A 72,089-nucleotide genomic window follows, 5' to 3' on the forward strand; every position below is an offset into this window, starting at 1 on the left:
CGGAGCGAGCATACGCCTCATTTTGACGATTTTCGTGTGCTATTGCACACCATTTTTTGGGTGATCAGGATTCCGACGTCAAAAATGCCAAATTTGTTCGTGGACGTCCGTCAAGACGTTGTCTATGCATACGGTTGGCCATCACAGGTTTTCTGGGCCGTTTGGAAGGTCAAACGAGCCCCAGAGCGAGCATACGCCTCATTTTGACGATTTTCGTGTGCTATTGCACACCATTTTTTGGGTGATCCGGATTCCGATGTCAAAAATGCCAAATTTATTCGTGGACATCCGTCAAGACGTTGTCTATGCATACGGTTGGCCATCATGGGTTTTCTGGGCCGTTTGGAAGGTCAAACGAGCCCCGGAGCGAGCATACGCCTCATTTTGACGATTTTCGTGTGCTATTGCACACCATTTTTTGGGTGATCGGGATTCCGACGTCAAAAATGCCAAATTTGTTCGTGGACGTCCGTCAAGACGTTGTCTATGCATACGGTTGGCCATCACGGGTTTTCTGGGCCATTTGGAAGGTCAAACGAGCCCCGGAGCGAGCATACGCCTCATTTTGACGATTTTCGTGTGCTATTGCACACCATTTTTTGGGTGATCAGGATTCCGACGTCAAAAATGCCAAATTTGTTCGTGGACGTCCGTCAAGACGTTGTCTATGCATACGGTTGGCCATCACGGGTTTTCTGGGCCGTTTGGAAGGTCAAACGAGCCCCGGAGCGAGCATACGCCTCATTTTGACGATTTTCGTGTGCTATTGCACACCATTTTTTGGGTGATCGGGATTCCGACGTCAAAAATGCCAAATTTGTTCGTGGACGTCCGTCAAGACGTTGTCTATGCATACGGTTGGCCATCACGGGTTTTCTGGGCCATTTGGAAGGTCAAACGAGCCCCGGAGCGAGCATACGCCTCATTTTGACGATTTTCGTGTGCTATTGCACACCATTTTTTGGGTGATCAGGATTCCGACGTCAAAAATGCCAAATTTTTTCGTGGACGTCCGTCAAGACATTGTCTATGCATACGGTTGGCCATCACGGGTTTTCTGGGCCATTTGGAAGGTCAAACGAGCCCCGGAGAGAGCATACGCCTCATTTTGACGATTTTCGTGTGCTATTGCACACCATTTTTTGGGTGATCGGGATTCCGACGTCAAAAATGCCAAATTTGTTCGTGGACGTTCGTCAAGACGTTGTCTATGCATACGGTTGGCCATCACAGGTTTTCTGGGCCATTTGGAAGGTCAAACGAGCCCCGGAGCGAGCATACGCCTCATTTTGACGATTTTCGTGTGCTATTGCACACCATTTTTTGGGTGATCAGGATTTCGACGTCAAAAATGCCAAATTTGTTCGTGGACGTCCGTCAAGACGTTTTCTATGCATACGGTTGGCCATCACGGGTTTTCTGGGCCGTTTGGAAGGTCAAACGAGCCCTGGAGCGAGCATACGCCTCATTTTGACGATTTTCGTGTGCTATTGCACACCATTTTTTGGGTGATCGGGATTCCGACGTCAAAAATGCCAAATTTGTTCGTGGACGTCCGTCAAGACGTTGTCTATGCATACGGTTGGCCATCACGGGTTTTCTGGGCCATTTGGAAGGTCAAACGAGCCCCGGAGCGAGCATACGCCTCATTTTGACGATTTTCGTGTGCTATTGCACACCATTTTTTGGGTGATCGGGATTCCGACGTCAAAAATGCCAAATTTGTTCGTGGACGTCCGTCAAGACGTTGTCTATGCATACGGTTGGCCATCACGGGTTTTCTGGGCCATTTGGAAGGTCAAACGAGCCCCGGAGCGAGCATACGCCTCATTTTGACGATTTTCGTGTGCTATTGCACACCATTTTTTGGGTGATCAGGATTCCGACGTCAAAAATGCCAAATTTGTTCGTGGACGTCCGTCAAGACGTTGTCTATGCATACGGTTGGCCATCACGGGTTTTCTGGGCCGTTTGGAAGGTCAAACGAGCCCCGGAGCGAGCATACGCCTCATTTTGACGATTTTCGTGTGCTATTGCACACCATTTTTTGGGTGATCGGGATTCCGACGTCAAAAATGCAAAATTTGTTCGTGGACGTCCGTCAAGACGTTGTCTATGCATACGGTTGGCCATCACGGGTTTTCTAGGCCGTTTGGAAGGTCAAACGAGCCCCGGAGAGAGCATACGCCTCATTTTGACGATTTTCGTGTGCTATTGCACACCATTTTTTGGGTGATCCGGATTCCGACGTCAAAAATGCCAAATTTAATCGTGGACGTCCGTCAAGACGTTGTCTATGCATACGGTTGGCCATCACGGGTTTTCTGGGCCATTTGGAAGGTCAAACGAGCCCCGGAGCGAGCATACGCCTCATTTTGACGATTTTCGTGTGCTATTGCACACCATTTTTTGGGTGATCAGGATTCCGACGTCAAAAATGCCAAATTTGTTCGTGGACGTCCGTCAAGACGTTGTCTATGCATACGGTTGGCCATCACGGGTTTTCTGAGCCGTTTGGAAGGTCAAACAAGCCCTGGAGCGAGCATACGCCTCATTTTGACGATTTTCGTGTGCTATTGCACACCATTTTTTGGGTGATCAGGATTCCAACGTCAAAAATGCCAAATTTGTTCGTGGACGTCCGTCAAGACGTTGTCTATGCATACGGTTGGCCATCACGGGTTTTCTGGGCCGTTTGGAAGGACAAAGGAGCCCCGGAGCGAGCATACGCCTCATTTTGACGATTTTCGTGTGCTATTGCACACCATTTTTTGGGTGATCAGGATTCCGACGTCAAAAATGCCAAATTTGTTCGTGGACGTCCGTCAAGACGTTGTCTATGCATACGGTTGGCCATCACGGGTTTTCTGGGCCGTTTGGAAGGTAAAACGAGCCCCGGAGCGAGCATACGCCTCATTTTGACGATTTTCGTGTGCTATTGCACACCATTTTTTGGGTGATCGGGATTCCGACGTCAAAAATGCCAAATTTGTTCGTGGACGTCCGTCAAGACGTTGTCTATGCATACGGTTTGCCATCACGGGTTTTCTGGGCCGTTTGGAAGGTCAAAGGAGCCCCGGAGCGAGCATACGCCTCATTTTGACGATTTTCGTGTGCTATTGCACACCATTTTTTGGGTGATAAGGATTCCGACGTCAAAAATGCCAAATTTGTTCGTGGACGTCCGTCAAGACGTTGTCTATGCATACGGTTGGCCATCACGGGTTTTCTGGGCCGTTTGGAAGGTCAAACGAGCCCCGGAGCGAGCATACGCCACATTTTGACGATTTTCGTGTGTTATTGCACACCATTTTTTGGATGATCGGGATTCCGATGTCAAAAATGCCAAATTTGTTCGTGGACGTCCGTCAAGACGTTGTCTATGCATACGGTTGGCCATCACGGGTTTTCTGGAACATTTGGAAGGTCAAACGAGCCCCGGAGCGAGCATACGCCTCATTTTGACGATTTTCGTGTGCTATTGCACACCATTTTTTGGGTGATCAGGATTCCGACGTCAAAAATGCCAAATTTGTTTGTGGACGTCCGTCAAGACGTTGTCTATCCATACGGTTGGCCATCACGGGTTTTCTGGGCCATTTGGAAGGTCAAACGAGCCCCGGAGCGAGCATACGCCTCATTTTGACGATTTTCGTGTGCTATTGCACACCATTTTTTGGGTGATCAGGATTCCGACGTCAAAAATGCAAAATTTGTTCGTGGACGTCCGTCAAGACGTTGTCTATGCATACGGTTGGCCATCACGGGTTTTCTGGGCCATTTGGAAGGTCAAACGAGCCCCGGAGCGAGCATACGCCTCATTTTGACGATTTTCGTGTGCTATTGCACACCATTTTTTGGGTGATCAGGATTCTAACGTCAAAAATGCAAAATTTGTTCGTGGACGTCCGTCAAGACGTTGTCTATGCATACGGTTGGCCATCACCGGTTTTCTGGGCCGTTTGGAAGGTCAAACGAGCCCCGGAGCGAGCATACGCCTCATTTTGACGATTTTCGTGTGCTATTGCACACCATTTTTTGGGTGATCGGGATTCCGACGTCAAAAATGCCAAATTTGTTCGTGGACGTCTATCAAGACATTGTCTATGCATACGGTTGGCCATCACGGGTTTTTTGGGCCATTTGGAAGGTCAAACGAGCCCCGGAGCGAGCATACGCCTCATTTTGATGATTTTCGTGTGCTATTGCACACCATTTTTTGGGTGATCGGGATTCCGACGTCAAAAATGCAAAATTTGTTCGTGGACGTCCGTCAAGACGTTGTCTATGCATACGGTTGGCCATCACGGGTTTTCTGGGCCGTTTGGAAGGTCAAACGAGCCCCGGAGCGAGCATACGCCTCATTTTGACGATTTTCGTGTGCTATTGCACACCATTTTTTGGGTGATCGGGATTCCGACGTCAAAAATGCCAAATTTGTTCGTGGACGTCCGTCAAGACGTTGTCTATGCATACGGTTGGCCATCACGGGTTTTCTGGGCCGTTTGGAAGGTAAAACGAGCCCCGGAGCGAGCATACGCCTCATTTTGACGATTTTCGTGTGCTATTGCACACCATTTTTTGGGTGATCAGGATTCCGACGTCAAAAATGCCAAATTTGTTCGTGGATGTCCGTCAAAACGTTGTCTATGCATACGGTTGGCCATCACGGGTTTTCTGGGCCGTTTGGAAGGTCAAACGAGCCCCGGAGTGAGCATACGCCACATTTTGACGATTTTCTTGTGTTATTGCACACCATTTTTTGGATGATCGGGATTCCGATGTCAAAAATGCCAAATTTGTTCGTGGACGCCCGTCAAGACGTTGTCTATGCATACGGTTGGCCATCACGGGTTTTCTGGAACATTTGGAAGGTCAAACGAGCCCCGGAGCGAGCATACGCCTCATTTTGACGATTTTCGTGTGCTATTGCATACCATTTTTTGGGTGATCAGGATTCCGACGTCAAAAATGCCAAATTTGTTCGTGGACGTCCGTCAAGACATTGTCTATCCATACGGTTGGCCATCACGGGTTTTCTGGGCCGTTTGGAAGGTCAAACGAGCCCCGGAGCGAGCATACGCCTCATTTTGACGATTTTCGTGTGCTATTGCACACCATTTTTTGGGTGATCGGGATTCCGACGTCAAAAATGCCAAATTTGTTCGTGGACGTCCGTCAAGACATTGTCTATGCATACGGTTGGCCATCACGGGTTTTCTGGGCCGTTTGGAAGGTCAAACGAGCCCCGGAGCGAGCATACGCCTCATTTTGACGATTTTTGTGTGCTATTGCACACCATTTTTTGGGTGATCCGGATTCCAACGTCAAAAATGCCAAATTTGTTCGTGGACGTCCGTCAAGACGTTGTCTATGCATACGGTTGGCCATCACGGGTTTTCTGGGCCGTTTGGAAGGTCAAACGAGCCCCGGAGCGAGCATACGCTTCATTTTGACGATTTTCGTGTGCTATTGCACACAATTTTTTGGGTGATCGGGATTCCAACGTCAAAAATGCCAAATTTGTTTGTGGACGTCCGTCAAGACGTTGTCTATGCATACGGTTGGCCATCACGGGTTTTCTGGGCCATTTGGAAGGTCAAACGAGCCCCGGAGCGAGCATACGCCTCATTTTGACGATTTTCGTGTGCTATTGCACACCATTTTTTGGGTGATCAGGATTCCGACGTCAAAAATGCCAAATTTGTTCGTGGACGTCCGTCAAGACGTTGTCTATGCATACGGTTGGCCATCACGGGTTTTCTGGGCCGTTTGGAAGGTCAAACGAGCCCCGGAGCGAGCATACGCCTCATTTTGACGATTTTCGTGTGCTATTGCACACCATTTTTTGGGTGATCAGGATTCTGACGTCAAAAATGCCAAATTTGTTCGTGGACGTCCGTCAAGACGTTGTCTATGCATACGGTTGGCCATCACGGGTTTTCTGGGCCGTTTGGAAGGTCAAACGAGCCCCGGAGCGAGCATACGCCTCATTTTGACGATTTTCGTGTGCTATTGCACACCATTTTTTGGGTGATCGGGATTCCGACGTCAAAAATGCCAAATTTGTTCGTGGACGTCCGCCAAGATGTTGTCTATGCATACGGTTGGCCATCACGGGTTTTCTGGGTCGTTTGGAAGGTCAAACGAGCCCGGAGCGAGCATACGCCTCATTTTGACGATTTTCGTGTGCTATTGCACACCATTTTTTGGGTGATCGGGATTCCGACATCAAAAATGCCAAATTTGTTCGTGGACGTCCGTCAAGACGTTGTCTATGCATACGGTTGGCCATCACAGGTTTTCTGGGCCGTTTGGAAGGTCAAACGAGCCCCAGAGCGAGCATACGCCTCATTTTGACGATTTTCGTGTGCTATTGCACACCATTTTTTGGGTGATCCGGATTCCGATGTCAAAAATGCCAAATTTATTCGTGGACATCCGTCAAGACGTTGTCTATGCATACGGTTGGCCATCATGGGTTTTCTGGGCCGTTTGGAAGGTCAAACGAGCCCCGGAGCGAGCATACGCCTCATTTTGACGATTTTCGTGTGCTATTGCACACCATTTTTTGGGTGATCGGGATTCCGACGTCAAAAATGCCAAATTTGTTCGTGGACGTCCGTCAAGACGTTGTCTATGCATACGGTTGGCCATCACGGGTTTTCTGGGCCATTTGGAAGGTCAAACGAGCCCCGGAGCGAGCATACGCCTCATTTTGACGATTTTCGTGTGCTATTGCACACCATTTTTTGGGTGATCAGGATTCCGACGTCAAAAATGCCAAATTTGTTCGTGGACGTCCGTCAAGACGTTGTCTATGCATACGGTTGGCCATCACGGGTTTTCTGGGCCGTTTGGAAGGTCAAACGAGCCCCGGAGCGAGCATACGCCTCATTTTGACGATTTTCGTGTGCTATTGCACACCATTTTTTGGGTGATCGGGATTCCGACGTCAAAAATGCCAAATTTGTTCGTGGACGTCCGTCAAGACGTTGTCTATGCATACGGTTGGCCATCACGGGTTTTCTGGGCCATTTGGAAGGTCAAACGAGCCCCGGAGCGAGCATACGCCTCATTTTGACGATTTTCGTGTGCTATTGCACACCATTTTTTGGGTGATCAGGATTCCGACGTCAAAAATGCCAAATTTGTTCGTGGACGTCCGTCAAGACGTTGTCTATGCATACGGTTGGCCATCACGGGTTTTCTGGGCCGTTTGGAAGGTCAAACGAGCCCCGGAGCGAGCATACGCCTCATTTTGACGATTTTCGTGTGCTATTGCACACAATTTTTTGGGTGATCGTGATTCCGACGTCAAAAATGCCAAATTTGTTCGTGGACGTCCGTCAAGACGTTGTCTATGCATACGGTTGGCCATCACGGGTTTTCTGGGCCATTTGGAAGGTCAAACGAGCTCCGGAGCGAGCATACGCCTCATTTTGACGATTTTCGTGTGCTATTGCACACCATTTTTTGGGTGATCAGGATTCCGACGTCAAAAATGCCAAATTTGTTCGTGGACGTCCGTCAAGACGTTGTCTATGCATATGGTTGGCCATCACGGGTTTTCTGGGCCATTTGGAAGGTCAAACGAGCCCCGGAGCGAGCATACGCCTTATTTTGACGATTTTCGTGTGCTATTGCACACCATTTTTTGGGTGATCAGGATTCCGACGTCAAAAATTCCAAATTTGCTCGTGGACGTCCGTCAAGACGTTGTCTATGCATACGGTTGGCCATCACGGGTTTTCTGGGCCGTTTGGAAGGTCAAACGAGCCCCGGAGCGAGCATACGCCTCATTTTGACGATTTTCGTGTGCTATTGCACACCATTTTTTGGGTGATCGGGATTCCGACGTCAAAAATGCCAAATTTGTTCGTGGACGTCCGTCAAGACGTTGTCTATGCATAAGGTTGGCCATCACGGGTTTTCTGGGCCATTTGGAAGGACAAACGAGCCCCGGAGCGAGCATACGCCTCATTTTGACGATTTTCGTGTGCTATTGCACACCATTTTTTGGGTGATCAGGATTCCAACGTCAAAAATGCCAAATTTGTTCGTGGACGTCCGTCAAGACGTTGTCTATGCATACGGTTGGCCATCACGGGTTTTCTGGGCCGATTGGAAGGTCAAACGAGCCCCGGAGCGAGCATACGCCTCATTTTGACGATTTTCGTGTGCTATTGCACACCATTTTTTGGGTGATCGGGATTCCAACGTCAAAAATGCCAAATTTGTTCATGGACGTCCGTCAAGACGTTGTCTATGCATACAGTTGGCCATCACGGGTTTTCTGGGCCATTTGGAAGGTCAAATGAGCCCCGGAGCGAGCATACGCCTCATTTTGACGATTTTCGTGTGCTATTGCACACCATTTTTTGGGTGATCAGGATTCCGACGTCAAAAATGCCAAATTTTTTCGTGGACGTCCGTCAAGACATTGTCTATGCATACGGTTGGCCATCACGGGTTTTCTGGGCCATTTGGAAGGTCAAACGAGCCCCGGAGAGAGCATACGCCTCATTTTGACGATTTTCGTGTGCTATTGCACACCATTTTTTGGGTGATCGGGATTCCGACGTCAAAAATGCCAAATTTGTTCGTGGACGTTCGTCAAGACGTTGTCTATGCATACGGTTGGCCATCACAGGTTTTCTGGGCCATTTGGAAGGTCAAACGAGCCCCGGAGCGAGCATACGCCTCATTTTGACGATTTTCGTGTGCTATTGCACACCATTTTTTGGGTGATCAGGATTTCGACGTCAAAAATGCCAAATTTGTTCGTGGACGTCCGTCAAGACGTTTTCTATGCATACGGTTGGCCATCACGGGTTTTCTGGGCCGTTTGGAAGGTCAAACGAGCCCTGGAGCGAGCATACGCCTCATTTTGACGATTTTCGTGTGCTATTGCACACCATTTTTTGGGTGATCGGGATTCCGACGTCAAAAATGCCAAATTTGTTCGTGGACGTCCGTCAAGACGTTGTCTATGCATACGGTTGGCCATCACGGGTTTTCTGGGCCATTTGGAAGGTCAAACGAGCCCCGGAGCGAGCATACGCCTCATTTTGACGATTTTCGTGTGCTATTGCACACCATTTTTTGGGTGATCGGGATTCCGACGTCAAAAATGCCAAATTTGTTCGTGGACGTCCGTCAAGACGTTGTCTATGCATACGGTTGGCCATCACGGGTTTTCTGGGCCATTTGGAAGGTCAAACGAGCCCCGGAGCGAGCATACGCCTCATTTTGACGATTTTCGTGTGCTATTGCACACCATTTTTTGGGTGATCAGGATTCCGACGTCAAAAATGCCAAATTTGTTCGTGGACGTCCGTCAAGACGTTGTCTATGCATACGGTTGGCCATCACGGGTTTTCTGGGCCGTTTGGAAGGTCAAACGAGCCCCGGAGCGAGCATACGCCTCATTTTGACGATTTTCGTGTGCTATTGCACACCATTTTTTGGGTGATCGGGATTCCGACGTCAAAAATGCAAAATTTGTTCGTGGACGTCCGTCAAGACGTTGTCTATGCATACGGTTGGCCATCACGGGTTTTCTAGGCCGTTTGGAAGGTCAAACGAGCCCCGGAGAGAGCATACGCCTCATTTTGACGATTTTCGTGTGCTATTGCACACCATTTTTTGGGTGATCCGGATTCCGACGTCAAAAATGCCAAATTTAATCGTGGACGTCCGTCAAGACGTTGTCTATGCATACGGTTGGCCATCACGGGTTTTCTGGGCCATTTGGAAGGTCAAACGAGCCCCGGAGCGAGCATACGCCTCATTTTGACGATTTTCGTGTGCTATTGCACACCATTTTTTGGGTGATCAGGATTCCGACGTCAAAAATGCCAAATTTGTTCGTGGACGTCCGTCAAGACGTTGTCTATGCATACGGTTGGCCATCACGGGTTTTCTGAGCCGTTTGGAAGGTCAAACAAGCCCTGGAGCGAGCATACGCCTCATTTTGACGATTTTCGTGTGCTATTGCACACCATTTTTTGGGTGATCAGGATTCCAACGTCAAAAATGCCAAATTTGTTCGTGGACGTCCGTCAAGACGTTGTCTATGCATACGGTTGGCCATCACGGGTTTTCTGGGCCGTTTGGAAGGACAAAGGAGCCCCGGAGCGAGCATACGCCTCATTTTGACGATTTTCGTGTGCTATTGCACACCATTTTTTGGGTGATCAGGATTCCGACGTCAAAAATGCCAAATTTAATCGTGGACGTCCGTCAAGACGTTGTCTATGCATACGGTTGGCCATCACGGGTTTTCTGGGCCGTTTGGAAGGTCAAACGAGCCCCGGAGCGAGCATACGCCTCATTTTGACGATTTTCGTGTGCTATTGCACACCATTTTTTGGGTGATCAGGATTCCAACGTCAAAAATGCCAAATTTGTTCGTGGACGTCCGTCAAGACGTTGTCTATGCATACGGTTGGCCATCACAGGTTTTCTGGGCCATTTGGAAGGTCAAACGAGCCCCGGAGCGAGCATACGCCTTATTTTGACGATTTTCGTGTGCTATTGCACACCATTTTTTGGGTGATCAGGATTCCGACGTCAAAAATGCAAAATTTGTTCGTGGACGTCCGTCAAGACGTTGTCTATGCATACGGTTGGCCATCACGGGTTTTCTGGGCCATTTGGAAGGTCAAACGAGCCCCGGAGCGAGCATACGCCTCATTTTGACGATTTTCGTGTGCTATTGCACACCATTTTTTGGGTGATCAGGATTCTGACGTCAAAAATGCCAAATTTGTTCGTGGACGTCCGTCAAAACGTTGTCTATGCATACGGTTGGCCATGACGGGTTTTTTAGGCCGTTTGGAAGGTCAAACAAGCCCCGGAGCGAGCATACGCCTCATTTTGACGATTTTCGTGTGCTATTGCACACCATTTTTTGGGTGATCGGGATTCCGACGTCAAAAATGCCAAATTTGTTCGTGGACGTCCATCAAGACGTTGTCTATGCATACGGTTGGCCATCACGGGTTTTCTGGGCCATTTGGAAGGTCAAACGAGCCCCGGAGCGAGCATACGCCTCATTTTGATGATTTTCGTGTGCTATTACACACCATTTTTTGGGTGATCGGGATTCCGACGTCAAAAATGCAAAATTTGTTCGTGGACGTCCGTCAAGACGTTGTCTATGCATACGGTTGGCCATCACGGGTTTTCTGGGCCGTTTGGAAGGTCAAACGAGCCCCGGAGCGAGCATACGCCTCATTTTGACGATTTTCGTGTGCTATTGCACACCATTTTTTGGGTGATCGGGATTCCGACGTCAAAAATGCCAAATTTGTTCGTGGACGTCCGTCAAGACGTTGTCTATGCATACGGTTGGCCATCACGGGTTTTCTGGGCCGTTTGGAAGGTCAAAGGAGCCCCGGAGCGAGCATACGCCTCATTTTGACGATTTTCGTGTGCTATTGCACACCATTTTTTGGGTGATCAGGATTCCGACGTCAAAAATGCCAAATTTGTTCGTGGACGTCCGTCAAGACGTTGTCTATGCATACGGTTGGCCATCACGGGTTTTCTGGGCCGTTTGGAAGGTCAAACGAGCCCCGGAGCGAGCATACGCCACATTTTGACGATTTTCGTGTGTTATTGCACACCATTTTTTGGATGATCGGGATTCCGATGTCAAAAATGCCAAATTTGTTCGTGGACGTCCGTCAAAACGTTGTCTATGCATACGGTTGGCCATCACGGGTTTTCTGGAACATTTGGAAGGTCAAACGAGCCCCAGAGCGAGCATACGCCTCATTTTGACGATTTTCGTGTGCTATTGCACACCATTTTTTGGGTGATCAGGATTCCGACGTCAAAAATGCCAAATTTGTTCGTGGACGTCCGTCAAGACGTTGTCTATCCATACGGTTGGCCATCACGGGTTTTCTGGGCCATTTGGAAGGTCAAACGAGCCCCGGAGCGAGCATACGCCTCATTTTGACGATTTTCGTGTGCTATTGCACACCATTTTTTGGGTGATCAAGATTCCGACGTCAAAAATGCAAAATTTGTTCGTGGACGTCCGTCAAGACGTTGTCTATGCATACGGTTGGCCATCACGGGTTTTCTGGGCCATTTGGAAGGTCAAACGAGCCCCGGAGCGAGCATACGCCTCATTTTGACGATTTTCGTGTGCTATTGCACACCATTTTTTGGGTGATCAGGATTCTAACGTCAAAAATGCCAAATTTGTTCGTGGACGTCCGTCAAGACGTTGTCTATGCATACGGTTGGCCATCACGGGTTTTCTGGGCCGTTTGGAAGGTCAAACGAGCCCCGGAGCGAGCATACGCCTCATTTTAACGATTTTCGTGTGCTATTGCACACCATTTTTTGGGTGATCGGGATTCCGACGTCAAAAATGCAAAATTTGTTCGTGGACGTCCGTCAAGACGTTGTCTATGCATACGGTTGGCCATCACGGGTTTTCTGGGCCGTTTGGAAGGTCAAACGAGCCCCGGAGCGAGCATACGCCTCATTTTGACGATTTTCGTGTGCTATTGCACACCATTTTTTGGGTGATCGGGATTCCGACGTCAAAAATGCCAAATTTGTTCGTGGACGTCCGTCAAGACGTTGTCTATGCATACGGTTGGCCATCACGGGTTTTCTGGGCCGTTTGGAAGGTCAAACGAGCCCCGGAGCGAGCATACGCCTCATTTTGACGATTTTCGTGTGCTATTGCACACCATTTTTTGGGTGATCGGGATTCCGACGTCAAAAATGCCAAATTTGTTCGTGGACGTCCGTCAAGACGTTGTCTATGCATACGGTTGGCCATCACGGGTTTTCTGGGCCGTTTGGAAGGTCAAACGAGCCCCGGAGCGAGCATACGCCTCATTTTGACGATTTTCGTGTGCTATTGCACACCATTTTTTGGGTGATCAGGATTCCGACGTCAAAAATGCCAAATTTGTTCGTGGACGTCCGTCAAAACGTTGTCTATGCATACGGTTGGCCATCACGGGTTTTCTGGGCCGTTTGGAAGGTCAAACGAGCCCCGGAGTGAGCATACGCCACATTTTGACGATTTTCGTGTGTTATTACACACCATTTTTTGGATGATCGGGATTCCGATGTCAAAAATGCCAAATTTGTTCGTGGACGCCCGTCAAGACGTTGTCTATGCATACGGTTGGCCATCACGGGTTTTCTGGAACATTTGGAAGGTCAAACGAGCCCCGGAGCGAGCATACGCCTCATTTTGACGATTTTCGTGTGCTATTGCATACCATTTTTTGGGTGATCAGGATTCCGACGTCAAAAATGCCAAATTTGTTCGTGGACGTCCGTCAAGACATTGTCTATCCATACGGTTGGCCATCACGGGTTTTCTGGGCCGTTTGGAAGGTCAAACGAGCCCCGGAGCGAGCATACGCCTCATTTTGACGATTTTCGTGTGCTATTGCACACCATTTTTTGGGTGATCGGGATTCCGACGTCAAAAATGCCAAATTTGTTCGTGGACGTCCGTCAAGACATTGTCTATGCATACGGTTGGCCATCACGGGTTTTCTGGGCCGTTTGGAAGGTCAAACGAGCCCCGGAGCGAGCATACGCCTCATTTTGACGATTTTCGTGTGCTATTGCACACCATTTTTTGGGTGATCCGGATTCCAACGTCAAAAATGCCAAATTTGTTCGTGGACGTCCGTCAAGACGTTGTCTATGCATACGGTTGGCCATCACTGGTTTTCTAGGCCGTTTGGAAGGTCAAACGAGCCCCGGAGCGAGCATACGCCTCATTTTGACGATTTTCGTGTGCTATTGCACACAATTTTTTGGGTGATCGGGATTCCAACGTCAAAAATGCCAAATTTGTTCGTGGACATCCGTCAAGACGTTGTCTATGCATACGGTTGGCCATCACGGGTTTTCTGGGCCATTTGGAAGGTCAAACGAGCCCCGGAGCGAGCATACGCCTCATTTTGACGATTTTCGTGTGCTATTGCACACCATTTTTTGGGTGATCAGGATTCCGATGTCAAAAATGCCAAATTTGTTCGTGGACGTCCGTCAAGACGTTGTCTATGCATACGGTTGGCCATCACGGGTTTTCTGGGCCGTTTGGAAGGTCAAACGAGCCCCGGAGCGAGCATACGCCTCATTTTGACGATTTTCGTGTGCTATTGCACACCATTTTTTGGGTGATCGGGATTCCGACGTCAAAAATGCCAAATTTGTTCGTGGACGTCCGTCAAGACGTTGTCTATGCATACGGTTGGCCATCACGGGTTTTCTGGGCCATTTGGAAGGTCAAACGAGCCCCGGAGCGAGCATACGCCTCATTTTGACGATATTCGTGTGCTATTGCACACCATTTTTTGGGTGATCAGGATTCCGACGTCAAAAATGCCAAATTTGTTCGTGGACGTCTGTCAAGACATTGTCTATGCATACGGTTGGCCATCACGGGTTTTCTGGGCCGTTTGGAAGGTCAAACGAGCCCCGGAGCGAGCATACGCCTCATTTTGACGGTTTTCGTGTGCTATTGCACACCATTTTTTGGGTGATCAGGATTCCGACGTCAAAAATGCCAAATTTTTTCGTGGACGTCCGTCAAGACGTTGTCTATGCATACGGTTGGCCATCACGGGTTTTCTGGGCCATTTGGAAGGTCAAACGAGCCCCGGAGCGAGCATACGCCTCATTTTGACGATTTTCGTGTGCTATTGCACACCATTTTTTGGGTGATCAGGATTCCGACGTCAAAAATGCCAAATTTGTTCGTGGACGTCCGTCAAGACGTTGTCTATGCATACGGTTGGCCATCACGGGTTTTCTGGGCCGTTTGGAAGGTCAAACGAGCCCCGGAGCGAGCATACGCCTCATTTTGACGATTTTCGTGTGCTATTGCACACCATTTTTTGGGTGATCGGGATTCTGACGTCAAAAATGCCAAATTTGTTCGTGGACGTCCGTCAAGACGTTGTCTATGCATACGGTTGGCCATCACGGGTTTTCTGGGCCATTTGGAAGGTCAAACGAGCCCCGGAGCGAGCATACGCCTCATTTTGACGATTTTCGTGTGCTATTGCACACCATTTTTTGGGTGATCAGGATTCCGACGTCAAAAATGCCAAATTTGTTCGTGGACGTCCGTCAAGACGTTGTCTATGCATACGGTTGGCCATCACAGGTTTTCTGGGCCGTTTGGAAGGTCAAACGAGCCCCGGAGCGAGCATACGCCTCATTTTGACGATTTTCGTGTGCTATTGCACACCATTTTTTGGGTGATCGGGATTCCAACGTCAAAAATGCCAAATTTGTTCGTGGACGTCCGTCAAGACGTTGTCTATGCATACGGTTGGCCATCACGGGGTTTCTTGGCCATTTGGAAGGTCAAACGAGCCCCGGAGCGAGCATACGCCTCATTTTGACGATTTTCGTTTGCTATTGCACACCATTTTTTGGATGATCAGGATTCCGACGTCAAAAATGCCAAATTTGTTCGTGGACGTCCGTCAAGACGTTGTCTATTCATACGGTTGGCCATCACGGGTTTTCTGGGCCGTTTGGAAGGTCAAACGAGCCCCGGAGCGAGCATACGCCTCATTTTGACGATTTTCGTGTGCTATTGCACACCATTTTTTGGGTGATCGGGATTCCGACGTCAAAAATGCCAAATTTGTTCGGGGACGTCCATCAAGACGTTGTCTATGCATAAGGTTGGCCATCACGGGTTTTCTGGGCCATTTGGTAGGTCAAACGAGCCCCGGAGCGAGCATACGCCTCATTTTGACGATTTTCGTGTGCTATTGCACACCATTTTTTGGGTGATCAGGATTCCGACGTCAAAAATGCCAAATTTGTTCGTGGACGTCCGTCAAGACGTTGTCTATGCATACGATTGGCCATCACGGGTTTTCTGGGTCGTTTGGAAGGTCAAACGAGCCCCGGAGCGAGCATACGCCTCCTTTTGACGATTTTCTTGTGCTATTGCACACCACTTTTTGGGTGATCGGGATTCCGACGTCAAAAATGCCAAATTTGTTCGTGGACGTCCGTCAAGACGTTGTCTATGCATACGGTTGGCCATCACGGGTTTTCTGGGCCATTTGGAAGGTCAAACGAGCCCCGGAGCGATCATACGCCTCATTTTGACGATTTTCGTGTGCTATTGCACATCATTTTTTGGGTGATCAGGATTCCGACGTCAAAAATGCCAAATTTGTTCGTGGACGTTCGTCAAGACGTTGTCTATGCATACGGTTGGCCATCACGGGTTTTCTGGGCCGTTTGGAAGGTCAAACGAGCCCCGGAGCGAGCATACGCCTCATTTTGACGATTTTCGTGTGCTATTGCACACCATTTTTTGGGTGATCGGGATTCCGACGTCAAAAATTCCAAATTTGTTCGTGGACGTCCGTCAAGACGTTGTCTATGCATACGGTTGGCCATCACGGGTTTTCTGGGCCATTTGGAAGGTCAAACGAGCCCCGGAGCGAGCATACGCCTCATTTTGACGATTTTCGTGTGCTATTGCACACCATTTTTTGGGTGATCGGGATTCCGACGTCAAAAATGCCAAATTTGTTCGTGGACGTCCGTCAAGACGTTGTCTATGCATACGGTTGGCCATCACGGGTTTTCTGGGCCATTTGGAAGGTCAAACGAGCCCCGGAGCGAGCATACGCCTCATTTTGACGATTTTCGTGTGCTATTGCACACCATTTTTTGGGTGATCAGGATTCCGACGTCAAAAATTCCAAATTTGTTCGTGGACGTCCGTCAAGACGTTGTCTATGCATACGGTTGGCCATCACGGGATTTCTGGGCCGTTTGGAAGGTCAAACGAGCCCCGGAGCGAGCATACGCCTCATTTTGACGATTTTCGTGTGCTATTGCACACCATTTTTTGGGTGATCGGGATTCCGACGTCAAAAATGCCAAATTTGTTCGTGGACGTCCGTCAAGACGTTGTCTATGCATACGGTTGGCCATCACGGGTTTTCTGGGCCATTTGGAAGGTCAAACGAGCCCCGGAGCGAGCATACGCCTCATTTTGACGATTTTCGTGTGCTATTGCACACCATTTTTTGGGTGATCAGGATTCCGACGTCAAAAATTCCAAATTTGTTCGTGGACGTCCGTCAAGACGTTGTCTATGCATACGGTTGGCCATCACGGGATTTCTGGGCCGTTTGGAAGGTCAAACGAGCCCCGGAGCGAGCATACGCCTCATTTTGACGATTTTCGTGTGCTATTGCACACCATTTTTTGGGTGATCGGGATTCCGACGTCAAAAATGCCAAATTTATTCGTGGACGTCCGTCAAGACGTTGTCTATGCATACGGTTGGCCATCACGGGTTTTCTGGGCCATTTGGAAGGTCAAACGAGCCCCGGAGCGAGCATACGCCTCTTTTTGACGATTTTCATGTGCTATTGCACACCATTTTTTGGGTGATCGGGATTCCGACGTCAAAAATGCCAAATTTGTTCGTGGACGTCCGTCAAGACGTTGTCTATGCATACGGTTGGCCATCACGGGTTTTCTGGGCCATTTGGAAGGTCAAACGAGCCCCGGAGCGAGCATACGCCTCATTTTGATGATTTTCGTGTGCTATTGCACACCATTTTTTGGGTGATCAGGATTCCGACGTCAAAAATGCCAAATTTGTTCGTGGACGTCCGTCAAGACGTTGTCTATGCATACGGTTGGCCATCACGGGTTTTCTGGGCCATTTGGAAGGTCAAACGAGCCCCGGAGCGAGCATACGCCTCATTTTGACGATTTTCGTGTGCTATTGCACACCATTTTTTGGGTGATTAGGATTCTGACGTCAAAAATGCCAAATTTTTTCGTGGACGTCCGTCAAGACGTTGTCTATGCATACGGTTGGCCATCACGGGTTTTCTGGGCCGTTTGGAAGGTCAAACGAGCCCCGGAGCGAGCATACGCCTCATTTTGACGATTTTCGTGTGCTATTGCACACCATTTTTTGGGTGATCGGGATTCCGACGTCAAAAATGCCAAATTTGTTCGGGGACGTCCGTCAAGACGTTGTCTATGCATACGGTTGGCAATCACGGGTTTTCTGGGCCATTTGGTAGGTCAAACGAGCCCCGGAGCGAGCATACGCCTCATTTTGACGATTTTCGTTTGCTATTGCACACCATTTTTTGGGTGATCAGGATTCCGACGTCAAAAATGCCAAATTTGTTCGTGGACGTCCGTCAAGACGTTGTCTATGCATACGGTTGGCCATCACGGGTTTTCTGGGTCGTTTGGAAGGTCAAACGAGCCCCGGAGCGAGCATACGCCTCCTTTTGACGATTTTCGTGTGCTATTGCACACCACTTTTTGGGTGATCGGGATTCCGACGTCAAAAATGCCAAATTTGTTCTTGGACGTCCGTCAAGACGTTGTCTATGCATACGGTTGGCCATCACGGGTTTTCTGGGTCGTTTGGAAGGTCAAACGAGCCCCGTAGCGAGCATACGCCTCCTTTTGACGATTTTCGTGTGCTATTGCACACCACTTTTTGGGTGATCGGGATTCCGACGTCAAAAATGCCAAATTTGTTCGTGGACGTCCGTCAAGACGTTGTCTATGCATACGGTTGGCCATCACGGGTTTTCTGGGCCATTTGGAAGGTCAAACGAGCCCCGGAGCGAGCATACGCCTCATTTTGACGATTTTCGTGTGCTATTGCACACCATTTTTTGGGTGATCAGGATTCCGACGTCAAAAATGCCAAATTTGTTCGTGGACGTCCGTCAAAACGTTGTCTATGCATACGGTTGGCCATCACGGGTTTTCTGGGCCGTTTGGAAGGTCAAACGAGCCCCGGAGTGAGCATACGCCACATTTTGACGATTTTCGTGTGTTATTGCACACCATTTTTTGGATGATCGGGATTCCGATGTCAAAAATGCCAAATTTGTTCGTGGACGCCCGTCAAGACGTTGTCTATGTATACGGTTGGCCATCACGGGTTTTCTGGAACATTTGGAAGGTCAAACGAGCCCCGGAGCGAGCATACGCCTCATTTTGACGATTTTCGTGTGCTATTGCATACCATTTTTTGGGTGATCAGGATTCCGACGTCAAAAATGCCAAATTTGTTCGTGGACGTCCGTCAAGACATTGTCTATCCATACGGTTGGCCATCACGGGTTTTCTGGGCCGTTTGGAAGGTCAAACGAGCCCCGGAGCGAGCATACGCCTCATTTTGACGATTTTCGTGTGCTATTGCACACCATTTTTTGGGTGATCGGGATTCCGACGTCAAAAATGCCAAATTTGTTCGTGGACGTCCGTCAAGACATTGTCTATGCATACGGTTGGCCATCACGGGTTTTCTGGGCCGTTTGGAAGGTCAAACGAGCCCCGGAGCGAGCATACGCCTCATTTTGACGATTTTCGTGTGCTATTGCACACCATTTTTTGGGTGATCCGGATTCCAACGTCAAAAATGCCAAATTTGTTCGTGGACGTCCGTCAAGACGTTGTCTATGCATACGGTTGGCCATCACTGGTTTTCTAGGCCGTTTGGAAGGTCAAACGAGCCCCGGAGCGAGCATACGCCTCATTTTGACGATTTTCGTGTGCTATTGCACACAATTTTTTGGGTGATCGGGATTCCAACGTCAAAAATGCCAAATTTGTTCGTGGACATCCGTCAAGACGTTGTCTATGCATACGGTTGGCCATCACGGGTTTTCTGGGCCATTTGGAAGGTCAAACGAGCCCCGGAGCGAGCATACGCCTCATTTTGACGATTTTCGTGTGCTATTGCACACCATTTTTTGGGTGATCAGGATTCCGACGTCAAAAATGCCAAATTTGTTCGTGGACGTCCGTCAAGACGTTGTCTATGCATACGGTTGGCCATCACGGGTTTTCTGGGCCGTTTGGAAGGTCAAACGAGCCCCGGAGCGAGCATACGCCTCATTTTGACGATTTTCGTGTGCTATTGCACACCATTTTTTGGGTGATCGGGATTCCGACGTCAAAAATGCAAAATTTGTTCGTGGACGTCCGTCAAGACGTTGTCTATGCATACGGTTGGCCATCACGGGTTTTCTGGGCCATTTGGAAGGTCAAACGAGCCCCGGAGCGAGCATACGCCTCATTTTGACGATATTCGTGTGCTATTGCACACCATTTTTTGGGTGATCAGGATTCCGACGTCAAAAATGCCAAATTTGTTCGTGGACGTCTGTCAAGACATTGTCTATGCATACGGTTGGCCATCACGGGTTTTCTGGGCCGTTTGGAAGGTCAAACGAGCCCCGGAGCGAGCATACGCCTCATTTTGACGGTTTTCGTGTGCTATTGCACACCATTTTTTGGGTGATCAGGATTCCGACGTCAAAAATGCCAAATTTTTTCGTGGACGTCCGTCAAGACGTTGTCTATGCATACGGTTGGCCATCACGGGTTTTCTGGGCCATTTGGAAGGTCAAACGAGCCCCGGAGCGAGCATACGCCTCATTTTGACGATTTTCGTGTGCTATTGCACACCATTTTTTGGGTGATCAGGATTCCGACGTCAAAAATGCCAAATTTGTTCGTGGACGTCCGTCAAGACGTTGTCTATGCATACGGTTGGCCATCACGGGTTTTCTGGGCCGTTTGGAAGGTCAAACGAGCCCCGGAGCGAGCATACGCCTCATTTTGACGATTTTCGTGTGCTATTGCACACCATTTTTTGGGTGATCGGGATTCTGACGTCAAAAATGCCAAATTTGTTCGTGGACGTCCGTCAAGACGTTGTCTATGCATACGGTTGGCCATCACGGGTTTTCTGGGCCATTTGGAAGGTCAAACGAGCCCCGGAGCGAGCATACGCCTCATTTTGACGATTTTCGTGTGCTATTGCACACCATTTTTTGGGTGATCAGGATTCCGACGTCAAAAATGCCAAATTTGTTCGTGGACGTCCGTCAAGACGTTGTCTATGCATACGGTTGGCCATCACAGGTTTTCTGGGCCGTTTGGAAGGTCAAACGAGCCCCGGAGCGAGCATACGCCTCATTTTGACGATTTTCGTGTGCTATTGCACACCATTTTTTGGGTGATCGGGATTCCAACGTCAAAAATGCCAAATTTGTTCGTGGACGTCCGTCAAGACGTTGTCTATGCATACGGTTGGCCATCACGGGGTTTCTTGGCCATTTGGAAGGTCAAACGAGCCCCGGAGCGAGCATACGCCTCATTTTGACGATTTTCGTTTGCTATTGCACACCATTTTTTGGGTGATCAGGATTCCGACGTCAAAAATGCCAAATTTGTTCGTGGACGTCCGTCAAGACGTTGTCTATTCATACGGTTGGCCATCACGGGTTTTCTGGGCCGTTTGGAAGGTCAAACGAGCCCCGGAGCGAGCATACGCCTCATTTTGACGATTTTCGTGTGCTATTGCACACCATTTTTTGGGTGATCGGGATTCCGACGTCAAAAATGCCAAATTTGTTCGGGGACGTCCATCAAGACGTTGTCTATGCATAAGGTTGGCCATCACGGGTTTTCTGGGCCATTTGGTAGGTCAAACGAGCCCCGGAGCGAGCATACGCCTCATTTTGACGATTTTCGTGTGCTATTGCACACCATTTTTTGGGTGATCAGGATTCCGACGTCAAAAATGCCAAATTTGTTCGTGGACGTCCGTCAAGACGTTGTCTATGCATACGATTGGCCATCACGGGTTTTCTGGGTCGTTTGGAAGGTCAAACGAGCCCCGGAGCGAGCATACGCCTCCTTTTGACGATTTTCTTGTGCTATTGCACACCACTTTTTGGGTGATCGGGATTCCGACGTCAAAATTGCCAAATTTGTTCGTGGACGTCCGTCAAGACGTTGTCTATGCATACGGTTGGCCATCACGGGTTTTCTGGGCCATTTGGAAGGTCAAACGAGCCCCGGAGCGATCATACGCCTCATTTTGACGATTTTCGTGTGCTATTGCACATCATTTTTTGGGTGATCAGGATTCCGACGTCAAAAATGCCAAATTTGTTCGTGGACGTTCGTCAAGATGTTGTCTATGCATACGGTTGGCCATCACGGGTTTTCTGGGCCGTTTGGAAGGTCAAACGAGCCCCGGAGCGAGCATACGCCTCATTTTGACGATTTTCGTGTGCTATTGCACACCATTTTTTGGGTGATCGGGATTCCGACGTCAAAAATTCCAAATTTGTTCGTGGACGTCCGTCAAGACGTTGTCTATGCATACGGTTGGCCATCACGGGTTTTCTGGGCCATTTGGAAGGTCAAACGAGCCCCGGAGCGAGCATACGCCTCATTTTGACGATTTTCGTGTGCTATTGCACACCATTTTTTGGGTGATCGGGATTCCGACGTCAAAAATGCCAAATTTGTTCGTGGACGTCCGTCAAGACGTTGTCTATGCATACGGTTGGCCATCACGGGTTTTCTGGGCCATTTGGAAGGTCAAACGAGCCCCGGAGCGAGCATACGCCTCATTTTGACGATTTTCGTGTGCTATTGCACACCATTTTTTGGGTGATCAGGATTCCGACGTCAAAAATTCCAAATTTGTTCGTGGACGTCCGTCAAGACGTTGTCTATGCATACGGTTGGCCATCACGGGATTTCTGGGCCGTTTGGAAGGTCAAACGAGCCCCGGAGCGAGCATACGCCTCATTTTGACGATTTTCGTGTGCTATTGCACACCATTTTTTGGGTGATCGGGATTCCGACGTCAAAAATGCCAAATTTATTCGTGGACGTCCGTCAAGACGTTGTCTATGCATACGGTTGGCCATCACGGGTTTTCTGGGCCATTTGGAAGGTCAAACGAGCCCCGGAGCGAGCATACGCCTCTTTTTGACGATTTTCATGTGCTATTGCACACCATTTTTTGGGTGATCGGGATTCCGACGTCAAAAATGCCAAATTTGTTCGTGGACGTCCGTCAAGACGTTGTCTATGCATACGGTTGGCCATCACGGGTTTTCTGGGCCATTTGGAAGGTCAAACGAGCCCCGGAGCGAGCATACGCCTCATTTTGATGATTTTCGTGTGCTATTGCACACCATTTTTTGGGTGATCAGGATTCCGACGTCAAAAATGCCAAATTTGTTCGTGGACGTCCGTCAAGACGTTGTCTATGCATACGGTTGGCCATCACGGGTTTTCTGGGCCATTTGGAAGGTCAAACGAGCCCCGGAGCGAGCATACGCCTCATTTTGACGATTTTCGTGTGCTATTGCACACCATTTTTTGGGTGATTAGGATTCTGACGTCAAAAATGCCAAATTTTTTCGTGGACGTCCGTCAAGACGTTGTCTATGCATACGGTTGGCCATCACGGGTTTTCTGGGCCGTTTGGAAGGTCAAACGAGCCCCGGAGCGAGCATACGCCTCATTTTGACGATTTTCGTGTGCTATTGCACACCATTTTTTGGGTGATCGGGATTCCGACGTCAAAAATGCCAAATTTGTTCGGGGACGTCCGTCAAGACGTTGTCTATGCATACGGTTGGCAATCACGGGTTTTCTGGGCCATTTGGTAGGTCAAACGAGCCCCGGAGCGAGCATACGCCTCATTTTGACGATTTTCGTTTGCTATTGCACACCATTTTTTGGGTGATCAGGATTCCGACGTCAAAAATGCCAAATTTGTTCGTGGACGTCCGTCAAGACGTTGTCTATGCATACGGTTGGCCATCACGGGTTTTCTGGGTCGTTTGGAAGGTCAAACGAGCCCCGGAGCGAGCATACGCCTCCTTTTGACGATTTTCGTGTGCTATTGCACACCACTTTTTGGGTGATCGGGATTCCGACGTCAAAAATGCCAAATTTGTTCTTGGACGTCCGTCAAGACGTTGTCTATGCATACGGTTGGCCATCACGGGTTTTCTGGGTCGTTTGGAAGGTCAAACGAGCCCCGTAGCGAGCATACGCCTCCTTTTGACGATTTTCGTGTGCTATTGCACACCACTTTTTGGGTGATCGGGATTCCGACGTCAAAAATGCCAAATTTGTTCGTGGACGTCCGTCAAGACGTTGTCTATGCATACGGTTGGCCATCACGGGTTTTCTGGGCCATTTGGAAGGTCAAACGAGCCCCGGAGCGATCATACGCCTCATTTTGACGATTTTCGTGTGCTATTGCACACCATTTTTTGGGTGATCAGGATTCCGACGTCAAAAATGCCAAATTTGTTCGTGGACGTCCGTCAAGACGTTGTCTATGCATACGGTTGGCCATCACGGGTTTTCTGGGCCGTTTGGAAGGTCAAACGAGCCCCGGAGCGAGCATACGCCTCATTTTGACGATTTTCGTGTGCTATTGCACACCATTTTTTGGGTGATCGGGATTCCGACGTCAAAAATTCCAAATTTGTTCGTGGACGTCCGTCAAGACGTTGTCTATGCATACGGTTGGCCATCACGGGTTTTCTGGGCCATTTGGAAGGTCAAACGAGCCCCGGAGCGAGCATACGCCTCATTTTGACGATTTTCGTGTGCTATTGCACACCATTTTTTGGGTGATCAGGATTCTGACGTCAAAAATGCCAAATTTGTTCGTGGACATCCGTCAAGACGTTGTCTATGCATACGGTTGGCCATCACGGGTTTTCTGGGCCGTTTGGAAGGTCAAACGAGCCCCGGAGTGAGCATACGCCTCATTTTGACGATTTTCGTGTGCTATTGCACACCATTTTTTGGGTGATCGGGATTCCGACGTCAAAAATGCCAAATTTGTTCGTGGACGTCCGTCAAGACATTGTCTATGCATACGGTTGGCCATCACGGGTTTTCTGGGCCGTTTGGAAGGTCAAACGAGCCCCGGAGCGAGCATACGCCTCATTTTGACGATTTTCGTGTGCTATTGCACACCATTTTTTGGGTGATCCGGATTCCAACGTCAAAAATGCCAAATTTGTTCGTGGACGTCCGTCAAGACGTTGTCTATGCATACGGTTGGCCATCACGGGTTTTCTGGGCCGTTTGGAAGGTCAAACGAGCCCCGGAGCGAGCATACGCCTCATTTTGACGATTTTCGTGTGCTATTGCACACCATTTTTTGGGTGATCGGGATTCCGACGTCAAAAATGCCAAATTTGTTCGTGGACGTCCGTCAAGACGTTGTCTATGCATACGGTTGGCCATCACGGGTTTTCTGGGCCATTTGGAAGGTCAAACGAGCCCCGGAGCGAGCATACGCCTCATTTTGACGATTTTCGTGTGCTATTGCACACCATTTTTTGGGTGATCAGGATTCCGACGTCAAAAATGCCAAATTTGTTCGTGGACGTCCGTCAAGACATTGTCTATGCATACGGTTGGCCATCACGGGTTTTCTGGGCCGTTTGGAAGGTCAAACGAGCCCCGGAGCGAGCATACGCCTCATTTTGACGGTTTTCGTGTGCTATTGCACACCATTTTTTGGGTGATGGGGATTCCGACGTCAAAAATGCCAAATTTTTTCGTGGACGTCCGTCAAGACGTTGTCTATGCATACGGTTGGCCATCACGGGTTTTTTGGGCCATTTGGAAGGTCAAACGAGCCCCGGAGCGAGCATACGCCTCATTTTGACGATTTTCGTGTGCTATTGCACACCATTTTTTGGGTGATCAGGATTCCGACGTCAAAAATGCCAAATTTTTTCGTGGACGTCCGTCAAGACGTTGTCTATGCATACGGTTGGCCATCACGGGTTTTCTGGGCCGTTTGGAAGGTCAAACGAGCCCCGTAGCGAGCATACGCCTCATTTTGACGATTTTCGTGTGCTATTGCACACCATTTTTTGGGTGATCGGGATTCCGACGTCAAAAATGCCAAATTTGTTCGTGGACGTCCGTCAAGACGTTGTCTATGCATACCGTTGGCCATCACGGGTTTTCTGGGCCATTTGGAAGGTCAAACGAGCCCCGGAGCGAGCATACGCCTCATTTTGACGATTTTCGTGTGCTATTGCACACCATTTTTTGGGTGATCAGGATTCTGACGTCAAAAATGCCAAATTTGTTCGTGGACGTCCGTCAAGACGTTGTCTATGCATACGGTTGGCCATCACGGGTTTTCTGGGCCGTTTGGAAGGTCAAACGAGCCCCGGAGCGAGCATACGCCTCATTTTGACGATTTTCGTGTGCTATTGCACACCATTTTTTGGGTGATCGGGATTCTGACGTCAAAAATGCCAAATTTGTTCGTGGACGTCCGTCAAGACGTTGTCTATGCATACGGTTGGCCATCACGGGTTTTCTGGGCCATTTGGAAGGTCAAACGAGCCCCGGAGCGAGCATACGCCTCATTTTGACGATTTTCGTGTGCTATTGCACACCATTTTTTGGGTGATCAGGATTCCGACGTCAAAAATGCCAAATTTGTTCGTGGACGTCCGTCAAGACGTTGTCTATGCATACGGTTGGCCATCACGGGTTTTCTGGGCCGTTTGGAAGGTCAAACGAGCCCCGGAGCGAGCATACGCCTCATTTTGACGATTTTCGTGTGCTATTGCACACCATTTTTTGGGTGATCCGGATTCCAACGTCAAAAATGCCAAATTTGTTCGTGGACGTCCGTCAAGACGTTGTCTATGCATACGGTTGGCCATCACGGGTTTTCTGGGCCGTTTGGAAGGTCAAACGAGCCCCGGAGCGAGCATACGCATCATTTTGACGGTTTTCGTGTGCTATTGCACACAATTTTTTGGGTGATCGGGATTCCGACGTCAAAAATGCCAAATTTGTTCGTGGACGTCCGTCAAGACGTTGTATATGCATACGGTTGGCCATCACGGGTTTTCTGGGCCATTTGGAAGGTCAAACGAGCCCCGGAGCGAGCATACGCCTCATTTTGACGATTTTCGTGTGCTATTGCACACCATTTTTTGGGTGATCAGGATTCCGACGTCAAAAATGCCAAATTTGTTCGTGGACGTCCGTCAAGACGTTGTCTATGCATACGGTTGGCCATCACGGGTTTTCTGGGCCGTTTGGAAGGTCAAACGAGCCCCGTAGCGAGCATACGCCTCATTTTGACGATTTTCGTGTGCTATTGCACACCATTTTTTGGGTGATCGGGATTCCGACGTCAAAAATGCCAAATTTGTTCGTGGACGTCCGTCAAGACGTTGTCTATGCATACCGTTGGCCATCACGGGTTTTCTGGGCCATTTGGAAGGTCAAACGAGCCCCGGAGCGAGCATACGCCTCATTTTGACGATTTTCGTGTGTTATTGCACACCATTTTTTGGGTGATCAGGATTCCGACGTCAAAAATGCCAAATTTGTTCGTGGACGTCCGTCAAGACGTTGTCTATGCATACGGTTGGCCATCACGGGTTTTCTGGGCCATTTGGAAGGTCAAACGAGCCCCGGAGCGAGCATACGCCTCATTTTGACGATTTTCGTGTGCTATTGCACACCATTTTTTGGGTGATCAGGATTCCGACGTCAAAAATGCCAAATTTGTTCGTGGACGTCCGTCAAGACGTTGTCTATGCATACGGTTGGCCATCACGGGTTTTCTGGGCCGTTTGGAAGGTCAAACGAGCCCCGGAGCGAGCATACGCCTCATTTTGACGATTTTCGTGTGCTATTGCACACCATTTTTTGGGTGATCGGGATTCCGACGTCAAAAATGCCAAATTTGTTCGTGGACGTCCGTCAAGACGTTGTCTATGCATACGGTTGGCCATCACGGGTTTTCTGGGCCATTTGGAAGGTCAAACGAGCCCCGGAGCGAGCATACTCCTCATTTTGACGATTTTCGTGTGTTATTGCACACCATTTTTTGGATGATCGGGATTCCGATGTCAAAAATGGCAAATTTGTTCGTGGACGTCCGTCAAGACGTTGTCTATGCATACGGTTGGCCATCACGGGTTTTTCTGGGCCGTTTGGAAGGTCAAACGAGCCCCGGAGTGAGCATACGCCACATTTTGACGATTTTCGTGTGTTATTGCACACCATTTTTTGGATGATCGGGATTCCGATGTCAAAAATGCCAAATTTGTTCGTGGACGCCCGTCAAGACGTTGTCTATGCATACGGTTGGCCATCACGGGTTTTCTGGAACATTTGGAAGGTCAAACGAGCCCCGGAGCGAGCATACGCCTCATTTTGACGATTTTCGTGTGCTATTGCATACCATTTTTTGGGTGATCAGGATTCCGACGTCAAAAATGCCAAATTTGTTCGTGGACGTCCGTCAAGACATTGTCTATCCATACGGTTGGCCATCACGGGTTTTCTGGGCCGTTTGGAAGGTCAAACGAGCCCCGGAGCGAGCATACGCCTCATTTTGACGATTTTCGTGTGCTATTGCACACCATTTTTTGGGTGATCGGGATTCCGACGTCAAAAATGCCAAATTTGTTCGTGGACGTCCGTCAAGACATTGTCTATGCATACGGTTGGCCATCACGGGTTTTCTGGGCCGTTTGGAAGGTCAAACGAGCCCCGGAGCGAGCATACGCCTCATTTTGATGATTTTCGTGTGCTATTGCACACCATTTTTTGGGTGATCCGGATTCCAACGTCAAAAATGCCAAATTTGTTCGTGGACGTCCGTCAAGACGTTGTCTATGCATACGGTTGGCCATCACGGGTTTTCTGGGCCGTTTGGAAGGTCAAACGAGCCCCGGAGCGAGCATACGCCTCATTTTGACGATTTTCGTGTGCTATTGCACACAATTTTTTGGGTGATCGGGATTCCAACGTCAAAAATGCAAAATTTGTTCGTGGACGTCCGTCAAGACATTGTCTATGCATACGGTTGGCCATCACGGGTTTTCTGGGCCATTTGGAAGGTCAAACGAGCCCCGGAGCGAGCATACGCCTCATTTTGACGATTTTCGTGTGCTATTGCACACCTTTTTTTGGGTGATCAGGATTCCCACGTCAAAAATGCCAAATTTGTTCGTGGACGTCCGTCAAGACGTTGTCTATGCATACGGTTGGCCATCACGGGTTTTCTGGGCCGTTTGGAAGGTCAAACGAGCCCCGGAGCGAGCATACGCCTCATTTTGACGATTTTCGTGTGCTATTGCACACCATTTTTTGGGTGATCGGAATTCCGACGTCAAAAATGCCAAATTTGTTCGTGGACGTCCGTCAAGACGTTGTCTATGCATACGGTTGGCCATCACGGGTTTTCTGGGCCATTTGGAAGGTCAAACGAGCCCCGGAGCGAGCATACGCCTCATTTTGACGATTTTCGTGTGCTATTGCACACCATTTTTTGGGTGATCAGGATTCCGACGTCAAAAATACCAAATTTGTTCGTGGACGTCCGTCAAGACATTGTCTATGCATACGGTTGGCCATCACGGGTTTTCTGGGCCGTTTGGAAGGTCAAACGAGCCCCGGAGCGAGCATACGCCTCATTTTGACGGTTTTCGTGTGCTATTGCAAACCATTTTTTGGGTGATCGGGATTCCGACGTCAAAAATGCCAAATTTTTTCGTGGACGTCCGTCAAGACGTTGTCTATGCATACGGTTGGCCATCACGGGTTTTCTGGGCCATTTGGAAGGTCAAACGAGCCCCGGAGCGAGCATACGCCTCATTTTGACGATTTTCGTGTGCTATTGCACACCATTTTTTGGGTGATCAGGATTCCGACGTCAAAAATGCCAAATTTGTTCATGGACGTCCGTCAAGACGTTGTCTATGCATACGGTTGGCCATCACGGGTTTTCTGGGCCGTTTGGAAGGTCAAACGAGCCCCGGAGCGAGCATACGCCTCATTTTGACGATTTTCGTGTGCTATTGCACACCATTTTTTGGGTGATCGGGATTCCGACGTCAAAAATGCCAAATTTGTTCGTGGACGTCCGTCAAGACGTTGTCTATGCATACGGTTGGCCATCACGGGTTTTCTGGGCCATTTGGAAGGTCAAACGAGCCCCGGAGCGAGCATACGCCTCATTTTGACGATTTTCGTGTGCTATTGCACACCATTTTTTGGGTGATCAGGATTCCGACGTCAAAAATACCAAATTTGTTCGTGGACGTCCGTCAAGACATTGTCTATGCATACGGTTGGCCATCACGGGTTTTCTGGGCCGTTTGGAAGGTCAAACGAGCCCCGGAGCGAGCATACGCCTCATTTTGACGGTTTTCGTGTGCTATTGCAAACCATTTTTTGGGTGATCGGGATTCCGACGTCAAAAATGCCAAATTTTTTCGTGGACGTCCGTCAAGACGTTGTCTATGCATACAGTTGGCCATCACGGGTTTTCTGGGCCATTTGGAAGGTCAAACGAGCCCCGGAGCGAGCATACGCCTCATTTTGACGATTTTCGTGTGCTATTGCACACCATTTTTTGGGTGATCAGGATTCCGACGTCAAAAATGCCAAATTTGTTCGTGGACGTCCGTCAAGACGTTGTCTATGCATACGGTTGGCCATCACGGGTTTTCTGGGCCGTTTGGAAGGTCAAACGAGCCCCGGAGCGAGCATACGCCTCATTTTGACGATTTTCATGTGCTATTGCACACCATTTTTTGGGTGATCGGGATTCTGACGTCAAAAATGCCAAATTTGTTCGTGGACGTCCGTCAAGACGTTGTCTATGCATACGGTTTGCCATCACGGGTTTTCTGGGCCATTTGGAAGGTCAAACGAGCCCCGGAGCGAGCATACGCCTCATTTTGACGATTTTCGTGTGCTATTGCACACCATTTTTTGGGTGATCAGGATTCTGACGTCAAAAATGCCAAATTTGTTCGTGGACATCCGTCAAGACGTTGTCTATGCATACGGTTGGCCATCACGGGTTTTCTGGGCCGTTTGGAAGGTCAAACGAGCCCCGGAGTGAGCATACGCCTCATTTTGACGATTTTCGTGTGCTATTGCACACCATTTTTTGGGTGATCGGGATTCCGACGTCAAAAATGCCAAATTTGTTCGTGGACGTCCGTCAAGACATTGTCTATGCATACGGTTGGCCATCACGGGTTTTCTGGGCCGTTTGGAAGGTCAAACGAGCCCCGGAGCGAGCATACGCCTCATTTTGACGATTTTCGTGTGCTATTGCACACCATTTTTTGGGTGATCCGGATTCCAACGTCAAAAATGCCAAATTTGTTCGTGGACGTCCGTCAAGACGTTGTCTATGCATACGGTTGGCCATCACGGGTTTTCTGGGCCGTTTGGAAGGTCAAACGAGCCCCGGAGCGAGCATACGCCTCATTTTGACGATTTTCGTGTGCTATTGCACACCATTTTTTGGGTGATCGGGATTCCGACGTCAAAAATGCCAAATTTGTTCGTGGACGTCCGTCAAGACGTTGTCTATGCATACGGTTGGCCATCACGGGTTTTCTGGGCCATTTGGAAGGTCAAACGAGCCCCGGAGCGAGCATACGCCTCATTTTGACGATTTTCGTGTGCTATTGCACACCATTTTTTGGGTGATCAGGATTCCGACGTCAAAAATGCCAAATTTGTTCGTGGACGTCCGTCAAGACATTGTCTATGCATACGGTTGGCCATCACGGGTTTTCTGGGCCGTTTGGAAGGTCAAACGAGCCCCGGAGCGAGCATACGCCTCATTTTGACGGTTTTCGTGTGCTATTGCACACCATTTTTTGGGTGATGGGGATTCCGACGTCAAAAATGCCAAATTTTTTCGTGGACGTCCGTCAAGACGTTGTCTATGCATACGGTTGGCCATCACGGGTTTTTTGGGCCATTTGGAAGGTCAAACGAGCCCCGGAGCGAGCATACGCCTCATTTTGACGATTTTCGTGTGCTATTGCACACCATTTTTTGGGTGATCAGGATTCCGACGTCAAAAATGCCAAATTTTTTCGTGGACGTCCGTCAAGACGTTGTCTATGCATACGGTTGGCCATCACGGGTTTTCTGGGCCGTTTGGAAGGTCAAACGAGCCCCGTAGCGAGCATACGCCTCATTTTGACGATTTTCGTGTGCTATTGCACACCATTTTTTGGGTGATCGGGATTCCGACGTCAAAAATGCCAAATTTGTTCGTGGACGTCCGTCAAGACGTTGTCTATGCATACCGTTGGCCATCACGGGTTTTCTGGGCCATTTGGAAGGTCAAACGAGCCCCGGAGCGAGCATACGCCTCATTTTGACGATTTTCGTGTGCTATTGCACACCATTTTTTGGGTGATCAGGATTCTGACGTCAAAAATGCCAAATTTGTTCGTGGACGTCCGTCAAGACGTTGTCTATGCATACGGTTGGCCATCACGGGTTTTCTGGGCCGTTTGGAAGGTCAAACGAGCCCCGGAGCGAGCATACGCCTCATTTTGACGATTTTCGTGTGCTATTGCACACCATTTTTTGGGTGATCGGGATTCTGACGTCAAAAATGCCAAATTTGTTCGTGGACGTCCGTCAAGACGTTGTCTATGCATACGGTTGGCCATCACGGGTTTTCTGGGCCATTTGGAAGGTCAAACGAGCCCCGGAGCGAGCATACGCCTCATTTTGACGATTTTCGTGTGCTATTGCACACCATTTTTTGGGTGATCAGGATTCCGACGTCAAAAATGCCAAATTTGTTCGTGGACGTCCGTCAAGACGTTGTCTATGCATACGGTTGGCCATCACGGGTTTTCTGGGCCGTTTGGAAGGTCAAACGAGCCCCGGAGCGAGCATACGCCTCATTTTGACGATTTTCGTGTGCTATTGCACACCATTTTTTGGGTGATCCGGATTCCAACGTCAAAAATGCCAAATTTGTTCGTGGACGTCCGTCAAGACGTTGTCTATGCATACGGTTGGCCATCACGGGTTTTCTGGGCCGTTTGGAAGGTCAAACGAGCCCCGGAGCGAGCATACGCATCATTTTGACGGTTTTCGTGTGCTATTGCACACAATTTTTTGGGTGATCGGGATTCCGACGTCAAAAATGCCAAATTTGTTCGTGGACGTCCGTCAAGACGTTGTATATGCATACGGTTGGCCATCACGGGTTTTCTGGGCCATTTGGAAGGTCAAACGAGCCCCGGAGCGAGCATACGCCTCATTTTGACGATTTTCGTGTGCTATTGCACACCATTTTTTGGGTGATCAGGATTCCGACGTCAAAAATGCCAAATTTGTTCGTGGACGTCCGTCAAGACGTTGTCTATGCATACGGTTGGCCATCACGGGTTTTCTGGGCCGTTTGGAAGGTCAAACGAGCCCCGTAGCGAGCATACGCCTCATTTTGACGATTTTCGTGTGCTATTGCACACCATTTTTTGGGTGATCGGGATTCCGACGTCAAAAATGCCAAATTTGTTCGTGGACGTCCGTCAAGACGTTGTCTATGCATACCGTTGGCCATCACGGGTTTTCTGGGCCATTTGGAAGGTCAAACGAGCCCCGGAGCGAGCATACGCCTCATTTTGACGATTTTCGTGTGTTATTGCACACCATTTTTTGGGTGATCAGGATTCCGACGTCAAAAATGCCAAATTTGTTCGTGGACGTCCGTCAAGACGTTGTCTATGCATACGGTTGGCCATCACGGGTTTTCTGGGCCATTTGGAAGGTCAAACGAGCCCCGGAGCGAGCATACGCCTCATTTTGACGATTTTCGTGTGCTATTGCACACCATTTTTTGGGTGATCAGGATTCCGACGTCAAAAATGCCAAATTTGTTCGTGGACGTCCGTCAAGACGTTGTCTATGCATACGGTTGGCCATCACGGGTTTTCTGGGCCGTTTGGAAGGTCAAACGAGCCCCGGAGCGAGCATACGCCTCATTTTGACGATTTTCGTGTGCTATTGCACACCATTTTTTGGGTGATCGGGATTCCGACGTCAAAAATGCCAAATTTGTTCGTGGACGTCCGTCAAGACGTTGTCTATGCATACGGTTGGCCATCACGGGTTTTCTGGGCCATTTGGAAGGTCAAACGAGCCCCGGAGCGAGCATACTCCTCATTTTGACGATTTTCGTGTGTTATTGCACACCATTTTTTGGATGATCGGGATTCCGATGTCAAAAATGCCAAATTTGTTCGTGGACGTCCGTCAAGACGTTGTCTATGCATACGGTTGGCCATCACGGGTTTTTCTGGGCCGTTTGGAAGGTCAAACGAGCCCCGGAGTGAGCATACGCCACATTTTGACGATTTTCGTGTGTTATTGCACACCATTTTTTGGATGATCGGGATTCCGATGTCAAAAATGCCAAATTTGTTCGTGGACGCCCGTCAAGACGTTGTCTATGCATACGGTTGGCCATCACGGGTTTTCTGGAACATTTGGAAGGTCAAACGAGCCCCGGAGCGAGCATACGCCTCATTTTGACGATTTTCGTGTGCTATTGCATACCATTTTTTGGGTGATCAGGATTCCGACGTCAAAAATGCCAAATTTGTTCGTGGACGTCCGTCAAGACATTGTCTATCCATACGGTTGGCCATCACGGGTTTTCTGGGCCGTTTGGAAGGTCAAACGAGCCCCGGAGCGAGCATACGCCTCATTTTGACGATTTTCGTGTGCTATTGCACACCATTTTTTGGGTGATCGGGATTCCGACGTCAAAAATGCCAAATTTGTTCGTGGACGTCCGTCAAGACATTGTCTATGCATACGGTTGGCCATCACGGGTTTTCTGGGCCGTTTGGAAGGTCAAACGAGCCCCGGAGCGAGCATACGCCTCATTTTGATGATTTTCGTGTGCTATTGCACACCATTTTTTGGGTGATCCGGATTCCAACGTCAAAAATGCCAAATTTGTTCGTGGACGTCCGTCAAGACGTTGTCTATGCATACGGTTGGCCATCACGGGTTTTCTGGGCCGTTTGGAAGGTCAAACGAGCCCCGGAGCGAGCATACGCCTCATTTTGACGATTTTCGTGTGCTATTGCACACAATTTTTTGGGTGATCGGGATTCCAACGTCAAAAATGCAAAATTTGTTCGTGGACGTCCGTCAAGACATTGTCTATGCATACGGTTGGCCATCACGGGTTTTCTGGGCCATTTGGAAGGTCAAACGAGCCCCGGAGCGAGCATACGCCTCATTTTGACGATTTTCGTGTGCTATTGCACACCTTTTTTTGGGTGATCAGGATTCCCACGTCAAAAATGCCAAATTTGTTCGTGGACGTCCGTCAAGACGTTGTCTATGCATACGGTTGGCCATCACGGGTTTTCTGGGCCGTTTGGAAGGTCAAACGAGCCCCGGAGCGAGCATACGCCTCATTTTGACGATTTTCGTGTGCTATTGCACACCATTTTTTGGGTGATCGGGATTCCGACGTCAAAAATGCCAAATTTGTTCGTGGACGTCCGTCAAGACGTTGTCTATGCATACGGTTGGCCATCACGGGTTTTCTGGGCCATTTGGAAGGTCAAACGAGCCCCGGAGCGAGCATACGCCTCATTTTGACGATTTTCGTGTGCTATTGCACACCATTTTTTGGGTGATCAGGATTCCGACGTCAAAAATACCAAATTTGTTCGTGGACGTCCGTCAAGACATTGTCTATGCATACGGTTGGCCATCACGGGTTTTCTGGGCCGTTTGGAAGGTCAAACGAGCCCCGGAGCGAGCATACGCCTCATTTTGACGGTTTTCGTGTGCTATTGCAAACCATTTTTTGGGTGATCGGGATTCCGACGTCAAAAATGCCAAATTTTTTCGTGGACGTCCGTCAAGACGTTGTCTATGCATACGGTTGGCCATCACGGGTTTTCTGGGCCATTTGGAAGGTCAAACGAGCCCCGGAGCGAGCATACGCCTCATTTTGACGATTTTCGTGTGCTATTGCACACCATTTTTTGGGTGATCAGGATTCCGACGTCAAAAATGCCAAATTTGTTCATGGACGTCCGTCAAGACGTTGTCTATGCATACGGTTGGCCATCACGGGTTTTCTGGGCCGTTTGGAAGGTCAAACGAGCCCCGGAGCGAGCATACGCCTCATTTTGACGATTTTCGTGTGCTATTGCACACCATTTTTTGGGTGATCGGGATTCCGACGTCAAAAATGCCAAATTTGTTCGTGGACGTCCGTCAAGACGTTGTCTATGCATACGGTTGGCCATCACGGGTTTTCTGGGCCATTTGGAAGGTCAAACGAGCCCCGGAGCGAGCATACGCCTCATTTTGACGATTTTCGTGTGCTATTGCACACCATTTTTTGGGTGATCAGGATTCCGACGTCAAAAATACCAAATTTGTTCGTGGACGTCCGTCAAGACATTGTCTATGCATACGGTTGGCCATCACGGGTTTTCTGGGCCGTTTGGAAGGTCAAACGAGCCCCGGAGCGAGCATACGCCTCATTTTGACGGTTTTCGTGTGCTATTGCAAACCATTTTTTGGGTGATCGGGATTCCGACGTCAAAAATGCCAAATTTTTTCGTGGACGTCCGTCAAGACGTTGTCTATGCATACAGTTGGCCATCACGGGTTTTCTGGGCCATTTGGAAGGTCAAACGAGCCCCGGAGCGAGCATACGCCTCATTTTGACGATTTTCGTGTGCTATTGCACACCATTTTTTGGGTGATCAGGATTCCGACGTCAAAAATGCCAAATTTGTTCGTGGACGTCCGTCAAGACGTTGTCTATGCATACGGTTGGCCATCACGGGTTTTCTGGGCCGTTTGGAAGGTCAAACGAGCCCCGGAGCGAGCATACGCCTCATTTTGACGATTTTCATGTGCTATTGCACACCATTTTTTGGGTGATCGGGATTCTGACGTCAAAAATGCCAAATTTGTTCGTGGACGTCCGTCAAGACGTTGTCTATGCATACGGTTTGCCATCACGGGTTTTCTGGGCCATTTGGATGGTCAAACGAGCCCCGGAGCGAGCATACGCCTCATTTTGACGATTTTCGTGTGCTATTGCACACCATTTTTTGGGTGATCAGGATTCCGACGTCAAAAATGCCAAATTTGTTCGTGGACGTCCGTCAAGACGTTGTCTATGCATACGGTTGGCCATCACGGGTTTTCTGGGCCGTTTGGAAGGTCAAACGAGCCCCGGAGCGAGCATACGCCTCATTTTGACGATTTTCGTGTGCTATTGCACACCATTTTTTGGGTGATCGAGATTCCGACGTCAAAAATGCCAAATTTGTTCGTGGACGTCCGTCAAGACGTTGTCTATGCATACGGTTGGCCATCACGGGGTTTCCTCGCCATTTGGAAGGTCAAACGAGCCCCGGAGCGAGCATACGCCTCATTTTGACGATTTTCGTGTGCTATTGCACACCATTTTTTGGGTGATCAGGATTCCGACGTCAAAAATGCCAAATTTGTTCGTGGACGTCCGTCAAGACGTTGTCTATGCATACGGTTGGCCATCACGGGTTTTCTGGGCCGTTTGGAAGGTCAAACGAGCCCCGGAGCGAGCATACGCCTCATTTTGACGATTTTCGTGTGCTATTGCACACCATTTTTTGGGTGATCGGGATTCCGACGTCAAAAATGCCAAATTTGTTCGGGGACGTCCGTCAAGACGTTGTCTATGCATACGGTTGGCCATCACGGGTTTTCTGGGCCATTTGGTAGGTCAAACGAGCCCCGGAGCGAGCATACGCCTCATTTTGACGATTTTCGTGTGCTATTGCACACCATTTTTTGGGTGATCAGGATTCCGACGTCAAAAATACCAAATTTGTTCGTGGACGTCCGTCAAGACATTGTCTATGCATACGGTTGGCCATCACGGGTTTTCTGGGCCGTTTGGAAGGTCAAACGAGCCCCGGAGCGAGCATACGCCTCATTTTGACGATTTTCGTGTGCTATTGCACACCATTTTTTGGGTGATCAGGATTCCGACGTCAAAAATGCCAAATTTGTTCGTGGACGTCCGTCAAGACGTTGTCTATGCATACGGTTGGCCATCACGGGTTTTCTGGGCCGTTTGGAAGGTCAAACGAGCCCCGGAGCGAGCATACGCCTCATTTTGACGATTTTCGTGTGCTATTGCACACCATTTTTTGGGTGATCGGGATTCCGACGTCAAAAATTCCAAATTTGTTCGTGGACGTCCGTCAAGACGTTGTCTATGCATACGGTTGGCCATCACGGGTTTTCTGGGCTATTTGGAAGGTCAAACGAGCCCCGGAGCGAGCATACGCCTCATTTTGACGATTTTCGTGTGCTATTGCACACCATTTTTTGGGTGATCGGGATTCCGACGTCAAAAATGCCAAATTTGTTTGTGGACGTCCGTCAAGACGTTGTCTATGCATACGGTTGGCCATCACGGGTTTTCTGGGCCATTTGGAAGGTCAAACGAGCCCCGGAGCGAGCATACGCCTCATTTTGACGATTTTCGTGTGCTATTGCACACCATTTTTTGGGTGATCAGGATTCCGACGTCAAAAATTCCAAATTTGTTCGTGGACGTCCGTCAAGACGTTGTCTATGCATACGGTTGGCCATCACGGGATTTCTGGGCCGTTTGGAAGGTCAAACGAGCCCCGGAGCGAGCATACGCCTCATTTTGACGATTTTCGTGTGCTATTGCACACCATTTTTTGGGTGATCGGGATTCCGACGTCAAAAATGCCAAATTTATTCGTGGACGTCCGTCAAGACGTTGTCTATGCATACGGTTGGCCATCACGGGTTTTCTGGGCCATTTGGAAGGTCAAACGAGCCCCGGAGCGAGCATACGCCTCTTTTTGACGATTTTCATGTGCTATTGCACACCATTTTTTGGGTGATCGGGATTCCGACGTCAAAAATGCCAAATTTGTTCGTGGACGTCCGTCAAGACGTTGTCTATGCATACGGTTGGCCATCACGGGTTTTCTGGGCCATTTGGAAGGTCAAACGAGCCCCGGAGCGAGCATACGCCTCATTTTGATGATTTTCGTGTGCTATTGCACACCATTTTTTGGGTGATCAGGATTCCGACGTCAAAAATGCCAAATTTGTTCGTGGACGTCCGTCAAGACGTTGTCTATGCATACGGTTGGCCATCACGGGTTTTCTGGGCCATTTGGAAGGTCAAACGAGCCCCGGAGCGAGCATACGCCTCATTTTGACGATTTTCGTGTGCTATTGCACACCATTTTTTGGGTGATCAGGATTCTGACGTCAAAAATGCCAAATTTGTTCGTGGACATCCGTCAAGACGTTGTCTATGCATACGGTTGGCCATCACGGGTTTTCTGGGCCGTTTGGAAGGTCAAACGAGCCCCGGAGCGAGCATACGCCTCATTTTGACGATTTTCGTGTGCTATTGCACACCATTTTTTGGGTGATCGGGATTCCGACGTCAAAAATGCCAAATTTGTTCGGGGACGTCCGTCAAGACGTTGTCTATGCATACGGTTGGCCATCACGGGTTTTCTGGGCCATTTGGTAGGTCAAACGAGCCCCGGAGCGAGCATACGCCTCATTTTGACGATTTTCGTGTGCTATTGCACACCATTTTTTGGGTTATCAGGATTCCGACATCAAAAATTCCAAATTTGTTCGTGGACGTCCGTCAAGACGTTGTCTATGCATACGGTTGGCCATCACGGGATTTCTGGGCCGTTTGGAAGGTCAAACGAGCTCCGGAGCGAGCATACGCCTCATTTTGACGATTTTCGTGTGCTATTGCACACCATTTTTTGGGTGATCGGGATTCCGATATCAAAAATGCAAAATTTATTCGTGGACGTCCGTCAAGACGTTGTCTATGCATACGATTGGCCATCACGGGTTTTCTGGGCCATTTGGAAGGTCAAACGAGCCCCGGAGCGAGCATACGCCTCATTTTGATGATTTTCGTGTGCTATTGCACACCATTTTTTGGGTGATCGGGATTCCGACGTCAAAAATTCAAAATTTGTTCGTGGACGTCCGTCAAGACATTGTCTATGCATACGGTTGGCCATCACGGGTTTTCTGGGCCGTTTGGAAGGTCAAACGAGCCCCGGAGCGAGCATACGCCTCATTTTGACGATTTTCGTGTGCTATTGCACACCATTTTTTGGGTGATCGGGATTCCGACGTCAAAAATGCCAAATTTGTTCGTGGACGCCCGTCAAGACGTTGTCTATGCATACGGTTGGCCATCACGGGTTTTCTGGAACATTTGGAAGGTCAAACGAGCCCCGGAGCGAGCGTACGCCTCATTTTGACGATTTTCGTGTGCTATTGCACACCATTTTTTGGGTGATCAGGATTCCGACGTCAAAAATGCCAAATTTGTTCGTGGACGTCCGTCAAGACGTTGTCTATCCATACGGTTGGCCATCACGGGTTTTCTGGGCCGTTTGGAAGGTCAAACGAGCCCCGGAGCGAGCATACGCCTCATTTTGACGATTTTCGTGTGCTATTGCACACCATTTTTTGGGTGATCGGGATTCCGACGTCAAAAATGCCAAATTTGTTCGTGGACGTCCGTCAAGACGTTGTCTATGCATACGGTTGGCCATCACGGGTTTTCTGGGCCGTTTGGAAGGTCAAACGAGCCCCGTAGCGAGCATACGCCTCATTTTGACGATTTTCGTGTGCTATTGCACACCATTTTTTGGGTGATCGGGATTCCGACGTCAAAAATGCCAAATTTGTTCGTGGACGTCCGTCAAGACGTTGTCTATGCATACGGTTGGCCATCACGGGTTTTCTGGGCCATTTGGAAGGTCAAACGAGCCCCGGAGCGAGCATACGCCTCATTTTGACGATTTTCGTGTGCTATTGCACACCATTTTTTGGGTGATCAGGATTCCGACGTCAAAAATGCCAAATTTGTTCGTGGACGTCCGTCAAGACGTTGTCTATGCATACGGTTGGCCATCACGGGTTTTCTGGGCCGTTTGGAAGGTCAAACGAGCCCCGGAGCGAGCATACGCCTCATTTTGACGATTTTCGTGTGCTATTGCACACCATTTTTTGGGTGATCGGGATTCTGACGTCAAAAATGCCAAATTTGTTCGTGGACATCCGTCAAGACGTTGTCTATGCATACGGTTGGCCATCACGGGTTTTCTGGGCCATTTGGAAGGTCAAACGAGCCCCGGAGCGAGCATACGCCTCATTTTGACGATTTTCGTGTGCTATTGCACACCATTTTTTGGGTGATCAGGATTCCGACGTCAAAAATGCAAAATTTGTTCGTGGACGTCCGTCAAGACGTTGTCTATGCATACGGTTTGCCATCACGGGTTTTCTGGGCCGTTTGGAAGGTCAAACGAGCCCCGGAGCGAGCATACACCTCATTTTGACGATTTTCGTGTGCTATTGCACACCATTTTTGGGTGATCGGGATTCCGACGTCAAAAATGCACAATTTGTTCGTGGACGTCCGTCAAGACGTTGTCTATGCATACGGTTGGCCATCACGGGTTTTCTGGGCCATTTGGAAGGTCAAACGAGCCCCGGAGCGAGCATACGCCTCATTTTGACGATTTTCGTGTGCTATTGCACACCATTTTTTGGGTGATCAGGATTCCGACGTCAAAAATGCCAAATTTGTTCGTGGACATCCGTCAAGACGTTGTCTATGCATACGGTTGGCCATCACGGGTTTTCTGGGCCGTTTGGAAGGTCAAACGAGCCCCGGAGCGAGCATACGCCTCATTTTGACGATTTTTGTGTGCTATTGCACACCATTTTTTGGGTGATCGGGATTCCGACGTCAAAAATGCCAAATTTGTTCGTGGACATCCGTCAAGACGTTGTCTATGCATACGGTTGGCCATCACGGGTTTTATGGGCCATTTGGAAGGTCAAACGAGCCCCGGAGCGAGCATACGCCTCATTTTGATGATTTTCGTGTGCTATTGCACACCATTTTTGGGGTGATCGGGATTCCGACGTCAAAAATGCCAAATTTGTTCGTGGACGTCCATCAAGACGTTGTCTATGCATACGGTTGGCCATCACGGGTTTTCTGGGCCATTTGGAAGGTCAAACGAGCCCCGGAGCGAGCATACGCCTCATTTTGACGATTTTCGTGTGCTATTGCACACCATTTTTTGGGTGATCAGGATTCCGACGTCAAAAATGCCAAATTTGTTCGTGGACGTCCGTCAAGACGTTGTCTATGCATACGGTTGGCCATCACGGGTTTTCTGGGCCGTTTGGAAGGTCAAACGAGCCCCGGAGCGAGCATACGCCTCATTTTGACGATTTTCGTGTGCTATTGCACACCATTTTTTGGGTGATCGGGATTCCGACGTCATAAATGCCAAATTTGTTCGTGGACGTCCGTCAAGACGTTGTCTATGCATACGGTTGGCCATCACGGGTTTTCTGGGCCATTTGGAAGGTCAAACGAGCCCCGGAGCGAGCATACGCCTCATTTTGACGATTTTCGTGTGCTATTGCACACCATTTTTTGGGTGATCAGGATTCCGACGTCAAAAATGCCAAATTTGATCGTGGACGTCCGTCAAGACGTTGTCTATGCATACGGTTGGCCATCACGGGTTTTCTGGGCCGTTTGGAAGGTCAAACGAGCCCCGGAGCGAGCATACGCCTCATTTTGACGATTTTCGTGTGCTATTGCACACCATTTTTTGGGTGATCGGGATTCCGACGTCAAAAATGCCAAATTTGTTCGTGGACGTCCGTCAAGACGTTGTCTATGCATACGGTTGGCCATCACGGGTTTTCTGGGCCATTTGGAAGGTCAAACGAGCCCCGGAGCGAGCATACGCCTCATTTTGACGATTTTCGTGTGCTATTGCACACCATTTTTTGGGTGATCAGGATTCCGACGTCAAAAATGCCAAATTTGTTCGTAGACGTCCGTCAAGACGTTGTCTATGCATACGGTTGGCCATCACGGGTTTTCTGGGCCGTTTGGAAGGTCAAACGAGCCCCGGAGCGAGCATACGCCTCATTTTGATGATTTTCGTGTGCTATTGCACACCATTTTTTGGGTGATCGGGATTCCGACGTCAAAAATGCCAAATTTGTTCGTGGACGTCCGTCAAGACGTTGTCTATGCATACGGTTGGCCATCACGGGTTTTCTGGGCCGTTTGGAAGGTCAAACGAGCCCCGGAGCGAGCATTCGCCTCATTTTGACGATTTTCGTGTGCTATTGCACACCATTTTTTGGGTGATCGGGATTCCGACGTCAAAAATGCCAAATTTGTTCGTGGACGTCCGTCAAGACGTTGTCTATGCATACGGTTGGCCATCACGGGTTTTCTGGGCCATTTGGAAGGTCAAACGAGCCCCGGAGCGAGCATACGCCTCATTTTGACGATTTTCGTGTGCTATTGCACACCATTTTTTGGGTGATCAGGATTCCGACGTCAAAAATGCCAAATTTGTTCGTGGACGTCCGTCAAGACGTTGTCTATGCATACGGTTGGCCATCACGGGTTTTCTGGGCCGTTTGGAAGGTCAAACGAACCCCGGAGCGAGCATACGCCTCATTTTGACGATTTTCGTGTGCTATTGCACACCATTTTTTAAGTGATCGGGATTCCGACGTCAAAAATGCCAAATTTGTTCGTGGATGTCCGTCAAGACGTTGTCTATGCATACGGTTGGCCATCACGGGTTTTTTGGGCCATTTGGAAGGTCAAACGAGCCCCGGAGCGAGCATACTCCTCATTTTGACGATTTTCGTGTGCTATTGCACACCATTTTTTGGGTGATCAGGATTCCGACGTCAAAAATGCCAAATTTGTTCGTGGACGTCCGTCAAGATGTTGTCTATGCATACGGTTGGCCATCACGGGTTTTCTGGTCCGTTTGGAAGGTCAAACGAGCCCCGGAGCAAGCATACGCCTCATTTTGACGATTTTCGTGTGCTATTGCACACCATTTTTTGGGAGATCGGGATTCCGACGTCAAAAATGCCAAATTTGTTCGTGGACGTCCGTCAAGACGTTGTCTATGCATACAGTTAGCCATCACGGGTTTTCTGGGCCATTTGGAAGGTCAAACGAGCCCCGGAGCGAGCATACGCCTCATTTTGACGATTTTCGTGTGCTATTGCACACCATTTTTTGGGTGATCGGGATTCCGACGTCAAAAATGCCAAATTTGTTCGTGGACGTCCGTCAAGACGTTGTCTATGCATACGGTTGGCCATCACGGGTTTTCTGGGCCGTTTGGAAGGTCAAACGAGCCCCGGAGCGAGCATACGCCTCATTTTGACGATTTTCGTGTGCTATTGCACACCATTTTTTGGGTGATCAGGATTCCGACGTCAAAAATGCCAAATTTGTTCGTGGACGTCCATCAAGACGTTGTCTATGCATACGATTGGCCATCACGGGTTTTCTGGGCTGTTTGGAAGGTCAAACGAGCCCCGGAGCGAGCATACGCCTCATTTTGACGATTTTCGTGTGCTATTGTACACCATTTTTTGGGTGATCGGGATTCCGACGTCAAAAATGCCAAATTTGTTCGTAGACGTCCGTCAAGACGTTGTCTATGCATACGGTTGGCCATCACGGGTTTTCTGGGCCGTTTGGAAGGTCAAACGAGCCCCGGAGCGAGCATACGCCTCATTTTGACGATTTTCGTGTGCTATTGCACACCATTTTTTGGGTGATCGGGATTCCGACGTCAAAAATGCCAAATTTGTTCGTGGACGTCCGTCAAGACGTTGTCTATGCATACGGTTGGCCATCACGGGTTTTCTGGGCCATTTGGAAGGTCAAACGAGCCCCGGAGCGAGCATACGCCTCATTTTGACGATTTTCGTGTGCTATTGCACACCATTTTTTGGGTGATCAGGATTCCGACGTCAAAAATGCCAAATTTGTTCGTGGACGTCCGTCAAGACGTTGTCTATGCATACGGTTGGCCATCACGGGTTTTCTGGGCCGTTTGGAAGGTCAAACGAGCCCCGGAGCGAGCATACGCCTCATTTTGACGATTTTCGTGTGCTATTGCACACCATTTTTTGGGTGATCGGGATTCCGACGTCAAAAATGCCAAATTTGTTCGTGGACGTCCGTCAAGACGTTGTCTATGCATACGGTTGGCCATCACGGGTTTTCTGGGCCATTTGGAAGGTCAAACGAGCCCCGGAGCGAGCATACGCCTCATTTTGACGATTTTCGTGTGCTATTGCACACCATTTTTTGGGTGATCAGGATTCCGACGTCAAAAATGCCAAATTTGTTCGTGGACGTCCGTCAAGACGTTGTCTATGCATACGGTTGGCCATCACGGGTTTTCTGGTCCGTTTGGAAGGTCAAACGAGCCCCGGAGCAAGCATACGCCTCATTTTGACGATTTTCGTGTGCTATTGCACACCATTTTTTGGGTGATCGGGATTCCGACGTCAAAAATTCCAAATTTGTTCGTGGACGTCCGTCAAGACGTTGTCTATGCATACGGTTAGCCATCACGGGTTTTCTGGGCCATTTGGAAGGTCAAACGAGCCCCGGAGCGAGCATACGCCTCATTTTGATGATTTTCGTGTGCTATTGCACACCATTTTTTGGGTGATCGGGATTCCGACGTCAAAAATGCCAAATTTGTTCGTGGACGTCCGTCAAGACGTTGTCTATGCATACGGTTGGCCATCACGGGTTTTCTGGGCCGTTTGGAAGGTCAAACGAGCCCCAGAGCGAGCATACGCCTCATTTTGACGATTTTCGTGTGCTATTGCACACCATTTTTTGGGTGATCGGGATTCCGACGTCATAAATGCCAAATTTGTTCGTGGACGTCCGTCAAGACGTTGTCTATGCATACGGTTGGCCATCACGGGTTTTCTGGGCCATTTGGAAGGTCAAACGAGCCCCGGAGCGAGCATACGCCTCATTTTGACGATTTTCGTGTGCTATTGCACACCATTTTTTGGGTGATCAGGATTCCGACGTCAAAAATGCCAAATTTGTTCGTGGACGTCCGTCAAGACGTTGTCTATGCATACGGTTGGCCATCACGGGTTTTCTGGGCCGTTTGGAAGGTCAAACGAGCCCCGGAGCGAGCATACGCCTCATTTTGACGATTTTCGTGTGCTATTGCACACCATTTTTTGGGTGATCGGGATTCCGACGTCAAAAATGCCAAATTTGTTCGTGGACGTCCGTCAAGACGTTGTCTATGCATACGGTTGGCCATCACGGGTTTTCTGAGCCATTTGGAAGGTCAAACGAGCCCCGGAGCGAGCATACGCCTCATTTTGACGATTTTCGTGTGCTATTGCACACCATTTTTTGGGTGATCAGGATTCCGACGTCAAAAATGCCAAATTTGTTCGTGGACGTCCGTCAAGACGTTGTCTATGCATACGGTTGGCCATCACGGGTTTTCTGGGCCGTTTGGAAGGTCAAACGAGCCCCGGAGCGAGCATACGCCTCATTTTGATGATTTTCGTGTGCTATTGCACACCATTTTTTGGGTGATCGGGATTCCGACGTCAAAAATGCCAAATTTGTTCGTGGACGTCCGTCAAGACGTTGTCTATGCATACGGTTGGCCATCACGGGTTTTCTGGGCCGTTTGGAAGGTCAAACGAGCCCCGGAGCGAGCATTCGCCTCATTTTGACGATTTTCGTGTGCTATTGCACACCATTTTTTGGGTGATCGGGATTCCGACGTCAAAAATGCCAAATTTGTTCGTGGACGTCCGTCAAGACGTTGTCTATGCATATGGTTGGCCATCACGGGTTTTCTGGGACATTTGGAAGGTCAAACGAGCCCCGGAGCGAGGATACGCCTCATTTTGACGATTTTCGTGTGCTATTGCACACCATTTTTTGGGTGATCAGGATTCCGACGTCAAAAATGCCAAATTTGTTCGTGGACGTCCGTCAAGACGTTGTCTATGCATACGGTTGGCCATCACGGGTTTTCTGGGCCGTTTGGAAGGTCAAACGAGCCCCGGAGCGAGCATACGCCTCATTTTGATGATTTTCGTGTGCTATTGCACACCATTTTTTGGGTGATCGGGATTCCGACGTCAAAAATGCCAAATTTGTTCGTGGACGTCCGTCAAGACGTTGTCTATGCATACGGTTGGCCATCACGGGTTTTCTGGGCCGTTTGGAAGGTCAAACAAGCCCCGGAGCGAGCATTCGCCTCATTTTGACGATTTTCGTGTGCTATTGCACACCATTTTTTGGGTGATCGGGATTCCGACGTCAAAAATGCCAAATTTGTTCGTGGACGTCCGTCAAGACGTTGTCTATGCATACGGTTGGCCATCACGGGTTTTCTGGGCCGTTTGGAAGGTCAAACGAGCCCCGGAGCGAGCATACGCCTCATTTTGACGATTTTCGTGTGCTATTGCACACCATTTTTTGGGTGATCAGGATTCCGACGTCAAAAATGCCAAATTTGTTCGTGGACGTCCGTCAAGACGTTGTCTATGTATACGGTTGGCCATCACGGGTTTTCTGGGCCGTTTAGAAGGTCAAACGAGCCCCGGAGTGAGCATACGCCTCATTTTGACGATTTTCGTGTGCTATTGCACACCATTTTTTTGGTGATCGGGATTCCGACGTCAAAAATGCCAAATTTGTTCGTGGACGTCCGTCAAGACGTTGTCTATGCATACGATTGGCCATCACGGGTTTTCTGGGCCGTTTGGAAGGTCAAACGAGCCCCGGAGCGAGCATACGCCTCATTTTGACGATTTTCGTGTGCTATTGCACACCATTTTTTGGGTGATGAGGATTCCGACGTAAAAAATGCCAAATTTGTTCGTGGACGTCCGTCAAGAGGTTGTCTATGCATACGGTTGGCCATCACGGATTTTCTGGGCCATTTGGAAGGTCAAACGAGCCCCGGAGCGAGCATACGCCTCATTTTGATGATTTTCGTGTGCTATTGCACACCATTTTTTGGGTGATGAGGATTCCGACGTCAAAAATGCCAAATTTGTTCGTGGACGTCCGTCAAGAGGTTGTCTATGCATACGGTTGGCCATCACGGATTTTCTGGGCCATTTGAAAGGTCAAACGAGCCCCGGAGCGAGCATACGCCTCATTTTGACGATTTTCGTGTGCTATTGCACACCATTTTTTGGGTGATCGGGATTGCGACGTCAAAAATTCCAAATTTGTTCGTGGACGTCTGTCAAGACGTTGTCTATGCATACGGTTGGCCATCACGGGTTTTCTGGGCCATTTGGAAGGTCAAACGAGCCCCTGAGCGAGCATACGCCTCATTTTGACGATTTTCGTGTGCTCTTGCACACCATTTTTTGGGTGATCAGGATTCCGACGTCAAAAATGCCAAATTTGTTCGTGGACGTCCGTCAAGACGTTGTCTATGCATACGGTTGGCTATCACGGGTTTTCTGGGCCGTTTGGAAGGTCAAACGAGCCCCGGAGCGAGCATACGCCTCATTTTGACGATTTTCGTGTGCTATTGCACACCATTTTTTGGGTGATCGGGATTCCGACGTCAAAAATGCCAAATTTGTTCGTGGACGTCCGTCAAGACGTTGTCTATGCATACGGTTGGCCATCACGGGTTTTCTTGGCCATTTGGAAGGTCAAACGAGCCCCGGAGCGAGCATACGCCTCATTTTGACGATTTTCGTGTGCTATTGCACACCATTTTTTGGGTGATCAGGATTCCGACATCAAAAATGTCAAATTTGTTCGTGGACGTCCGTCAAGACGTTGTCTATGCATACGGTTGGCCATCACGGGTTTTCTGGGCCGTTTGGAAGGTCAAACGAGCCCCGGAGCGAGCATACGCCTCATTTTGACGATTTTCGTGTGCTATTGCACACCATTTTTTGGGTGATCGGGATTGCGACGTCAAAAATTCCAAATTTGTTCGTGGACGTCTGTCAAGACGTTGTCTATGCATACGGTTGGCCATCACGGGTTTTCTGGGCCATTTGGAAGGTCAAACGAGCCCCGGAGCGAGCATACGCCTCATTTTGACGATTTTCGTGTGCTCTTGCACACCATTTTTTGGGTGATCAGGATTCCGACGTCAAAAATGCCAAATTTGTTCGTGGACGTCCGTCAAGACGTTGTCTATGCATACGGTTGGCCATCACGGGTTTTCTGGGCCGTTTGGAAGGTCAAACGAGCCCCGGAGCGAGCATACGCCTCATTTTGACGATTTTCGTGTGCTATTGCACACCATTTTTTGGGTGATCGGGATTCCGACGTCAAAAATGCCAAATTTGTTCGTGGACGTCCGTCAAGACGTTGTCTGTGCATACGGTTGGCCATCACGGGTTTTCTGGGCCATTTGGAAGGTCAAACGAGCCCCGGAGCGAGCATACGCCTCATTTTGACGATTTTCGTGTGCTATTGCACACCATTTTTTGGGTGATCAGGATTCCGACATCAAAAATGTCAAATTTGTTCGTGGACGTCCGTCAAGACGTTGTCTATGCATACGGTTGGCCATCACGGGTTTTCTGGGCCGTTTGGAAGGTCAAACGAGCCCCGGAGCGAGCATACGCCTCATTTTGACGATTTTCGTGTGCTATTGCACACCATTTTTTGGGTGATCGGGATTCCGACGTCAAAAATGTCAAATTTGTTCGTGGACGTCCGTCAAGACGTTGTCTATGCATACGGTTGGCCATCACGGGTTTTCTGGGCCATTTGGAAGGTCAAACGAGCCCCGGAGCGAGAATACGCCTCATTTTGACGATTTTCGTGTGCTATTGCACACCATTTTTTGGGTGATCGGGATTGCGACGTCAAAAATTCCAAATTTGTTCGTGGACGTCTGTCAAGACGTTGTCTATGCATACGGTTGGCCATCACGGGTTTTCTGGGCCATTTGGAAGGTCAAACGAGCCCCGGAGCGAGCATACGCCTCATTTTGACGATTTTCGTGTGCTCTTGCACACCATTTTTTGGGTGATCAGGATTCCGACGTCAAAAATGCCAAATTTGTTCGTGGACGTCCGTCAAGACGTTGTCTATGCATACGGTTGGCCATCACGGGTTTTCTGGGCCGTTTGGAAGGTCAAACGAGCCCCGGAGCGAGCATACGCCTCATTTTGACGATTTTCGTGTGCTATTGCACACCATTTTTTGGGTGATCGGGATTCCGACGTCAAAAATGCCAAATTTGTTCGTGGACGTCCGTCAAGACGTTGTCTATGCATACGGTTGGCCATCACGGGTTTTCTGGGCCATTTGGAAGGTCAAACGAGCCCCGGAGCGAGCATACGCCTCATTTTGACGATTTTCGTGTGCTATTGCACACCATTTTTTGGGTGATCAGGATTCCGACATCAAAAATGTCAAATTTGTTCGTGGACGTCCGTCAAGACGTTGTCTATGCATACGGTTGGCCATCACGGGTTTTCTGGGCCGTTTGGAAGGTCAAACGAGCCCCGGAGCGAGCATACGCCTCATTTTGACGATTTTCGTGTGCTATTGCACACCATTTTTTGGGTGATCGGGATTCCGACGTCAAAAATGCCAAATTTGTTCGTGGACGTCCGTCAAGATGTTGTCTATGCATACGGTTGGCCATCACGGGTTTTCTGGGCCATTTGGAAGGTCAAACGAGCCCCGGAGCGAGCATACGCCTCATTTTGACGATTTTCGTGTGCTATTGCACATCATTTTTTGGGTGATCAGGATTCCGACGTCAAAAATGCCAAATTTTTTCTTGGACGTCCGTCAAGACGTTGTCTATGCATACGGTTGGCCATCATGGGTTTTCTGGGCCGTTTGGAAGGTCAAACGAGCCCCGGAGCGAGCATACGCCTCATTTTGACGATTTTCGTGTGCTATTGCACACCATTTTTTGGGTGATCGGGATTCCGACGTCAAAAATGCCAAATTTGTTCGTGGACGTCCGTCAAGACGTTGTCTATGCATACGGTTGGCCATCACGGGTTTTCTGGGCCATTTGGAAGGTCAAACGAGCCCCGGAGCGAGCATACGCCTCATTTTGACGATTTTCGTGTGCTATTGCACACCATTTTTTGGGTGATCAGGATTCCGACGTCAAAAATGCCAAATTTGTTCGTGGACGTCCGTCAAGACGTTGTTTATGCATACGGTTGGCCATCACAGGTTTTCTGGGCCGTCTGGAAGGTCAAACGAGCCCCGGAGCGAGCATACGCCTCATTTTGACGATTTTCGTGTGCTATTGCACACCATTTTTTGGGTGATCGGGATTCTGACGTCAAAAATGCCAAATTTGTTCGTGGACGTCCGTCAAGACGTTGTCTATGCATACGATTGGCCATCACGGGTTTTCTGGGCCATTTGGAAGGTCAAACGAGCCCCGGAGCGAGCATACGCCTCATTTTGACGATTTTCGTGTGCTATTGCACACCATTTTTTGGGTGATCAGGATTCCAACGTCAAAAATGCCAAATTTGTTCGTGGACGTCCGTCAAGACGTTGTCTATGCATACGGTTGGCCATCACCGGTTTTCTGGGCCATTTGGAAGGTCAAACGAGCCCCGGAGCGAGCATACGCCTCATTTTGACGATTTTCGTGTGCTATTGCACACCATTTTTTAAGTGATCAGGATTCCGACGTCAAAAATGCCAAATTTGTTCGTGGACGTCCGTCAAGACGTTGTCTATGCATACGGTTGGCCATCACGAGTTTTCTGGGCCGTTTCGAAGGTCAAACGAGCCCCGGAGCGAGCATACGCCTCATTTTGACGATTTTCGTGTGCTATTGCACACCATTTTTTGGGTGATCGGGATTCCGACGTCAAAAATGCCAAATTTGTTCGTGGACGTCTGTCAAGATGTTGTCTATGCATACGGTTGGCCATCACGAGTTTTCTGGGACGTTTGGAAGGTCAAACGAGCCCCGGAGCGAGCATACGCCTCATTTTGACAATTTTCGTGTGCTATTGCACACCATTTTTTGGGTGATCGGGATTCCGACGTCAAAAATGCCAAATTTGTTCGTGGACGTCCGTCAAGACGTTGTCTATGCATACGGTTGGCCATCACGGGTTTTCTGGGCCATTTGGAAGGTCAAACGAGCCCCGGAGCGAGCATACGCCTCATTTTGACGATTTTCGTGTGCTATTGCACACCATTTTTTGGGTGATCAGGATTCCGACGTCAAAAATGCCAAATTTGTTCGTGGACGTCCGTCAAGATGTTGTCTATGCATACAGTTGGCCATCACAGGTTTTCTGGGCCATTTGGAAGGTCAAACGAGCCCCGGAGCGAGCATACGCCTCATTTTGACGATTTTCGTGTGCTATTGCACACCATTTTTTGGGTGATCGGGATTCCGACGTCAAAAATGCCAAATTTGTTCGTGGACGTCCGTCAAGACGTTGTCTATGCATACGGTTGGCCATCACGGGTTTTCTGGGCCGTTTGGAAGGTCAAACGAGCCCCGGAGCAAGCATACGCCTCATTTTGACGATTTTCGTGTGCTATTGCACACCATTTTTTGGGTGATCGGGATTCCGACGTCAAAAATGCCAAATTTGTTTGTGGACGTCCGTCAAGACGTTGTCTATGCATACGGTTGGCCATCACGGGTTTTCTGGGCCATTTGGAAGGTCAAACGAGCCCCGGAGCGAGCATACGCCTCATTTTGACGATTTTCGTGTGCTATTGCACACCATTTTTTGGGTGATCAGGATTCCGACGTCAAAAATGCCAAATTTGTTCGTGGACGTCCGTCAAGACGTTGTCTATGCATACGGTTGGCCATCACGGGTTTTCTGGGCCGTTTGGAAGGTCAAACGAGCCCCGTAGCGAGCATACGCCTCATTTTGACGATTTTCGTGTGCTATTGCACACCATTTTTTGGGTGATCGGGATTCCGACGTCAAAAATGCCAAATTTGTTCGTGGACGTCCGTCAAGACGTTGTCTATGCATACGGTTGGCCATCACGGGTTTTCTGGGCCATTTGGAAGGTCAAACGAGCCCCGGAGCGAGCATACGCCTCATTTTGACGATTTTCGTGTGCTATTGCACATCATTTTTTGGGTGATCAGGATTCCGACGTCAAAAATGCCAAATTTGTTCTTGGACGTCCGTCAAGACGTTGTCTATGCATACGGTTGGCCATCATGGGTTTTCTGGGCCGTTTGGAAGGTCAAACGAGCCCCGGAGCGAGCATACGCCTCATTTTGACGATTTTCGTGTGCTATTGCACACCATTTTTTGGGTGATCGGGATTCCGACGTCAAAAATGCCAAATTTGTTCGTGGACGTCCGTCAAGACGTTGTCTATGCATACGGTTGGCCATCACGGGTTTTCTGGGCCATTTGGAAGGTCAAACGAGCCCCGGAGCGAGCATACGCCTCATTTTGACGATTTTCGTGTGCTATTGCACACCATTTTTTGGGTGATCAGGATTCCAACGTCAAAAATGCCAAATTTGTTCGTGGACGTCCGTCAAGACGTTGTCTATGCATACGGTTGGCCATCACGGGTTTTCTGGGCCGTTTGGAAGGTCAAACGAGCCCCGGAGCGAGCATACACCTCATTTTGACGATTTTCGTGTGCTATTGCACACCATTTTTTGGGTGATCGGGATTCCGACGTCAAAAATGCCAAATTTGTTCGTGGACGTCCGTCAAGACGTTGTCTATGCATACGGTTGGCCATCACGGGTTTTCTGGGCCATTTGGAAGGTCAAACGAGCCCCGGAGCGAGCATACGCCTCATTTTGACGATTTTCGTGTGCTATTGCACATCATTTTTTGGGTGATCAGGATTCCGACGTCAAAAATGCCAAATTTGTTCGTGGACGTCCGTCAAGACGTTGTCTATGCATACGGTTGGCCATCACGGGTTTTCTGGGCCGTTTGGAAGGTCAAACGAGCCCCGGAGCGAGCATACGCCTCATTTTGATGATTTTCGTGTGCTATTGCACACCATTTTTTGGGTGATCGGGATTCCGACGTCAAAAATGCCAAATTTGTTCGTGGACGTCCGTCAAGACGTTGTCTATGCATACGGTTGGCCATCACGGGTTTTCTGGGCCATTTGGAAGGTCAAACGAGCCCCGGAGGGAGCATACGCCTCATTTTGACGATTTTCGTGTGCTATTGCACACCATTTTTTGGGTGATCAGGATTCCAACGTCAAAAATGCCAAATTTTTTCGTGGACGTCCGTCAAGACGTTGTCTATGCATACGGTTGGCCATCACCGGTTTTCTGGGCCATTTGGAAGGTCAAACGAGCCCCGGAGCGAGCATACGCCTCATTTTGACGATTTTCGTGTGCTATTGCACACCATTTTTTAAGTGATCAGGATTCCGACGTCAAAAATGCCAAATTTGTTCGTGGACGTCCGTCAAGACGTTGTCTATGCATACGGTTGGCCATCACGAGTTTTCTGGGCCGTTTGGAAGGTCAAACGAGCCCCGGAGCGAGCATACGCCTCATTTTGACGATTTTCGTGTGCTATTGCACACCATTTTTTGGGTGATCGGGATTCCGACGTCAAAAATGCCAAATTTGTTCGTGGACGTCTGTCAAGACGTTGTCTATGCATACGGTTGGCCATCACGGGTTTTCTGGGCCGTTTGGAAGGTCAAACGAGCCCCGGAGCGAGCATACGCCTCATTTTGACAATTTTCGTGTGCTATTGCACACCATTTTTTGGGTGATCGGGATTCCGACGTCAAAAATGCCAAATTTGTTCGTGGACGTCCGTCAAGACGTTGTCTATGCATACGGTTGGCCATCACGGGTTTTCTGGGCCATTTGGAAGGTCAAACGAGCCCCGGAGCGAGCATACGCCTCATTTTGACGATTTTCGTGTGCTATTGCACACCATTTTTTGGGTGATCAGGATTCCGACGTCAAAAATGCCAAATTTGTTCGTGGACGTCCGTCAAGACGTTGTCTATGCATACGGTTGGCCATCACGGGTTTTCTGGTCCGTTTGGAAGGTCAAACGAGCCCCGGAGCAAGCATACGCCTCATTTTGACGATTTTCGTGTGCTATTGCACACCATTTTTTGGGTGATCGGGATTCCGACGTCAAAAATGCCAAATTTGTTCGTGGATGTCCGTCAAGACGTTGTCTATGCATACGGTTAGACATCACGGGTTTTCTGGGCCATTTGGAAGGTCAAACGAGCCCCGGAGCGAGCATACGCCTCATTTTGACGATTTTCGTGTGCTATTGTACACCATTTTTTGGGTGATCGGGATTCCGACGTCAAAAATGCCAAATTTGTTCGTGGACGTCCGTCAAGACGTTGTTTATGGATACGGTTGGCCATCACGGGTTTTCTGGGCCGTTTGGAAGGTCAAACGAGCCCCGGAGCGAGCATACGCCTCATTTTGACGATTTTCGTGTGCTATTGCACACCATTTTTTGGGTGATCGGGATTCCGACGTCATAAATGCCAAATTTGTTCGTGGACGTCCGTCAAGACGTTGTCTATGCATACGGTTGGCCATCACGGGTTTTCTGGGCCATTTGGAAGGTCAAACGAGCCCCGGAGCGAGCATACGCCTCATTTTGACGATTTTCGTGTGCTATTGCACACCATTTTTTGGGTGATCAGGATTCCGACGTCAAAAATGCCAAATTTGTTCGTGGACGTCCGTCAAGACGTTGTCTATGCATACGGTTGGCCATCACGGGTTTTCTGGGACGTTTGGAAGGTCAAACGAGCCCCGGAGCGAGCATACGCCTCATTTTGACGATTTTCGTGTGCTATTGCACACCATTTTTTGGGTGATCGGGATTCCGACGTCAAAAATGCCAAATTTGTTCGTGGACGTCCGTCAAGACGTTGTCTATGCATACGGTTGGCCATCACGGGTTTTCTGGGCCATTTGGAAGGTCAAACGATCCCCGGAGCGAGCATACGCCTCATTTTGACGATTTTCGTGTGCTATTGCACACCATTTTTTGGGTGATCAGGATTCCGACGACAAAAATGCCAAATTTGTTCGTGGACGTCCGTCAAGACGTTGTCTATGCATACGATTGGCCATCACGGGTTTTCTGGGCCGTTTGGAAGGTCAAACGAGCCCCGGAGCGAGCATACGCCTCATTTTGATGATTTTCGTGTGCTATTGCACACCATTTTTTGGGTGATCGGGATTCCGACGTCAAAAATGCCAAATTTGTTCGTGGACGTCCGTCAAGACGTTGTCTATGCATACGGTTGGCCATCACGGGTTTTCTGGGCCGTTTGGAAGGTCAAACGAGCCCCGGAGCGAGCATACGCCTCATTTTGACGATTTTCGTGTGCTATTGCACACCATTTTTTGGGTGATCGGGATTCCGACGTCATAAATGCCAAATTTGTTCGTGGATGTCCGTCAAGACGTTGTCTATGCATACGGTTGGCCATCACGGGTTTTCTGGGCCATTTGGAAGGTCAAACGAGCCCCGGAGCGAGCATACGCCTCATTTTGACGATTTTCGTGTGCTATTGCACACCATTTTTTGGGTGATCAGGATTCCGACGTCAAAAATGCCAAATTTGTTCGTGGACGTCCGTCAAGACGTTGTCTATGCATACGGTTGGCCATCACGGGTTTTCTGGGCCATTTGGAAGGTCAAACGAGCCCCGGAGCGAGCATACGCCTCATTTTGACGATTTTCGTGTGCTATTGCACATCATTTTTTGGGTGATCAGGATTCCGACGTCAAAAATGCCAAATTTGTTCGTGGACGTCCGTCAAGACGTTGTCTATGCATACGGTTGGCCATCACGGGTTTTCTGGGCCGTTTGGAAGGTCAAACGAGCCCCGGAGCGAGCATACGCCTCATTTTGATGATTTTCGTGTGCTATTGCACACCATTTTTTGGGTGATCGGGATTCCGACGTCAAAAATGCCAAATTTGTTCGTGGACGTCCGTCAAGACGTTGTCTATGCATACGGTTGGCCATCACGGGTTTTCTGGGCCATTTGGAAGGTCAAACGAGCCCCGGAGGGAGCATACGCCTCATTTTGACGATTTTCGTGTGCTATTGCACACCATTTTTTGGGTGATCAGGATTCCAACGTCAAAAATGCCAAATTTTTTCGTGGACGTCCGTCAAGACGTTGTCTATGCATACGGTTGGCCATCACCGGTTTTCTGGGCCATTTGGAAGGTCAAACGAGCCCCGGAGCGAGCATACGCCTCATTTTGACGATTTTCGTGTGCTATTGCACACCATTTTTTAAGTGATCAGGATTCCGACGTCAAAAATGCCAAATTTGTTCGTGGACGTCCGTCAAGACGTTGTCTATGCATACGGTTGGCCATCACGAGTTTTCTGGGCCGTTTGGAAGGTCAAACGAGCCCCGGAGCGAGCATACGCCTCATTTTGACGATTTTCGTGTGCTATTGCACACCATTTTTTGGGTGATCGGGATTCCGACGTCAAAAATGCCAAATTTGTTCGTGGACGTCTGTCAAGACGTTGTCTATGCATACGGTTGGCCATCACGGGTTTTCTGGGCCGTTTGGAAGGTCAAACGAGCCCCGGAGCGAGCATACGCCTCATTTTGACAATTTTCGTGTGCTATTGCACACCATTTTTTGGGTGATCGGGATTCCGACGTCAAAAATGCCAAATTTGTTCGTGGACGTCCGTCAAGACGTTGTCTATGCATACGGTTGGCCATCACGGGTTTTCTGGGCCATTTGGAAGGTCAAACGAGCCCCGGAGCGAGCATACGCCTCATTTTGACGATTTTCGTGTGCTATTGCACACCATTTTTTGGGTGATCAGGATTCCGACGACAAAAATGCCAAATTTGTTCGTGGACGTCCGTCAAGACGTTGTCTATGCATACGATTGGCCATCACGGGTTTTCTGGGCCGTTTGGAAGGTCAAACGAGCCCCGGAGCGAGCATACGCCTCATTTTGATGATTTTCGTGTGCTATTGCACACCATTTTTTGGGTGATCGGGATTCCGACGTCAAAAATGCCAAATTTGTTCGTGGACGTCCGTCAAGACGTTGTCTATGCATACGGTTGGCCATCATGGGTTTTCTGGGCCGTTTGGAAGGTCAAACGAGCCCCGGAGCGAGCATACGCCTCATTTTGACGATTTTCGTGTGCTATTGCACACCATTTTTTGGGTGATCGGGATTCCGACGTCATAAATGCCAAATTTGTTCGTGGACGTCCGTCAAGACGTTGTCTATGCATACGGTTGGCCATCACGGGTTTTCTGGGCCATTTGGAAGGTCAAACGAGCCCCGGAGCGAGCATACGCCTCATTTTGACGATTTTCGTGTGCTATTGCACACCATTTTTTGGGTGATCAGGATTCCGACGTCAAAAATGCCAAATTTGTTCGTGGACGTCCGTCAAGACGTTGTCTATGCATACGGTTGGCCGTCACGGGTTTTCTGGGCCATTTGGAAGGTCAAACGAGCCCCGGAGCGAGCATACGCCTCATTTTGACGATTTTCGTGTGCTATTGCACACCATTTTTTGGGTGATCAGGATTCCGACGTCAAAAATGCCAAATTTGTTCGTGGACGTCCGTCAAGACGTTGTCTATGCATACGGTTGGCCATCACGGGTTTTCTGGGCCGTTTGGAAGGTCAAACGAGCCCCGTAGCGAGCATACGCCTCATTTTGACGATTTTCGTGTGCTATTGCACACCATTTTTTGGGTGATCGGGATTCCGACGTCAAAAATGCCAAATTTGTTCGTGGACGTCCGTCAAGACGTTGTCTATGCATACGGTTGGCCATCACGGGTTTTCTGGGCCATTTGGAAGGTCAAACGAGCCCCGGAGCGAGCATACGCCTCATTTTGACGATTTTCGTGTGCTATTGCACATCATTTTTTGGGTGATCAGGATTCCGACGTCAAAAATGCCAAATTTGTTCTTGGACGTCCGTCAAGACATTGTCTATGCATACGGTTGGCCATCATGGGTTTTCTGGGCTGTTTGGAAGGTCAAACGAGCCCCGGAGCGAGCATATGCCTCATTTTGACGATTTTCGTGTGCTATTGCACATCATTTTTTGGGTGATCGGGATTCCGACGTCAAAAATGCCAAATTTGTTCGTGAACGTCTGTCAAGACGTTGTCTATGCATACGGTTGGCCATCACGGGTTTTCTGGGCCGTTTGGAAGGTCAAACGAGCCCCGGAGCGAGCATACGCCTCATTTTGACAATTTTCGTGTGCTATTGCACACCATTTTTTGGGTGATCGGGATTCCGACGTCAAAAATGCCAAATTTGTTCGTGGACGTCCGTCAAGACGTTGTCTATGCATACGGTTGGCCATCACGGGTTTTCTGGGCCATTTGGAAGGTCAAACGAGCCCCGGAGCGAGCATACGCCTCATTTTGACGATTTTCGTGTGCTATTGCACACCATTTTTTGGTTGATCAGGATTCCGACGTCAAAAATGCCAAATTTGTTCGTGGACGTCCGTCAAGACGTTGTCTATGCATACGGTTGGCCATCACGGGTTTTCTGGTCCGTTTGGAAGGTCAAACGAGCCCCGGAGCAAGCATACGCCTCATTTTGACGATTTTCGTGTGCTATTGCACACCATTTTTTGGGTGATCGGGATTCCGACGTCAAAAATGCCAAATTTGTTCGTGGACGTCCGTCAAGACGTTGTCTATGCATACGGTTGGCCATCACGGGTTTTCTGGGCCATTTGGAAGGTCAAACGAGCCCCGGAGGGAGCATACGCCTCATTTTGACGATTTTCGTGTGCTATTGCACACCATTTTTTGGGTGATCAGGATTCCAACGTCAAAAATGCCAAATTTTTTCGTGGACGTCCGTCAAGACGTTGTCTATGCATACGGTTGGCCATCACCGGTTTTCTGGGCCATTTGGAAGGTCAAACGAGCCCCGGAGCGAGCATACGCCTCATTTTGACAATTTTCGTGTGCTATTGCACACCATTTTTTAAGTGATCAGGATTCCGACGTCAAAAATGCCAAATTTGTTCGTGGACGTCCGTCAAGACGTTGTCTATGCATACGGTTGGCCATCACGAGTTTTCTGGGCCATTTGGAAGGTCAAACGAGCCCCGGAGCGAGCATACGCCTCATTTTGACGATTTTCGTGTGCTATTGCACACCATTTTTTGGGTGATCGGGATTCCGACGTCAAAAATGCCAAATTTGTTCGTGGACGTCTGTCAAGACGTTGTCTATGCATACGGTTGGCCATCACGGGTTTTCTGGGCCGTTTGGAAGGTCAAACGAGCCCCGGAGCGAGCATACGCCTCATTTTGACAATTTTCGTGTGCTATTGCACACCATTTTTTGGGTGATCGGGATTCCGACGTCAAAAATGCCAAATTTGTTCGTGGACGTCCGTCAAGACGTTGTCTATGCATACGGTTGGCCATCACGGGTTTTCTGGGCCATTTGGAAGGTCAAACGAGCCCCGGAGCGAGCATACGCCTCATTTTGACGATTTTCGTGTGCTATTGCACACCATTTTTTGGGTGATCAGGATTCCGACGTCAAAAATGCCAAATTTGTTCGTGGACGTCCGTCAAGACGTTGTCTATGCATACGGTTGGCCATCACGGGTTTTCTGGTCCGTTTGGAAGGTCAAACGAGCCCCGGAGCAAGCATACGCCTCATTTTGACGATTTTCGTGTGCTATTGCACACCATTTTTTGGGTGATCGGGATTCCGACGTCAAAAATGCCAAATTTGTTCGTGGATGTCCGTCAAGACGTTGTCTATGCATACGGTTAGACATCACGGGTTTTCTGGGCCATTTGGAAGGTCAAACGAGCCCCGGAGCGAGCATACGCCTCATTTTGACGATTTTCGTGTGCTATTGTACACCATTTTTTGGGTGATCGGGATTCCGACGTCAAAAATGCCAAATTTGTTCGTGGACGTCCGTCAAGACGTTGTTTATGCATACGGTTGGCCATCATGGGTTTTCTGGGCCGTTTGGAAGGTCAAACGAGCCCCGGAGCGAGCATACGCCTCATTTTGACGATTTTCGTGTGCTATTGCACACCATTTTTTGGGTGATCGGGATTCCGACGTCATAAATGCCAAATTTGTTCGTGGACGTCCGTCAAGACGTTGTCTATGCATACGGTTGGCCATCACGGGTTTTCTGGGCCATTTGGAAGGTCAAATGAGCCCCGGAGCGAGCACACGCCTCATTTTGACGATTTTCGTGTGCTATTGCACACCATTTTTTGGGTGATCAGGATTCCGACGTCAAAAATGCCAAATTTGTTCGTGGACGTCCGTCAAGACGTTGTCTATGCATACGGTTGGCCATCACGGGTTTTCTGGGACGTTTGGAAGGTCAAACGAGCCCCGGAGCGAGCATACGCCTCATTTTGACGATTTTCGTGTGCTATTGCACACCATTTTTTGGGTGATCGGGATTCCGATGTCAAAAATGCCAAATTTGTTCGTGGACGTCCGTCAAGACGTTGTCTATGCATACGGTTGGCCATCACGGGTTTTCTGGGCCATTTGGAAGGTCAAACGATCCCCGGAGCGAGCATACGCCTCATTTTGACGATTTTCGTGTGCTATTGCACACCATTTTTTGGGTGATCAGGATTCCGACGTCAAAAATGCCAAATTTGTTCGTGGACGTCCGTCAAGACGTTGTCTATGCATACGGTTGGCCATCACGGGTTTTCTGGGCCGTTTGGAAGGTCAAACGAGCCCCGGAGCGAGCATATGCCTCATTTTGATGATTTTCGTGTGCTATTGCACACCATTTTTTGGGTGATCGGGATTCTGACGTCAAAAATGCCAAATTTGTTCGTGGACGTCCGTCAAGACGTTGTCTATGCATACGGTTGGCCATCACGGGTTTTCTGGGCCGTTTGGAAGGTCAAACGAGCCCCGGAGCGAGCATACGCCTCATTTTGACGATTTTCGTGTGCTATTGCACACCATTTTTTGGGTGATCGGGATTCCGACGTCATAAATGCCAAATTTGTTCGTGGACATCCGTCAAGACGTTGTCTATGCATACGGTTGGCCATCACGGGTTTTCTGGGCCATTTGGAAGGTCAAACGAGCCCCGGAGCGAGCATACGCCTCATTTTGACGATTTTCGTGTGCTATTGCACACCATTTTTTGGGTGATCAGGATTCCGACGTCAAAAATGCCAAATTTGTTCGTGGACGTCCGTCAAGACGTTGTCTATGCATACGGTTGGCCATCACGGGTTTTCTGGGCCGTTTGGAAGGTCAAACGAGCCCCGGAGCGAGCATACGCCTCATTTTGACGATTTTCGTGTGCTATTGCACACCATTTTTTGGGTGATCGGGATTCCGACGTCAAAAATGCCAAATTTGTTCGTGGACGTCCGTCAAGACGTTGTCTATGCATACGGTTGGCCATCACGGGTTTTCTGGGCCATTTGGAAGGTCAAACGAGCCCCGGAGCGAGCATACGCCTCATTTTGACGATTTTCGTGTGCTATTGCACACCATTTTTTGGGTGATCAGGATTCCAACGTCAAAAATGCCAAATTTGTTCGTGGACGTCCGTCAAGACGTTGTCTATGCATACGGTTGGCCATCACCGGTTTTCTGGGCCATTTGGAAGGTCAAACGAGCCCCGGAGCGAGCATACGCCTCATTTTGACGATTTTCGTGTGCTATTGCACACCATTTTTTAAGTGATCAGGATTCCGACGTCAAAAATGCCAAATTTGTTCGTGGACGTCCGTCAAGACGTTGTCTATGCATACGGTTGGCCATCACGAGTTTTCTGGGCCGTTTCGAAGGTCAAACGAGCCCCGGAGCGAGCATACGCCTCATTTTGACGATTTTCGTGTGCTATTGCACACCATTTTTTGGGTGATCGGGATTCCGACGTCAAAAATGCCAAATTTGTTCGTGGACGTCTGTCAAGAAGTTGTCTATGCATACGGTTGGCCATCACGAGTTTTCTGGGACGTTTGGAAGGTCAAACGAGCCCCGGAGCGAGCATACGCCTCATTTTGACAATTTTCGTGTGCTATTGCACACCATTTTTTGGGTGATCGGGATTCCGACGTCAAAAATGCCAAATTTGTTCGTGGACGTCCGTCAAGACGTTGTCTATGCATACGGTTGGCCATCACGGGTTTTCTGGGCCATTTGGAAGGTCAAACGAGCCCCGGAGGGAGCATACGCCTCATTTTGACGATTTTCGTGTGCTATTGCACACCATTTTTTGGGTGATCAGGATTCCAACGTCAAAAATGCCAAATTTTTTCGTGGACGTCCGTCAAGACGTTGTCTATGCATACGGTTGGCCATCACCGGTTTTCTGGGCCATTTGGAAGGTCAAACGAGCCCCGGAGCGAGCATACGCCTCATTTTGACGATTTTCGTGTGCTATTGCACACCATTTTTTAAGTGATCAGGATTCCGACGTCAAAAATGCCAAATTTGTTCGTGGACGTCCGTCAAGACGTTGTCTATGCATACGGTTGGCCATCACGAGTTTTCTGGGCCGTTTGGAAGGTCAAACGAGCCCCGGAGCGAGCATACGCCTCATTTTGACGATTTTCGTGTGCTATTGCACATCATTTTTTGGGTGATCAGGATTCCGACGTCAAAAATGCCAAATTTGTTCTTGGACGTCCGTCAAGACGTTGTCTATGCATACGGTTGGCCATCATGGGTTTTCTGGGCCGTTTGGAAGGTCAAACGAGCCCCGGAGCGAGCATACGCCTCATTTTGACGATTTTCGTGTGCTATTGCACACCATTTTTTGGGTGATCGGGATTCCGACGTCAAAAATGCCAAATTTGTTCGTGGACGTCCGTCAAGACGTTGTCTATGCATACGGTTGGCCATCACGGGTTTTCTGGGCCATTTGGAAGGTCAAACGAGCCCCGGAGCGAGCATACGCCTCATTTTGACGATTTTCGTGTGCTATTGCACACCATTTTTTGGGTGATCAGGATTCCAACGTCAAAAATGCCAAATTTGTTCGTGGACGTCCGTCAAGACGTTGTCTATGCATACGGTTGGCCATCACGGGTTTTCTGGGCCGTTTGGAAGGTCAAACGAGCCCCGGAGCGAGCATACACCTCATTTTGACGATTTTCGTGTGCTATTGCACACCATTTTTTGGGTGATCGGGATTCCGACGTCAAAAATGCCAAATTTGTTCGTGGACGTCCGTCAAGACGTTGTCTATGCATACGGTTGGCCATCACGAGTTTTCTGGGCCGTTTGGAAGGTCAAACGAGCCCCGGAGCGAGCATACGCCTCATTTTGACGATTTTCGTGTGCTATTGCACACCATTTTTTGGGTGATCGGGATTCCGACGTCAAAAATGCCAAATTTGTTCGTGGACGTCTGTCAAGACGTTTTCTATGCATACGGTTGGCCATCACGGGTTTTCTGGGCCGTTTGGAAGGTCAAACGAGCCCCGGAGCGAGCATACGCCTCATTTTGACAATTTTCGTGTGCTATTGCACACCATTTTTTGGGTGATCGGGATTCCGACGTCAAAAATGCCAAATTTGTTCGTGGACGTCCGTCAAGACGTTGTCTATGCATACGGTTGGCCATCACGGGTTTTCTGGGCCATTTGGAAGGTCAAACGAGCCCCGGAGCGAGCATACGCCTCATTTTGACGATTTTCGTGTGCTATTGCACACCATTTTTTGGGTGATCAGGATTCCGACGTCAAAAATGCCAAATTTGTTCGTGGACGTCCGTCAAGACGTTGTCTATGCATACGGTTGGCCATCACGGGTTTTCTGGTCCGTTTGGAAGGTCAAACGAGCCCCGGAGACAGCATACGCCTCATTTTGACGATTTTCGTGTGCTATTGCACACCATTTTTTGGGTGATCGGGATTCCGACGTCAAAAATGCCAAATTTGTTCGTGGATGTCCGTCAAGACGTTGTCTATGCATACGGTTAGACATCACGGGTTTTCTGGGCCATTTGGAAGGTCAAACGAGCCCCGGAGCGAGCATACGCCTCATTTTGACGATTTTCGTGTGCTATTGTACACCATTTTTTGGGTGATCGGGATTCCGACGTCAAAAATGCCAAATTTGTTCATGGACGTCCGTCAAGACGTTTTTTATGCATACGGTTGGCCATCACGGGTTTTCTGGGCCGTTTGGAAGGTCAAACGAGCCCCGGAGCGAGCATACGCCTCATTTTGACGATTTTCGTGTGCTATTGCACACCATTTTTTGGGTGATCGGGATTCCGACGTCATAAATGCCAAATTTGTTCGTGGACGTCCGTCAAGACGTTGTCTATGCATACGGTTGGCCATCACGGGTTTTCTGGGCCATTTGGAAGGTCAAACGAGCCCCGGAGCGAGCATACGCCTCATTTTGACGATTTTCGTGTGCTATTGCACACCATTTTTTGGGTGATCAGGATTCCGACGTCAAAAATGCCAAATTTGTTCGTAGACGTCCGTCAAGACGTTGTCTATGCATACGGTTGGCCATCACGGGTTTTCTGGGACGTTTGGAAGGTCAAACGAGCCCCGGAGCGAGCATACGCCTCATTTTGACGATTTTCGTGTGCTATTGCACACCATTTTTTGGGTGATCGGGATTCCGACGTCAAAAATGCCAAATTTGTTCGTGGACGTCCGTCAAGACGTTGTCTATGCATACGGTTGGCCATCACGGGTTTTCTGGGCCATTTGGAAGGTCAAACGATCCCCGGAGCGAGCATACGCCTCATTTTGACGATTTTCGTGCGCTATTGCACACCATTTTTTGGGTGATCAGGATTCCGACGTCAAAAATGCCAAATTTGTTCATGGACGTCCGTCAAGACGTTGTTTATGCATACGGTTGGCCATCACGAGTTTTCTGGGCCGTTTGGAAGGTCAAACGAGCTCCGGAGCGAGCATACGCCTCATTTTGATGATTTTCGTGTGCTATTGCACACCATTTTTTGGGTGATCGGGATTCTGACGTCAAAAATGCCAAATTTGTTCGTGGACGTCCGTCAAGACGTTGTCTATGCATACGGTTGGCCATCACGGGTTTTCTGGGCCGTTTGGAAGGTCAAACGAGCCCCGGAGCGAGCATACGCCTCATTTTGACGATTTTCGTGTGCTATTGCACACCATTTTTTGGGTGATCGGGATTCCGACGTCATAAATGCCAAATTTGTTCGTGGACGTCCGTCAAGACGTTGTCTATGCATACGGTTGGCCATCACGGGTTTTCTGGGCCATTTGGAAGGTCAAACGAGCCCCGGAGCGAGCATACGCCTCATTTTGACGATTTTCGTGTGCTATTGCACACCATTTTTTGGGTGATCAGGATTCCGACGTCAAAAATGCCAAATTTGTTCGTGGACGTCCGTCAAGACGTTGTCTATGCATACGGTTGGCCATCACGGGTTTTTTGGGCCGTTTGGAAGGTCAAACGAGCCCCGGAGCGAGCATACGCCTCATTTTGATGATTTTCGTGTGCTATTGCACACCATTTTTTGGGTGATCGGGATTCCGACGTCAAAAATGCCAAATTTGTTCGTGGACGTTCGTCAAGACGTTGTCTATGCATACGGTTGGCCATCACGGGTTTTCTGGGCCGTTTGGAAGGTTAAACGAGCCCCGGAGCGAGCTTTCGCCTCATTTTGACGATTTTCGTGTGCTATTGCACACCATTTTTTGGGTGATCGGGATTCCGACGTCAAAAATGCCAAATTTGTTCGTGGACGTCCGTCAAGACGTTGTCTATGCATACGGTTGGCCATCACGGGTTTTCTGGGCCATTTGGAAGGTCAAACGAGCCCCGGAGCGAGCATACGCCTCATTTTGACGATTTTCGTGTGCTATTGCACACCATTTTTTGGGTGATCAGGATTCCGACGTCAAAAATGCCAAATTTGTTCGTGGACATCCGTCAAGACGTTGTCTATGCATACGGTTGGCCATCACGGGTTTTCTGGGCCGTTTGGAAGGTCAAACGAGCCCCGGAGCGAGCATACGCCTCATTTTGACGATTTTCGTGTGCTATTGCACACCATTTTTGGGTGATCGGGATTCCGACGTCAAAAATGCCAAATTTGTTCGTGGACGTCCGTCAAGACGTTGTCTATGCATACGGTTGGCCATCACGGGTTTTCTGGGCCATTTGGAAGGTCAAACGAGCCCCGGAGCGAGCATACGCCTCATTTTGACGATTTTCGTGTGCTATTGCACACCATTTTTTGGGTGATCAGGATTCCAACGTCAAAAATGCCAAATTTGTTCGTGGACGTCCGTCAAGACGTTGTCTATGCATACGGTTGGCCATCACGGGTTTTCTGGGCCGTTTGGAAGGTCAAACGAGCCCCGGAGCGAGCATACACCTCATTTTGACGATTTTCGTGTGCTATTGCACACCATTTTTTGGGTGATCGGGATTCCGACGTCAAAAATGCCAAATTTGTTTGTGGACGTCCGTCAAGACGTTGTCTATGCATACGGTTGGCCATCACGGGTTTTCTGGGCCATTTGGAAGGTCAAACGAGCCCCGGAGCGAGCATACGCCTCATTTTGACGATTTTCGTGTGCTATTGCACACCATTTTTTGGGTGATCAGGATTCCGATGTCAAAAATGCCAAATTTGTTCGTGGACGTCCGTCAAGACGTTGTCTATGCATACGGTTGGCCATCACGGGTTTTCTGGGCCGTTTGGAAGGTCAAACGAGCCCCGGAGCGAGCATACGCCTCATTTTGATGATTTTCGTGTGCTATTGCACACCATTTTTTGGGTGATCGGGATTCCGATGTCAAAAATGCCAAATTTGTTCGTGGACGTCCGTCAAGACGTTGTCTATGCATACGGTTGGCCATCACGGGTTTTCTGGGCCATTTGGAAGGTCAAACGAGCCCCAGAGCGAGCATACGCCTCATTTTGACGATTTTCGTGTGCTATTGCACACCATTTTTTGGGTGATCAGGATTCCAACGTCAAAAATGCCAAATTTGTTCGTGGACGTCCGTCAAGACGTTGTCTATGCATACGGTTGGCCATCACCGGTTTTCTGGGCCATTTGGAAGGTCAAACGAGCCCCGAAGCGAGCATACGCCTCATTTTGACGATTTTCGTGTGCTATTGCACACCATTTTTAAGTGATCAGGATTCTGACGTCAAAAATGCCAAATTTGTTCGTGGACGTCTGTCAAGACGTTGTCTATGCATACGGTTGGCCATCACGAGTTTTCTGGGCCGTTTAGAAGGTCAAACGAGCCCCGGAGCGAGCATACGCCTCATTTTGATGATTTTCGTGTGCTATTGCACACCATTTTTTGGGTGATCGGGATTCCGACGTCAAAAATGCCAAATTTGTTCGTGGACGTCTGTCAAGACGTTGTCTATGCATACGGTTGGCCATCACGGGTTTTCTGGGCCGTTTGGAAGGTCAAACGAGCCCCGGAGCGAGCATACGCCTCATTTTGACGATTTTCGTGTGCTATTGCACACCATTTTTTGGGTGATCGGGATTCCGACGTCAAAAATGCCAAATTTGTTCGTGGACGTCTGTCAAGACGTTGTCTATGCATACGGTTGGCCATCACGGGTTTTCTGGGCCGTTTGGAAGGTCAAACGAGCCCCGGAGCGAGCATACGCCTCATTTTGACAATTTTCGTGTGCTATTGCACACCATTTTTTGGGTGATCAGGATTCCAACGTCAAAAATGCCAAATTTGTTCGTGGACGTCCGTCAAGACGTTGTCTATGCATACGGTTGGCCATCACGGGTTTTCTGGGCCGTTTGGAAGGTCAAACAAGCCCCGGAGCGAGCATACGCCTCATTTTGACGATTTTCGTGTGCTATTGCACACCATTTTTTGGGTGATCGGGATTCCGACGTCAAAAATTCCAAATTTGTTCGTGGACGTCCGTCAAGACGTTGTCTATGCATACGGTTTGCCATCACGGGTTTTCTGGGCCATTTGGAAGGTCAAACGAGCCCCGGAGCGAGCATACGCCTCATTTTGACGATTTTCGTGTGCTATTACACACCATTTTTTGGGTGATCGGGATTCCGACGTCAAAAATGCCAAATTTGTTCGTGGACGTCCGTCAAGACGTTGTCTATGCATACGGTTGGCCATCACAGGTTTTCTGGGCCGTTTGGAAGGTCAAACGAGCCCCGGAGCGAGCATACGCCTCATTTTGATGATTTTCGTGTGCTATTGCACACCATTTTTTGGGTGATCGGGATTCCGACGTCATAAATGCCAAATTTGTTCGTGGACGTCCGTCAAGACGTTGTCTATGCATACGGTTGGCCATCACGGGTTTTCTGGGCCATTTGGAAGGTCAAACGAGCCCCGGAGCGAGCATACGCCTCATTTTGACGATTTTCGTGTGCTATTGCACACCATTTTTTGGGTGATCAGGATTCCGACGTCAAAAATGCCAAATTTGTTCGTGGACGTCCATCAAGACGTTGTCTATGCATACGGTTGGCCATCACGGGTTTTCTGGGCCGTTTGGAAGGTCAAACGAGCCCCGGAGCGAGCATACGCCTCATTTTGACGATTTTCGTGTGCTATTGCACACCATTTTTTGGGTGATCGGGATTCTGACGTCAAAAATGCCAAATTTGTTCGTGGACGTCCGTCAAGACGTTGTCTATGCATACGGTTGGCCATCACGGGTTTTCTGGGCCATTTGGAAGGTCAAACGAGCCCCGGAGCGAGCATACGCCTCAGTTTGACGATTTTCGTGTGCTATTGCACACCATTTTTTGGGTGATCAGGATTCCGACGTCAAAAATGCCAAATTTGTTCGTGGACGTCCGTCAAGACGTTGTCTATGCATACGGTTGTCCATCACGGGTTTTCTGGGCCGTTTGGAAGGTCAAACGAGCCCCGGAGCGAGCATACGCCTCATTTTGATGATTTTCGTGTGCTATTGTACACCATTTTTTGGGTGATCGGGATTCCGACGTCAAAAATGCCAAATTTGTTCGTAGACGTCTGTCAAGACGTTGTCTATGCATACGGTTGGCCATCACGGGTTTGCTGGGTCATTTGGAAGGTCAAACGAGCCCCGGAGCGAGCAAACGCCTCATTTTGACGATTTTCGTGTGCTATTCCACACCATTTTTTGGGTGATCAGGATTCCGACGTCAAAAATGCCAAATTTGTTCGGGGCCGTCAAGACGTTAAATATGCATACGGTTGGCCATCACGGGTTTTCTGGGCCGTTTGGAAGGTCAAACGAGCCCCGGAGCGAGCATACGCCTCATTTTGACGATTTTCGTGTGCTATTGCACACCATTTTTTGGGTGATCGGGATTCCGACGTCAAAAATGCCAAATTTGTTCGTGGACATCCGTCAAGACGTTGTCTATGCATACGGTTGGCCATCACAGGTTTTCTGGGCCATTTGGAAGGTCAAACGAGCCCCGGAGCGAGCATACGCCTCATTTTGACGATTTTCATGTGCTATTGCACACCATTTTTTGGGTGATCAGGATTTCGACGTCAAAAATGCCAAATTTGTTCGTGGACATCCGTCAAGACGTTGTCCATGCATACGGTTGGCCATCACGGGTTTTCTGGGCCGTTTGGAAGGTCAAACGAGCCCCGGAGCGAGCATTCGCCTCATTTTGACGATTTTCGTGTGCTATTGCACACCATTTTTTGGGTGATCGGGATTCCGACGTCAAAAATGCCAAATTTGTTCGTGGACGTCCGTCAAGACGTTGTCTATGCATACGGTTGGCCATCACGGGTTTTCTGGGCCATTTGGAAGGTCAAACGAGCCCCGGAGCGAGCATACGCCTCATTTTGACGATTTTCGTGTGCTATTGCACACCATTTTTTGGGTGATCAGGATTCCGACGTCAAAAATGCCAAATTTGTTCGTGGACGTCCGTCAAGACGTTGTCTATGCATACGGTTGGCCATCACGGGTTTTCTGGGCCGTTTGGAAGGTCAAACGAGCCCCGGAGCGAGCATACGCCTAATTTTGACGATTTTCGTGTGCTATTGCACACCATTTTTTGGGTGATCGGGATTCCGACGTCAAAAATGCCAAATTTGTTCGTGGACGTCCGTCAAGACGTTGTCTATGCATACGGTTGGCCATCACGGGTTTTCTGGGCGTTTGGAAGGTCAAACAAGCCCCGGAGCGAGCATACGCCTCATTTTGACGATTTTCGTGTGCTATTGCACACCATTTTTTGGGTGATCGGGATTCCGACGTCAAAAATGCCAAATTTGTTCGTGGACGTCCGTCAAGACGTTGTCTATGCATACGGTTGGCCATCACGGGTTTTCTGGGCCATTTGGAAGGTCAAACGAGCCCCAGAGCGAGCATACGCCTCATTTTGACGATTTTCGTGTGCTATTGCACACCATTTTTTGGGTGATCAGGATTCCGACGTCAAAAATGCCGAATTTGTTCGTGGACGTCCGTCAAGACGTTGTCTATGCATACGGTTGGCCATCACGGGTTTTCTGGGCCGTTTGGAAGGTCAAACGAGCCCCGGAGCGAGCATACGCCTCATTTTGATGATTTTCGTGTGCTATTGCACACCATTTTTTGGGTGATCGGGGTTCCGACGTCAAAAATGCCAAATTTGTTCGTGGACGTCCGTCAAGACGTTGTCTATGCATACGGTTGGCCATCACGGGTTTTCTGGGCCGTTTGGAAGGTCAAACGAGCCCCAGAGCGAGCATTCGCCTCATTTTGACGATTTTCGTGTGCTATTGCACACCATTTTTTGGGTGATCGGGATTCCGACGTCAAAAATTCCAAATTTGTTCGTGGACGTCCGTCAAGACGTTGTCTATGCATACGGTTGGCCATCACGGGTTTTCTGGGCCATTTGGAAGGTCAAACGAGCCCCGGAGCGAGCATACGCCTCATTTTGACGATTTTCGTGTTTTATTGCACACCATTTTTTGGGTGATCAGGATTCCGACGTCAAAAATGCCAAATTTGTTCGTGGACGTCCGTCAAGACGTTGTCTATGCATACGGTTGGCCATCACGGGTTTTCTGGGCCGTTTGGAAGGTCAAACGAGCCCCGGAGCGAGCATACGCCTCATTTTGACGATTTTCGTGTGCTATTGCACACCATTTTTTGGGTGATCGGGATTCCGACGTCAAAAATGCCAAATTTGTTCGTGGACGTCCTTCAAGACGTTGTCTATGCATACGGTTGGCCATCACGGGTTTTTTGGGCCATTTGGAAGGTCAAACGAGCCCCGGAGCGAGCATACGCCTCATTTTGACGATTTTCGTGTGCTATTGCACACCATTTTTTGGGTGATCAGGATTCCGACGTCAAAAATGCCAAATTTGTTCGTGGACGTCCATCAAGACGTTGTCTATGCATACGGTTGGCCATCACGGGTTTTCTGGTCCGTTTGGAAGGTCAAACGAGCCCCGGAGCAAGCATACGCCTCATTTTGACGATTTTCGTGTGCTATTGCACACCATTTTTT

The sequence above is a fragment of the Solanum lycopersicum genome, chromosome 1 (assembly GCF_036512215.1).
Source record: "Solanum lycopersicum chromosome 1, SLM_r2.1".
Taxonomy (NCBI): Eukaryota; Viridiplantae; Streptophyta; class Magnoliopsida; order Solanales; family Solanaceae; genus Solanum; species Solanum lycopersicum.